Source organism: Barbus barbus, assembly GCF_936440315.1.
Source record: "Barbus barbus genome assembly, chromosome: 48".
NCBI lineage: Eukaryota > Metazoa > Chordata > Actinopteri > Cypriniformes > Cyprinidae > Barbus > Barbus barbus.
The window spans coordinates 6,688,012-6,760,100 of NC_136726.1; the positions used below are offsets into that span (position 1 = coordinate 6,688,012).

Here is a 72,089-nt window from a genome sequence, read left to right on the forward strand (position 1 = left end):
CGAACCCCGAGAATCCAGTTCTCAAGTCACGGCCAGGAGTGCCGATCCAGATCCCCGAGAACCCAGTTCTCTAACCACGGCCAGGAGTGCCATTCCCGACCCTCAAGTGTCCGCGCTGCAGGAGCGCCCTCAAGTGTCCGCTCCTCCAGAGCGCCCTCATATGCCCGCTCCTCCAGAGTGCCCCCAAGAGCCCTCTCCTCCTGAGCGTTCTCATGAACTTGCTCCTCCAGTTTGGCCCCTTATGGGGAACATTCCCAAATAAATTTTGGGGGGGGGGGGCTATATACCTGTAATCCTGGTAGCCATAGTGGCCTTGCTAGGGACATTGGGCAGGGCCACTATGGCTCAATCCTCATGGCCTCATGATTCCCTTTGGGCTTCCCAAAAAATATGGCCATGGCTGCCCAAGCTCCCTGATCCACCGTGGCGGCTCAAGCTCCCAGATCCGCCATGGCTGCCCAAGCTTCTTGATCCGCCATGGCTTTCCAAGCCTCCTGTCCCGCCATGGCATCCCAAGTCTCCTGATCCGCCATGGTCTCCCGAACCTCCTGATCCGCCCTGGATGACCTTCCTAGGTCTAAGTCCTCCTCTGACATCCAGGGCACCCACCCCCCCTCCCCGGTATTGTTGTTACGTTGCGGGACGCGCCGTCCGGGAGGGGGAGGTAATGTCACAGAATGGCCCGTCTTCCCCGTCACTCATCACTGTCACCTGTTTGTCTTCAATCATCACCTGCACCTCATCAATCTCCAATCACCACGCTCATAAAAGCACTTCCCTCAGTTCACTTTATTGTCCGATCTTGAAGTAACATGCTGCAAGCTGTTGTGACTACAAGGACTGACCTCGTACAAAGCTACTGGTTGAGTATACTACCTGAAATTCCCTACCTGTCTTACTTACCTTCTGCCCTGTTCCTCTTCATCCTCTTCGCTCTCAGGATCCAGCTCCTGGTGAACGCCGTCTTCCCCAAGCTCTCTGGTACTCCAGTTATCCACGGACCTGCAAAGAAAGAAGGGACTGTTAGAATCCTGACAATCTATCACCAAACTCACGGAGAATCACCACTCACCTATTTCCACGTCGTCCACCTTAGCTGTGTGTTCACCAACTCTGTTAATAAACCCTTTCACTTGAACCACTCACCTCTGTGTCCTGCAGTTCCGTTACAGCAACAAGTTTTCATATATTTTTTAAAGTTCAATCAACCTGTATAGGCTGTACAAGGTTATGCACAACAGAAAACAGAAATAAATAATCTGGATGAATGTTGTGAGTAAACAGAACCCAAAACTTTAATTTAAATATAGCTATTGGATGATTTAATGAAGATACACCTGCATTACAAAAAAAAATTACAAAGAATGACGATTTATTTGAACTAATAATTTATTTGAATTCAAAATCAGTTTTCAAAGAGTGACAAAAACTATATGTCTTACCAATTACCAAATTTAAAATCTTTAGAACAGTATATTTGAAACATTTCCAAATATTAAACAACCTGAGTATGTTATTATACTGTATTAATATGGAAAACAAACATTTTCCAAACACTAAAGCATAGATTAATGAACTTCTGGAAAATATTTGTATCTAACAATTCTGAAAGAGAGCCTGAAGAAACATGTATTTACTGTACCTATTTACATGGCAAACTGATTTGTAACAGCCAGCATTTTGCCCTTCTACTCATTCTTAACCAAACGTAGCAAAACTTGTTAAATGAAAAGAAGTGTGTTACCCATGCGCTTTGGGTAGTCTAGGTGCAGTGCATAAGTTAAACCAAAGAGAAGCCACATGGCCTGGGGTATTACAACAATCCTCTCCAAGACGATTCCCACAGAAGGACAGGGATTGCATAGCCACATCTTTATTTTCACGGTTGAGGATTCCAACTGGCACGTTTGTACATGTCGCCATCATTAGAAGCCTGAAGAAGAGTATGGAGATTACTAAAACAAAATTTAGCAGTGTAAATTTATTTTCTAAATATTAACTTCATGGAACATGTGTTTGTTTAGATGTATGCAAGCATAATTATTTGTGAATTATGTACACAAAGGTATCCAGGAGTTCAGTAATATTTAAAAAAATAAATGTATATGTTTGCTTTTGTATACAAGTCATTGCATATGACATGAACTACTCACTGTAAAAAATTGTGCCATTAAATAACAGCAATGTACTGTAAATTTACAGCTCTTCTTTTTTACAGCATGTTACTGTTATACTACCATGGAAATTAACTCTGCTCCAATAGCTTCATACAGTTTGAGTTTAAAATATTAGTGTTCATTTGGCGTTAGTAATGTGACCTTATATCTTTGAGTCCACTGAGAAGAAATATTTCTTAGTATAAAACTGCAAACACTTTAAATAACTGAAAATATGTATTTAACTCAAATCGTTTCAGCTCTTTATCAGCTATAGCACATGCTGGAGTATTTAATGAAAAGATCATCGCTGTTTAAGCAACTGCACATTAACTGTCTTTAAATAAAGCAGCAAAATATCAATGTTTGCAGCTCATCATTGACTGAAGTACAGGCTCTACTCTCAAGCACAATGGTGACCCACAAAACTACATTAACAGATCTCTCTTGTAAAAAACACATTCATACAGTTCAGTTCAATATTTACTCTCATTATGAGTTCATGACTTTGCATTACTGTTTTCTGTGGATCTTCACTAATATTTCAGTAAAAATTACTTGTTTTCTTTTGGTTATCTGACTGTTACTTTTTACAGTAAATTGCTGTTTGTCCTTGAATTAACGGTGATCTGCTGGCAGCACGGTTGCCAGTAAGTAACTGTTTTTCTACAGTTTGTTGTCGTAAATTAATTACAGTTTATTGCTGTTAAATTACATTTCATGCTGTTTTCTTTTTTTCATCTTACATCTTTAACCCTTTAAACCCTGCAACAAAATCCTCAGTTTTAAATGAACACTTATAATGTGTGCACACTACAGAGTGTTAGAGTAAAATGAATCAGAATCACTGAATGAAAGAGAAACACAAGAACTACAACTGACTTCAGCCACAGCCTTAGATGAAATCAACTGAAATAAGACATTAAATCTCTCAAGATCTGATTAAACAACTCCTAAATCAGCATTACTTCACACATTACTAACCAGACAGATGCTATTTCTGTCAGACGTCTACAGAAATGCAAGTTTTTATTTTCATTTTAATTTTAACTACCATGATGGAGATCAGTGTTAGCATTAGTTGGGCTCTTGAACCTTGACTTTTTAACTTTTTTAACTTTACTTTGGCTGCTGTACACGTTTTTTAAAACATATTTGTTATGGCGAAAAAAAAACAAAATTTGTAATTTTGTTAGTTATGTTTTGCTAATGACATAACCGTCACTAAACTTTATGTTCACTGATATATCATTTTTTTCTCGAGTAGCCCCAGAGTGCACCCAGGATGATGGGGCGGGGTGACACATTAAGGTGGGGTGACATGTGTTGCTCTGCCCACCCCCAATTCTGGAACGCATAGACATCACCAGACGCTGGGTTTCATCCCTGGTGATGCTCTGCCAGGCCTCTACTGCAACCGTCTTCAGTTCCTGCTTGTTCTTGGGGCATTTTCCCTTCAGTTTTGTCTTCAGAAAGTGAAATGCATGCTCAATCGGATTCAGGTCAGGTGATTGACTTGGCCATTGCATAACAGTCCACTTCTTTCCCTTCAAAAACTCTTTGGTTGCTTTTGCAGTATGCTTTGGGTCATTGTCCATCTGCACGGTGAAGCGCCGTCCAGTGAGTTCTGAAGCATTTGGCTGAATATGAAAAGATAATATTGCCCGAAACACTTCAGAATTCATCCTGCTGCTTTTGTCAGCAGTCACATTATCAATAAATACAAGAGAACCAGTTCCACTGGCAGCCATACATGCCCACGCCATGACACTACCACCACCATGCTTCACTGATGAGGTGGTATGCTTAGGATCATGAGCAGTTCCTTTCCTTCTCCATACTCTTCTCTTCCCATCACTCTGGTACAAGTTGATCTTGGTCTCATCTGTCCATAGGATGTTGTTCCAGAACTGTGAAGGCTTTTTTGTGTTCCTTCTTTTTAAGAATGTTCCAAACAGTTGTTTTGGCCACACCTAATGTTTTTGCTATCTCTCTGATGGGTTTGTTTTGTTTTTTCAGCCTAATGATGGCTTGCTTCACTGATAGTGACAGCTCTTTGGATCTCATCTTGACAGTTGACAGCAACAGATTCCAAATCCAAATAGCACACTTGAAATGAACTCTGGACCTATTAACTGCTCATTGTAATTGAGATAATGAAGGAATAACACACACCTGGCCGTGGAACCGCTGAGAAGCCAATTGTCCCATTACTTTTGGTCCCTTAACAAATGGGAGGCACATATGCAAACTGTTGTAATTCCTACACCGTTCACCTGATTTGGATGTAAATACCCTTAAATTAAAGCTGACAGTCTGCAGTTAAAGCACATCTTTTTCGTTTCATTTGAAATCCATTGTGGTGGTGTATAGAGCCAAAAATGTTAGAATTGTGTCGATGTCCCAATATTTATGGACCTGACTGTATATATTGGTTTTTTTGCTATTTTGTATTGCCTATTTGTATATTTGTATATTATTCTTTGCCCATATTCATTATTTTAGGATCGGTGGATAAGCACAAACTTAGGAAATGATGATCATTCACTATAGTTCAGTAAAACATAGGACAAACCCGCAAATGGTTTTATTTTAAAGAACAACTGCGGTGACAAATAAGACAATAATATCAACTAGTCCACCAGCATGAACTGGGGTTTTATGTGTGGATAATGGGAATGAAAACCTTAATATTTAAACCTTAAAATTAACAATATTTTATTATTATTATTATTTTGCATATAGGCCTATTTTAAATGTTTTTGTTTACTAAAACAGCTGTTATTAAATCTGACCGATCAAATCGAATCAAATATTATTAATGTGTTTTAGTGCATATTTAAGCAATAATATGCATTCTATGCATTATTTTCGATATTTTCTCTGTAACATTTTTTTTAATACTTTTATATATAGGCTATGCACAAATTAAATTACTGGTTTTGTGGCTTAATCCTTTCAAAAGAACCAGGAACAACTGTATTATATTAGACCTACTGATTTTAGATTTTTAGTAGGCTAGTTATTATAGTTATTACATCTTTAATAAATAAAAATATATTAATCACAGAGATGGTCTCTTTTACTCTTTTACTCAAGTGCTCTCTATTGCACAGATTTTCATCTCTGAGTGATTTAATATTCGATAGTTATGCAGGTCTGTGACTACAATGATCGAGTGTTAATAACTGAATCTAAATTCATCCCGTACACATTAAAACAGGCACACACTACGAGGGCGTGGATACATATATAATTGGATTTGTAATATCTGATGTTACGTGGACACTTATTTAGCCTACTATAATATATAAACCTTTAAAAATGGCAAGAGAATCAATATAGGCTCAAATATTTTATTAAGATATAAACAAGGAAACATTGAGCTTGCTATGAAAACTTTTTATTAGCACTTTATAACCTACAAGTTTGTGACGCATTGAGCAACAGGCTATAACTCATCTCTTTAAACAACAACAAAAAACAGTTGTGTGTAGGATATCAGAGACTGAATCAGAAAAATGTAAGATGCATCAGAACATTGAAACCTGAGAAGCTGAAATTGCAGAAAGAGGGGCCTCAAAGCTGTAACAGGACAACGTCATAAATCGGATTCCTGGCTCCTAACCAACAAGCCTCTTTGACAAAACAGCTTTCAGCATTGAGACAAAAGAACACTTATTGATAATTCCAATTCAGGAAAGAGACCGTCAAATTTGTTGCAAATAATCAAGACTGATTGTCAAAGAGATGGCCATCACGTGTTCCACGATTTAATTCACGAGCTTCCTTAGACTGACTTCTCCCCCACATAGAAGACAGTCCCAACCAAAATTCCTTTGTCTAAAAGAACATGCCTTCGTTCTCCATAGAACTACATAAAATACTTTCATTTTCAATTTTTAATGAAACTAATTATTTCTATGCATAACTGCATATTATGTATGTAACACACACATTTGACTATCCTTGTTTTAATCACTCATTGTGTATGTCTTGCTTTTAATAAGTATTGAATAGCTGAAGGATTAATATTCATGTTTGGTATGTATGAGTTTGAAAATTCATGCTTTAAATGTTTCTTCCAATCAATTCTTTGTCAAATGCATCATAGTCTTGTTATAGAAATCATGTTCAAAAATATACTTTGCAAGAAATTCGGACCTCTGACTGAACAGATAACAACGATTTATTAGTGGGGTGGAGAAAGCAAGGACAGTATCTAATTGGTCAAGACGTCCAGATGGGACGGTCTGAAAGCCGAGTTTAAAAACTCAGGACACCATCAAACACTCTCTTACTCTCTTACGCCCTTTTTGCTTCTCTTTTGCCGCTCTTTGAGCATGCTCTGTCCCACGTGCCAGCTGCTACCATAATGAGAAGAAAGCTACCTAATCTTGTTACATCATTTTATTTTTATTCTTTTACTTTAGTTTTTATTCCATGGAGTTTCGTGTTCTAATGTAAGTTTGCTACAAAGTCCAGCTCCGACTGCCCTCACTTCAAACTTCGACCAGACCAACTCCGCATCCTCAGCCAACGCCCAAGACTTCACTTCAAAGACTACTGAACTCTCAACCAATCAGACACTTCGGGGAACCCCCTGTCTGCAATGACGACACAAAGGAAACCTCTTAACACAGGCAAAGCAAGTACACCTCCAGATTCTAACTGAATCAGGTTCATTTAATACCAATTTTAGCCTCATTGAGAAACTCAAAGCGGGGGTTAAATAAGTGATTGATGGTTGTTAAGGTCTATGCAATTGAACATATTGCTGTAAACTTGGGATTTCACATTTCCATTCTCTTAAACTCATCCTTTCCTCACTTTCTCTCTTTCTGCAACGTCTGAATGTATGAATGCTTGTGTTCATGTGTTAGATTAGTTTATGTCTTAGGTTTATATAAATAAAATCTTATTTATATTGAAAAGAGAAGTATCTTGTGTTTTGTGCTCACAAATTAATGTCTCAATCTACCGATTTTGTTACTGTGCTATTAAATAGTGTTTTCACTATATTTTGGATTTTATATCCAGTGCAGAGTTTGTTATACGGCTGGTTCAGTGAATCGCTGTAACAGTGATTCTGTTCAAATCCCTATAAAATCATAAATGATTCCCTTTGAGCTAAATTAAACTATTGCTTTAAATTACATATTAACATTACTTTTATTACGTTACATGTGCTTTAAAACGTAAAATTAGCCGCTTATGTTCATGTTTGTCCATCTCTAAAATACATCTAATTTATTCTAAATTATCGCCATTTGCGAATAAAATCCCAATTTAGTGCTGATCCGTGGCCTGCCGATCCTCAAGGAAATATGAATGAAGCGCTATTCAGCCTGAAGAACCAGGAGGTGCTGTCATCAAGAGGTTATTTGTAAACAATGACTTCATCGGACTAAAACTACCATGGTTACTAATCAGATAATAATTAAGATAGGCCTATGATTCTATGATGAGTTAGCACATCATATTTCTGTAATATGGCCAAATCAATTACAAAAACGTACAAAGAGGAATGCACATGCTCAGGTCTACACCAATAAGATTTGCCGTGTTATAAACCAATGGAATTGGGGGTGAGTAGACAGAACCAAAAACTTTAATTTAAATATAGCTATTGAAGGATTTAATGAAGATGCACCTGCATTACAAAAAAATGTTCAAAGAATGACAATGATTTATTTTAACTTATAATTTATTTGAATTCAAAATCAGTTTTCAAAGAGTGACAAAAACTATATGTCCTACCAATTACCCAATTTTAAATCTTTAGAACAGTATATTTTAAACATTTCCAAATATTAAACAAGCTATGTTATTTTACTGTATTAATATGGAAAACATACATTTTACAAACACTAAAGCATAGATTAATGAACATCTGGACAATATTTGTATCTAACAATTCTGAAAGAGAGCCTGAAGAAACATGTATTTACTGTACCTATTTACATGGCAAACTAATTTGTAACAGCCAGCATCTTGCCCTTCTACTCATTCTTACCCAAACCTAGCAAAACTTGTTAAAGAAGGGTGTTACCCATGAACTTTGGGTAGTCTAGGTGCAGTGCATAAGTTAAACCAAAGAGAAGCCATATGGCCTGGGGTATTACAACATTCCTCTACAAGATGATTGCTACCAAGGATGGGTTGAGGCAGAAGGACAGGGATTGCATAGCCACATCTTTATTTTCACGGTTGAGGATTACAACTGGCACATGTTTGTACATGTCGCCATCATTAGAAGCCTGAAGAAGAGTATGGAGATTACTAAAACCAAATTTAGCAGTGTAAAGTTTTTTTCTAAATATTAACTTCATGGAACATGTTTTTGTTTAGCTGTATGCAAACATAATTATTTGTGAATTATGTACACAAAGGTATCCAAGAGTTCAGTAATATTTAAAAATTAAATGTATATGTTTGCTTTTGTATACAAGTTATTGCATATGGCATGAACTACTGATTAAATAAAAAGTTTATCCTGGAATGCATTTTAGAGTTTTAGAGGAGTCATGACATGAATTCAGATTTCTCCTGAATGATTTAAACTTAAACTGTTCTTATTTAATTTTTTTTTTTTTTTTTTTTTTTTTTTTACATTTTTAAAGAACACTCAATCAGTTTTCTGACATTTCTGATTTACAGTGTCCCTCAGGGGGCCATTTTAGGGCTGGTTCTTTGTAGGGAATTTGTACATGCTCTCACTTGCTTACGTTATTAGGAAATACACACTGTAAAAAAACAAAACGACAGCAACAACAAAAACAGCAGCTGTGGTTGCCAGAACTTTACTGTAAACATTTGGAAGCAACATTTTAGGTTTTACAGACTTAACTTAAATTCACAATAAAAATTTAACTAGCATTTCATTAACTGATGTTAATGTACCAACCTATTGAAGTATACTAATATCTGTTTTGAACCATTGTAATACATTGATAACCACCAAAAACAGGGGGTGATGAGAAAGTCACATGAAGAATCAAAGCTCATCATAAACAGCATTTCCACAAGCTGAGAAGGGAAAAAACAACAACACATACAATACATCTTGCTTCATTTCAATGGGCTGTCTCAAAGACTTTAAAGGTTAATGTGTTCCAGTTTAACAATGACAAAAAAATAATAATTATTCCAACATCACATGAAAAAAACAAAACATAACAAAAACACCCTGGGTGTTCTTTGACTCTGAGCTCAGCCTTGATGAACAAATTTGCCTGTAAAAATATTTTATAAACTATCTGCAAACTTCTGTCTGATCTATCATTAAAAGGCACCAAGTCACAATTTCAACCACTGTGATCACTATTCAATCACTATTGAAGCATTATGGTTGCATTTGCTTAATAGAAGGTTTTTTTTCTTTGATAATCAACCAAAGAGAGAAATACTTACAAGCAGAGCAATTTAAACCAAGAAAATTAATTCATCAAAAGCATAAACTAATTTGCTACTTCAAGGTTTGATTCAGCACTGTACAAATGTTTGCTGTAAAATAACATTGCAATTGTTTAGAAACAATTGTCTTAAAACATCAAAAGGCTCAAGAGCCCAACTAAAGCAAACACTGACCACAATTATGGTGACGTTGCTGTTGTTGTTTTTCTTCCAGTTGATTTCATCCAAGGCTGTGGCTGAAGTCAGTTGTAGTTCTTGTGTTTATCTTTCCTTAAGTGATGTTGATTGTTAACATGTGGGGTCTGTACCATGATGGTGGCTAAACAAACTCAGGGTTACAGGATTAGTTTTGAGTTGACAAAACCAAACCAGTTCAATCCGGCTTTGTTGGTACTATGAAGCTGATCATCAACTTTCTCTGTCAACTCAGGCTTGATCCTGAGTTAATGGAGCTCGTGCACATGAAAGTGTGACATCAGTAATGAGCAGCCAATCACATGCCTTGAAACTGGGATTCACTTCTCGTGAGAGAGTCAGTGCGAATTCACTACCAAAGATTAAAAGATTGAACAATATGAAGAATTTAAACACATTTACACAGCAAGATGAAACAATCGATCCATTAAAGAGGAAAACTTATCTTACCATATAAGTGCAAGTAAAATTTGTAAAGTTTATAATATTTATAGATATAACAACACTTAAAAATTGAAACTCATATGTAGTCATGTTTACAGCTATTGGTTCTAAAACGTATTTATATTGCATATTATCTATGTTTATATTAATTTAAAATAAAAGCTTAATAATTACTATTAAATTAAGCTGTCTTGTGTAATGGATTAAGGGTATACTAATTATATAAATAATAAAAAATAATCATTTCTAAAAATCACATGATTTTATCTTTAAAAATGTTTTATGTAGCGTCCTTTAATTTGGAGTAAGATAAACTGGAGGAGTGGCTTTTGCGTCAGAGATGTGTCACTTTGCTTGAAGCTGATTGGTCAAATTTCAGATTGAGATCTCTAAACCAGAACATAACCTGCCCCGGAGCAGGTTAGCCGTGCAGCGTAAGATACCATGGCAACGAACACCGATTAAAGCCGAGCTACTTTCATAGTACCTAAAACCCAGGGTTGGCGGAAACTAAGCTGAAACATAGCTGGCTAGCCACCTAATCCGGCTTCATGGTACAGGCCCCAGGTGTTCATTACTAATGCTCAATCATCATTTAATTAGTCACTTAATTATATCATTGACTTTAACTCTTTGAGGACTTGGGATTTGACTCAAGACTTGCTTGTGACTTGAAAGGAATGACTTGGTTCCTCCTCTGGTGAAATCAGTTCATGGGTGGAACAAAACTATGGCAGGACTTTTACTCTTTGGCCCCTGGACTTTCCACCTCTGCTTATGAGTTCATGACTTTCTGTGGATCTTCACTAATATTTCAGTAAAAATTATTTGTTTTCTTTTGGTTAATCTGACTGTTACGTTTTACAGTAAATTGCTGTTTTTCCTTGAATTAACGGTGATCTGCTGGCAGCACGGTTGCCAGTAAGTAACTGTTTTTCTACAGTTTGTTGTCGTAAATTAATTACTGTTTATTGATGTTAAATTACATTTCATGCTGTTTTTCTTTTTTTTTTCCATCTTACATCTTTTTTTTCTTTAACCCTTTAAACCATGCAACAAAATCCTCAGTTTTAAATGAACACTTATAATGTGTGCACACTACAGACTGTTAGAGTAAAATGAATCAGTGCTGAAGTTAATGAGATAATTCTGTGATTAATTAAATGATGATTGAGCATTAGTGATGCACAGATGTTGTTAACAAGCAGAATCACTGAATGAAAGATAAACACAAGAACTACAACTGACTTCAGCCACAGCCTTAGATGAAATCAACTGAAATAAGACATTAACCCCGGGTTTCACAGACCAGGTTTAAACCTAATCCTCGACTAAAATGTAAGTCTGAGCTGTTTCAACTGAAAGAAACTTGCACTGGCTGATCTTAAAGTATATCAGTGCCTTTGTTTTGTCTCAAGATGCCCACCAGCAATGTTTTTTTTCTAAGTATGTTCATAAAAATGACTTAAATGTCCTACTTGGACTATGTCCTAATCCTGGTTTAGTCTAAGCACTGTCTGTGAAACCGGGCCTAAATCTTTCAAGATCTGATTAAACAACTCCTAAATCAGCATCTTCACTTATTACTAACCAGACTGATGCTATTTCTGTCAGACGTCTACAGAAATGCAAATTCTTTATTTTTATTTTAACTACCATGATGGAGATCAGTGTTAGGTTTAGTTGTGCTCTTGAACCTTGTAGTGATGGGAAGTTTGGATCATGTTACCAACTCGGACCTTTGAGTCTCGTTCAGCAAAATGAACGAATCTTTTTTCGTGTCATTTCGTTCATTTTGTTTATTTTAGCAAAATATAATTCAAATGATATGTGTTACTTTCCAAACACATCTACTACTTATGCAAACGTTTATCACACTACAAACAATACAAAACTATGCTATAAGAAACAGAAAATATTACTTAATTGTTTACCTGGGTCTTTAATCTATGATTAGCGCACCACCTCTTATCTGACAAGTGTTCGGATTTGAGTCGTTCGTTCATCACGTGACAGCCCCATACGCTTAACCAATGCAGCCTGAGCCGGAAAGAGAATTGATTAGTTCTTGTATATCGAGTCTCGGGTTTGAGTCGTTCGTTCATCACGTGACAGCCCCGTACGCTTAACCAATGCAGCCTGAGCCGGAAAGAGAATTGATTAGGTCTTCTATATCGAGTCTCGGGTTTGAGTCGTTCGTTCTTTTGTCACGTGACCACTTGCCGGATCAGTACATATCAAATAGGCTACCATAAAGTAAAACTGTATTTTTTGTATGTTGGATCATATTTAAGAATTATCATAAAATTATCAAAATATGTGTAATAAGCATTTTCCTAGAAATAAAAATGGTCTGTTCATTTTTTTTAATGCAAACATGCCTTAAAGCATGTTCTAAAATATAGCTACAGTGTTATTTTAAAGCTTATTTATTTTTTATTTATTTAAAAAAGGCCTAGCTTGTTGTGCAGTATTTTGTTTTAGTTTTTTAAGGCTCTGTGGCTTTAGTATATTTTAATTTTCTTGTATTTTTTATTTAAATAGTTTAAATTCATTTTGGAATAGTTATCCTCTTTGCTATAGCTTTTTCTGGCACAAAAATAAACAATAAAAAACAATTCAGGAGTGTGTACAGAGTGTTAATGTCTAAAGTGTCATATGTTACAAAAGTATAGTAAGTAACACTATAGTCCAATCTAAAGGGTTAACTCAAAAGATATAAATACAACAAGGTATTGTATTTTATGAAGATTAGACTAAAAAAATAAAAATAAAAACAAAGCATAACAAGTCAAGTCTGCTTTATTGTCAATTCTTTCACATGTACAGTACATACATACAGAGAACTGAAATTGCGTTACTCTCAGACCCTTGGTGCATACAGTTAACATTTAAGACACTGACAGTAGACGTTCAAATACAGATAAATACAGTTTAAACATATGCACATACAACTATACAAATGAGGACGTTTGTAGAAAAAAAAAGAAAGAGATAAAGTGGCATAAGGCACATGGCAGAATAGATAGAGTGCAAACCAGTTAAATAAAACAAAACTAAATGTGCAGGTATATGTGTAGTGCAAGAAGAGCTTAACCAACTCGTTATTATCTTTTTTTACCACATGGTGTTATGGAAAAGAACCATGTGACAGAAATTAAAAGCAATAATTTTGAGACCAGAAAAGCATCACATAACTGTAAGAGTAAATAATAATACTAATAATTCTAATAATAATAATAATGACTATGCACCCGTTTGTAAGGAAGGTTGTAAATTAACTAATTTCTCTGTCCAAAACTGTCACGTCACGTGACAAAAGAACGAACGACTCAAACCCGAGACTCGATATAGAAGACCTAATCAATTCTCTTTCCGGCTCAGGCTGCATTGGTTAAGCGTATGGGGCTGTCACGTGACAAAAGAACGAACGACTCAAACCCGAGACTCGATATACAAGAACTAATCAATTCTCTTTCCGGCTCAGGCTGCATTGGTTAAGCGTATGGGGCTGTCACGTGATGAACGAACGACTCAAACCCGAGACTCGATATAGAAGACCTAATCAATTCTCTTTCCGGCTCAGGCTGCATTGGTTAAGCGTATGGGGCTGTCACGCGATGAACGAACGACTCAAACCCGAGACTCGATATACAAGAACTAATCAATTCTCTTTCCGGCTCAGGCTGCATTGGTTAAGCGTATGGGGCTGTCACGTGATGAACGAACGACTCAAACCCGAGAATGCTGTGCAATGCGCATGCGCGACTGAACGAATCACTCCCCGAGACGACTCGTTCTTCTCGAGTCACATTAAAGATTCGTTCAAAATGAACAAATCGTTCAAGAACGACCCATCACTAGAACCTTGACTTTTTAACATTAACTTTACTTAGGCTGCTACAAACATGATTTAAAACACATTTGTTATGGCGAGAAGAACAAAGGTGAAATCTGTAATTTTATTAGTTATGTTTTGTTAATGACATAAATTATGAATATTTTCGCCTGTGACTCTACTGTTATCAAATCGATGATGTAATACCACCCTGCTCATTTTTTTTTGCTCTAGTTTATGTAAGATTGTTAAAAACATTACCGACAAAAAAAACCTCTAAAGTGCTATGAAACACACACATCAAGAATCAACGTATGAATCTAAACAATGGTGATTATCAACCAAAATAAATAAACAGATCAACTCTGAACATCACAAAACATGCTACTAAAACTCAACACAAAAACAAAAGCAATGATAAAAGCAAATAGAAAGAATTAGAGAAAATAAGTGGACAATTCAATGGCATAATTTATTCATGCCGCAATGCGTGCTGGGAGTCATGGTTGAACTGTGTTGGTACCCAGCATGCATTACAGCATTAAGCTTTTGACTCACCATTGTTGAGATTCATATGCTGATTCTTCATGTCTGTATGTGTCTCCATCATGCTGTAGCACTGAAGATTTAGAGCATCGATAGTTTATAATCTTTCATGGTTATACATTATCATATAACATTTATTGTAAATGACATGAAGCAAACAAAAAAAATCACACCACTTCATTAAAGACTGAATGATCTCAGTGAAGCAGGCTGCTTCATGACTATTTCAATCCAAAAGAATAAAGCATCTAAATGTCTATTAATTCTCAAAGATTTATTGTAGATATATGACAGAAATAAAGTCAGACTGTCATGTGTGAAGCTGGTTGTGGAGTTGTTTAATCATTATCCTCTGCTGTTTTATTTCAGTTGATTTAATCTAAGACTGTGGCTGATTGTCAGTTGTTGTTGCATGTCTTGTTCTTTTCTCCAGTGCTTGTTAACAGCAGCTGTTCATCATTGGCTAAAATCACTCATTAGTTTTCATTCTCTCTGTCAGGTGGACTGTATTAGTAAACTCATGTAGGGAATAGTGAATGAGGGTGCAGGGTGTGATTTGAAACACAGCCTTTGAGCGCTGTTACTTCACAGGACTGCAGAAGGCTACTTTCTCGAAAACAAAAAAATATTACCCAGAATTCATTGTTTTTTTTTACGGGATGTTACTGTTGTAATGAAAAAACAGAATGTTTGTTATGGGCGTTTTTTTTTTAACAACAATTTTTTACAGTGCTGGTAGCCCTAAGTGGGCCCCGAAAAAAGGGCCAGTGCAGGCTTGTTTGCAGGGTAGCTGTTATCTGAAAATCAGGGTCAGGTATCTTCATTCCAAGTTATTTTAAGGAGGTGGCAGAGAGTATAAATTCTCAGTACTAATTCTGTCAGCTACATCGCTTGGAGGTTCATTTAACTTACAGGTAACTTTTACTGACCTCTCCCATTCATAATCATTTTCATGATTCTTGTCTCATTTAAGTGTTTTTTGTTGTTGTTTTTCAGGCACTTCTTTATAGACAAAAAATGGCAGATAGCAAAGGTGTGTAAATGTTTCTGAAATATTTTTTTAATGATAAAATCTAAACTTCTCATGTGTAATGTTATTAATAATTGACACGATCATCATGCAGTAGCTTAACTATGACATTTTTTAATTCTACAGAGATTATGATCGCAAATAGCCCTGACTTTGTTAAGGAGCTTCTTCCATCCGCTCAGCGAACAGCTTTGCTCTACCATCTCTCTTACCTGTGTTTGGCTAACTTTCCCAAGTTGGAGAGGGAACTCAGAGAGCGTGCTGTTGAAACTCAGCTTCTCTTTGGATCCTCTGAGGCTCTTCTGCTGAAGGTAAGGTTAATGCTACCATTTGTGCATCATTATACAGTACAGCTCTCTGCAGCATTTGTTTACTGTCAAGGTAACGCAATGCTTTTCAAGAGAAACCTTTGACATCATTATAGTGATTCAAAGGGCAATACTATTTTTATGATCCTGAAGCTAGTTAAGCAAAACAATTAAAAAAATTAATAAAAATAAAAATCTTGATAGTTATGCTAGTTAAAATGTGGCCATGCTTATTTCTATTGACCATACTGACTATGCTTAAGAAAAGTAAGATGTCGAAAAACATCAAAAGGTCAATGTTGCTTCGATTTCCAAATTGCCCTTCAGCAAGTAGGAAATATACAAGAAATTAATAAAGTTATGAAACAATAAATTTAAATTTAAATATAGATGAATCCTTAAAGTTACAACAGTTATGGATTTCCTCTTTTTTCTTTTGTTCTTCGATTAACAGACATTACAGCATTAGGATATTTTGGCTGCTACTTTAAGAGCAGCCGCTGTTGAACATGATGCGGATCTGACACGCGTGGTATTTTTTCACAGCATGCACCTGCGCATTTGTACGTGCTATTGAAGAGCATGTGCTACGAGCACAGTATAACGGCTGACAAAACAGGAAAATTAGTTTTTACTGACATATGTCCTGACAACATCTCATCTGCCCACAGTTCACTGATGTTCTACTGAAGCTCTTTCGTCACCCGTACAGTTTCTGTTACGTACCGTACCCGTTTGATGTGGTCGTAAAGACATGCATCTAAAAAAAAAAAAAAAAAACTCCTCTTTTTTTATTGTTGTGATTATTGATGTATACCCTCCTTATTATTTTATTTAGTTTTTTTATTGTCTTTTTTTATTTAGTTTTTTTCTTCCAGGAAAAGTGAACACCATGTTTGTAACATTTTATTATACTGTTGAATGTTAATTGTTCAATATATACATTTAATAAATAAATTAAAAAAAAATGAAAAAAATAAATAAATATATATATAAAATTGCATACTTCCCTATACAAGGCAAAAAAAAAAAAAAACTGTATGTGAAAAGAGTAGCATGTTCCAATTCATTGCAAGAGTGATCAGCTTTCCTCCCTGTAGCACTGTCTTAGGTGTCTTAAATTACAGACATTGTGATTTATTGCTCTGGCCACGTCTGTCTCTCTGTGTCTCTGGCCGACTGTGGCATTACCTCGCATCGCCTTTGTCGGGGCAAAAAAAAGTTGCACTAGAACACACCGAAGTGACCGGACAGATTGCAGCCGATGGCCAACAAACATGTATGCTCTGCGCTTGAATCAGAGAACATAACTCTCCCACACCAGCAGGTGGCGGCAGTCTGTTTTGCCTATCAAACAGGGAAACCGGAAGAGTTAGAACTGGATATTCAAAGCAAGCTCACCAAGGCTGCTTTTATTTGGTCAAAAATACAGTACACACATTAATATTGTGAAGTATTAAAATGTAAAAGAACTGTTTTCTATTATTATATATATATTTTTTTTTTCTGGAATGGCAAACCTGAATATTCAGCTTTGCATTATTCCACTGCAATTACTACAAACTAGAAATTACAAACTACTACTAACTGCAGTTATTTCACTTCCCCTGGCTGTTTTCATAATGCTTTTATCTTTGATTGACTGGCTTTTACCACTTACGTCTACCACTTTTTTTTTTTAGTGTGCCAGCACAAGTCACAACCTGGTTTCCACTTTGTTGCCTGCCCTGAAGGTTGCTGTTGAAAATAATAAAACTATGATGGCTGTGAAGTCCCTGGAAAAAGCAAGACAATGGATCAACGACATTATTGACAAAGTGGAAATGATGGTAGTCAGGTAACATGTTAAAAAATGTTTCGAAGCATTGCTAAAATCTTAATTCTATCATGAGAAAGTCTAATAAGATTGATTGAATTTACCATATGAACCACTGTTAATATGGCCACTAAAAGTCCTCTGAATGTTTGTCAACACAATGAAACACATCTCAGTGCATTTTTAATCAAATTTATTGTGATTAAGCTGAAAGTTGATCAGAAATCTGTCATCATCAGATATGAGGAACAAAACATCAGTGTAGCTTCATGCACCAGTGATGTGATTACTGAAAAGGATGTGACAGACAAAAAAATCCGACAAACGTCTCAGGAGATGGAGGTTCTGCAGAAGGTGGTGCAAGATATAGAGGCGGAACTGAAGAAAAACACTACGGAATTGGGAAAAGTGGAGGCAAATATTGAAACAAAAAAACAAGAGCTGCAGAGCCATATCAGAGATTCTTCAAGCAAAAGTAATGGTCTGGGTATCCTGGCTGCCATTGTACCATTTGTTGGAGCCATTGTTAAATCCATTTATGACACTGCAACTGGTCCTGATGTGGCTGCAAAAACCCAGGCTCTTTCCAACGAATTGTCTGAGCTCTGCATGGAAAAGTCACACCTGAGAAACAAGGAGTGGACCATCCATGTCAAGCTAACTGATATGCAGCTGAAGTTGGCAAGCATGAAAATTGAACATGGTAAGAATCTTTCACGTACTTGTATGGATAAAATATTTCTATGTGTGGCAGAGTGCCACACTTCCCGATTCACATATAAATAGTCAGCAGCCTCAGATTGATCTCTCATAATTACTGTCTGCCTCATATTGTTTCTGAAGGTGCAATACCCGACCCTGTCCACTTGAAAGATGTCCAAATGTGCCTTTCCCGAATCCAAGATATTCTGATTCAGCTCCAGAAATTCTGGGAATCAGTGGGTATTTTGCTGGAGTCTCTTAAAGATGAGACTTTTGCTAATGAACACTTCATTGAGGAGAACGAATTGAAGGAGATCTTTTTGAATTGTATTGAAACAGCAAAAGAGGTAACTTAAGACATTGAGTAAATGTTCAGTTAATTCAGTTCAGTCAAGGTAATTTCACATTGATTGCGTGACTATGATACATGTTGGACCTCAAATCTTTCAGCATTGGAATTGCTTTGGTGAATGCTGTCTGAATGCCAAGAGCATCTTTAGCTTGCAGACGAAGGGTGCATATAAGTTCCTGGAGACCAGCCCATCTTCAATGTCACCAGAGGAATGGAAAAGAGAGTATGATGATGTCATTGTGGAGCTGAACAACATAAGTCCTGTTCCCTCCACTCCCCAAAAGCCAGCTGCTATTACTGCGTAATGTACAAGGTTAAGAAGTCTTTACACTACAAACAACTTACACAACTATAATGTTTCAGGCTAACTGCTCTGGACATGTTTGTTATTTCTGGTGCTGTTATAATAATTCTTAAGTGAAGAAAGTTGTCTGGGATTTACATTTTTAATTTCTCTTGTGCTGTATCACTGTTTCCTCTGTGATTAAATTGATTTGGATTTCAAAACTATGAACAGTGGTTTTGTTTGTTTGTTTTTGTTTGTTGGTAATGTCATGAATTGTGGATCCAATTGCATCTCAGAATATCACAGAAGAAATCAAGACTTTAAAGAATTAGAAACTAATGTAAAGTCTGAAATACACTACATATCTATTAAAATATAACAGATATTAAAACACTTGGCATCATACACTTGCCGACTAAGTGGTTACAGAGAGAAATTAGGCATCATACACAAAACGAGTGAAGTTCACAGACTACCAGATGTTAAAATTGTTCAGAACACAACAAGCTCTCACCTTGTGAGACACAAGACAATATGAAAACAATGTGTTCTAAAATTGGCTCAAACTATCAAACGTATTTAATATCCTTTGACTTTGACTGAACAGATTCATAGTCTGTTAAACAAAATTTAAAATGTCTGTGTCCATCATACACTATATATGATTTTCTCCAAAATCTGTCAAGTCCGACTGTACAATTTCTGCAGACTGGCTCAGATTTTTGGAAACTAGCATCAATTCATTCAGACTGAAAATAGGGGCAAACATCTGGGCAGAAGTTTTGTAGTGTATTTCATCATAAAATTTAGTAATAACATAAACAATCAGAGCACAAACAAGGAAAACATGAGGGCATAATACGGAAGACAGGCTGATGAGGGCAAATGGGAGTTTTACTTAAAAATGTTCCGAGGGCATAAAGGAAAATTATTGGTTTACAGATTCAACAAAGGAAACTGAAGCGTGTGTAGGGGAATACTTCTGACATATATGTAAGTGACGCTTCGTGAGGCAAAGTTTCAAAACTAGTATTAAGAAAAGAATAACTGATCATGTATCAGTGTATACAGCAGAATGAATTACCATGGTGGTAGCACTCCGGTGGGTAGAGGATGTAAAACCAAGGTTAGTAATAATATAATTACATAATTACTTAATGTTCAAAATATTAAAACAAGACAAAATTTGATGCAGTTAAGGGTACTATAATATGAAATAATTTAATCTAAATAATGTCCTCCGAGATCAAACTCTGGGTGAGATCAAGCCACTACGTGATGACTGAATCATCAGATCAGTTGTTTTTCTTGCAACTTTTGCTATAACAAATGTGTTTCAGAAACACACAGTTAGAGCAGCCAGAGAAACATTAAGAAGTCAAGGGTCAAGAGCCCAACTAAAGCAAGCACTTACCTCCATAACGATGACTTCAAACGTTATTCCTGGAGGCTAAGTGAGGGCTGCCTGTGCAGGGCCAGTGCTAAAGGGCCAACGTTTTGCCAATGAGCAAATTATCAGGGGCCCTGTGCTGGCAGCCCCGTAAAGGGCCAGTGCAGGCTTGTTTGCAGGGATGTTCTGATTCTTACGCAGCAATATCGAGCCTTGCAAGTGAAGTAAAATTATCAAGGCAAGACATTATATATGATATTCTTGCAAGTTTGTTAAGAATTAGTAATGTAAGCATAATAATATTTTTGTGGATTCCTGCTCATGTGGGAGTGGGGGCCAATGAAGAGGTTGATAAGCTAGCTAAGCAAGCTCTTAAACACACAAAAATAGATATTCAAGTCACTCTTAGCAAAAATGAGTTTAACCTGTTAACCGTCACGAGTGTGCCGTCGCACTGAACACTCTTTGTTTGCATGTGTCATTGTCCCGTTTAATTTATTCTGTTAGAAAACAAAGTTAATCTTGACAAACTATATATCATTCTGAAGCCTCAAGCATCGACGACAGATCGCTGTTTTTCGATGGAAAGCTTATAAGGAATGTATTTGCTACATTTGTGTAAGCAGTACACAACCAAACACGCAGAGTAAAAAATCAGTATGTACCTTTATCATTGTAATAACGAGTCACAAACGCGTCCACTGCTGAAATCCCAGTTTAGTTTCAGAGGTAAGGGTCCACAGAACAACATCCCAGCGAGCACTTTTAGTCCAGCGAAACAACAACGTTGTAATAAGGATGAATATTCCTTTGTTTACATTTCATTTCTTCCGGAGTTATTGTTCGCGTCCGTAAATTACGCTCAAAAACAGCGTCTTGGTGGTAAAAAACAACACGGTGCTGTAGCATACAGTTTTACAAACAGAATGAGATCATCCACGGAAAAAAAGTCTCAGAAAAGCGGAATATAGTTTATTTGAATTTGGCGCTCTCTCCAGGCAGCGATGACGCATGCTGTGACGCAGCTGTTATCTGAGCGGGGCGTAACTTAGCGATCTGCTTTTCCATAAAATTTTTTTTTTTTTTTCTTCAACATTTTTTATATGTGTGTGTATTGTGTGAGGAATGTGGCCGTATCTGCATGATTATCATATGTATGGACGCAATACATTTGGTGGTTATTTTTCCTCAAACAGGGGGGCTGGCGGGACTATAAATATTTTCAGAGAAAATATTGCAGGAATCTCATTTTTCATGGTATTGTCTTCAAATTTGAAATATAAACTCATGAGACACGTGGCTTTCAACCCATTACTTTTCTGGATTGCTCCAGGACTTATTTCATGTATTTGTATATGAAATAAAAAAAAAACATTCAGTGTGGGAAAATATTTTTTAATGCACATCAGTGTCTATAACTTTTTATCTTTTTGAGCATTATCAACTCTGGATGATAGATAGTAAAGCCAAGAGTATCTTCTTTCCAAAGATACCTAATTTGTTTGTGTAGCTCACTTCGTCAGGAAATGTTACCATTTTAATTTAGGTATGTTATTTTTACCTGTGAGGCCCCAAATGGGGGGTGATGGCTAACAGGTTAAAGGTAAAATTAAAGAATACATATACAATGAATGGCAAAAAGTATGGAACTGTGATAGCAAAGGCAGACATATGTATAATATTCCACAGTAAGTAGGAAATGGAAGAAGTGTTTTTGGGAATAGGAAAGAAGATACAATTATTTCTCACATCCGAATAGGGCATAGGAGTTTAAACCAATCTCTGTTAAACATAGGAAAACATGAAACAGGTCAATGTATTTATTGTAATCAGGCAGAAACAATTGAAACTGTTTTAATAAAATGTAAAAAAATATAAAAAAGAAAGGTTAAAACTCAATCATTTAATTTGACAAGCTTTTTGAAAAAGCATGCCGAACAAGGTCAAATATATGGTGCTATTATAAGATATATTAAGAAATAGGACTAATCAGGAGAAGTTAGGTGTTTTTTATTTTTGTTATTTTTTATTTTATTTTTGTTATTATTTTATTATTTATTATTATTAATAGTGCTTATCAGTGCTTCACACTCCAGTCCAGCTGGTGGCGGTAAATGCACCAGAAAATAAAATTAACACTGACTGAATGTGCAATTTTTTTATAACACTCATCACACCGACTCCTACACACACATACAGTATGAGTGAATTCGGACACTAAGTGCACTGGAAGGACTGCCGCTTTTGCATAGTTTGCTTCCTGTTAAATAATAATTTGATACGGGCAGCTCCAATAGTAAGATTGAAGGATTTATCTAGAACTCAGTCACGGAAATTATGTATAAACCCTAATAGTCAATTTACAATTAATTTGTACCTCTGTTGTATTATGCCGTGGACGAGCGCTTTTAAAATTAATGGATGGATGATTCAGCTGTGGGCGCCATCTTCTGGTGAGACGCGGGAATTCATTCAGCGCGCAACTCTCTCAGTGCATTCTGGGGATTCTCTAGCCGTTGAGTGTACATCGCTTGTACACTCGTTTTTGCGGTGCATTGTGGGATTGAATGAGTGCACTCGAGAACATCCACTATGGTTTCGAACACCACTTAAAATGGCTGTCGCCTCAAATAGTGCACTATTTGAGGGTATAGGGGGCGATTTCGGATACAGCCTATGTATTTCAAGTCAAGCTGACTGACGTTTTCAAGTACACTGCTGTTTCATTTGCAGAATTACCGGATTTGCATTGTGCCATCCGCGGGAGTTCACACTCCCAAGTTGAACTCATGAAGACCGAACTACCGAGCTCGCAAGTCCAACATTTGCGTAGGCCTACTTGGTATTGAGAAACGTGTGCAGACCATCACCAGACTAGCCTAATCTTCACGGTACATAGGGCGTGATGGAAACACAGACAGTGACAGATCTGCGGGGAAAAAGTTTCTGGGACAAATTATTCAAAGTAATTTTGGTGGAAAAGCTGCTATAGAGATGTCAGGGCAAAATAAAGAGAATGAAAAGTAAAATGGAAGTGAAGGTGCAGTTCAGGAGAGAACTTATAATTATTTTGCATGTCCCTATCCTAAGGATTTAAACCTTTTTTCTGTGATGGCCATACAAAAAATAGGGTCATCCGTGTTTCAGATTATGTTGTGGGTGTATGGGATAGCCTGGATGAGTAAATTGGTCCTCACTGCAGAACACAAGTTCCAGGGGGCGAGATTGGATCCAGATCCAACTCCTCCCACCTTACATATACCTAAACCTACACTTCTCCACCCCCTGATCCCTAAACCCACCCATCTCCACCCCCTAAACCTACCATCTCCATCCCCACCCTCTGGATCTTTGTTTTGTTCTGTATTGAGGGGCTACTGGGATGAGTGTGAGATTTCCGAGCCTGAATTTATTCCCCAGTCCTTCCCTCGTGGAAATTAATGGCACGATTTAATTTACTACACATAGGCCTACCGTAGTGTGCGTGTGTATCACTCTCTGTGTTTTTTTTTTTTCAGTCTCTACCACCTCAATATATATGAGTTGCCTGCATGAACACATAAACATAATCTCTGCTCCGAGTCACTTCATGAGCATTTTACAATTTCTTTTGAGAAAACTATCATATCATATACAAACAGACACTAATGTTTCAAAAAGACACCAATATTTCAAGAGTTTAGTACACAGAATAGGACACATGCTTATTAGATAACCGTGTTTGGGTTGATATACTTTTATTTTTATATTTTTTTTAATTAACTGTTTTTTTTTTCCCCCAATGCAATGTTAGATGCAATGTTTCCTGTAGTTACGCGGAGATTTGGTTTCAAAAACAATTTCAGTAAACTATTGTTATGGTGTAGAAATGTTTGAAAATGATTAAAAGTTAAAAACATTCATTAGAAATGTAAAAAAGTAATCAGTTACATTAATAAAGTAATTGAAAAGGTTACACTACTATTAAATTTTAAATTAATTAACTTGTAATCTGTAACCTATTACATTTCCTAAGTAATTTTCCCAACACTGGTTGCCACTGGCACGGTCATCTTTGACGATAGTGTTCCTGACAGAAATGAAATAAATATAAAAATAAAATACAAAATAATAAAAACAATAGGACAATTTAAAGTCCCTGGGAATAAATATACGCTTTCAGCCTATTCTTAAAATGGTAACAGAAGATGCAAGGTGAATGTCAAGTGGCAACTGATTCCATAGATGGGGCGGCAACTGAAAAGGGACTATCACCCTTAGTTTTTTAATAGAGAAAGAGGGACATACAGAAAAGACGTACCAGATGATCTTGATTATTAACATACCAGATGATCTTGATTATTAGCTTAAAAAACAAACAACAAAATCTTAAATTGAATCCTAAAATGGACCGGGAACCAATGTAGTGATATACTATAGGTGGCACGGCCATATTTCTTTGCCCTGGTCAATAGCCTTGCAGTTACATTCTGAAGCATCTGGAGGCAAACAAGGGATGCATGAGGAAGACCCAAATACAATGAATTACAGTAGTCTAAACACAATTTAATAAATGTGTGAATAACCTTCTCCAAGGAAAATGATTACAAAACTCCCTGATAAGATCTCCGCTCAATTTTGGGGGACCGAAAATTATTTCAGTTTTTTCTTCAAGTTGGAGAATTTGACAACCATTTCTTATTGTCCTTGAGAAAAAAGGTTGAAGGTCGAGACAAACGTTGAATTGAGATGCTAGATTTTAACAGCAAATAAATATCATCAGCATGAAAATTAAAAGAAACAATGGGTCTCATTCACTAAACATGCGTACGCACGAATTATGCGTACGGACGTTTTCACAAATAAATGCTGATTCATCAAAAACTTTCGTACTAAAATTTATTCTAAATGTACGAAAAAATTCAAGAACAACTTATACCACACGTACGCAATAATCATGTATGCCATGGGCTTTATAAGCATGTATAAAGAACCCCACATATAATTAGATATGTTATGTACAGGGTGGCTGAAAAGTAACTAGACGTTAAAATTGATAATAAAGTATAATTAGAGGTCCAATTATATAAATAGATAGATCAGATCAGGAGATCAGGTGATTTGTTGTTTGGACCTCTAATTTTATATATATATATATATATATATAAAATTAGAGGTCCAAACAACAAATCACCTATATATATAAAATTAGAGGTCCAAACAACAAATCACCTGATCTATGCTTATATAAACGGTGATTATTGTTTCTCACCTTGTGTTTGGAGGCATGGCACATTTGGTACTGCTTGAAGACATTGTGGCGCGTGCTCGAAGGAGAGAGCGCGTCTTTAGAGAGCGCACAGCAGGGCCGGCGCCAAGGGGGGTTACTGTGCCTCCCCACTTTCCATCCTCTCCCCTCCTTGCTGAACGTGATCGATTTTGAAAGCGAAAGTACCGATAAAACATATAAGAAAGTAATTAACCGCCTTAGCGAGCATCAGCAACTGCACGCGATCACAGATTGCACGCTCTTCACGAATACACCCCCCACACACACACACACACACACACACAATGTGATTTGTGGCCCCCCCCCTACCCCGATGGAGGTGCCCTGGCGCCGGCTCTGGCGCACATATATGTTTGCTGAGAGTGAGGAATGGCTGTTCAGTTGCTTTTAAATAACACATTTTTTCTGGCTTCCACCTCCGACAGCAAAACCTCACGTTCATTATCGTTAAAGTTATTTTTCTTTGTCTTTTGTTTCGGTGCCATAATTGTCTTTCTCTAGACGAGTGCCGTTTTGCAGAAAGCCCTTATATGGAGCTGGTTTGGGCGTGTATTATGCTAATCACTAACCTCGTGCACGCGGGCGCTCTTTTAGAAGACTCCAGATTCACAAACAGAAGAACGAGTTTAAGAACAAGCTCGTGTGCGTACGCACGGGTTGTGAATTAGGCGGAAAGTTTTCGTGAGATGTTCAAATGTGCGTATAAATACGAAAAACGTACGCACTTATTAGTGAATGAGACCCATTGTGCCTACTAATAACATTTCCAAATGGTAATATAAATAAGTTAAAAAAAAGAGAAGCGGGCCCAAAACCGAGCCCTGAGGTACTCCATTAATAATAGGTGCTGAGGATAAGAAAAACAATCCAACAGAAAAGTACCTTTAAGATATGAACAACAACAAAAAAAAAATACAAAAAAAAAGAAAAAAGATATGAACTAAATCATCTTAAGGCAGTACCCTTAATATCGATCAAATGTTCTAAATGCCAAAAAAGAATATTATGACCAACAGTATCGAAGGCAGTAGTAAGGTCTTGCAACACCAATACAGCATTTTTACCAGAATCAACTGCAAGTAAAATATCATTGGAGACTTTCAGCAACACATACTCAATGCTATGATTAGCAGTGAAACCTGAATGGAATGTTTCAAATGGTAACAATGAGTGCACGTTTTGTGTGATTATTTGGACTTGGCCAAATACCATTACAAGTGTTTGTGTTGCCAGAAATCACTCATTGAAAATGAATGAGTGCAGGTTGTTTGTCACTGCACTCTGCTGTCAGTGTGAATGACCAGAAGTGAGAAACTATAGAGTGGTTATGTTATGCACTTGAATACAATACAAGTGGTTGAGACTGAATTGAATTGAAAGGACCTTATTACTGCCCTTGACTGATGGCAATCACACAAGACAGTTACGAAGTGACCACTAATAATAATAATTTGACAGGTATTGGAGATGTTTTAAGTGAAAATAAGCCAATCAGGGCAGCTGAAGATGTCGTCATCACAAAATATTATCTCCTTTTTATGGCTTGAAATGAAGAACTCAATTGATAAACCATATTAGAAGGCTTAAAAACAAAGAAAAAAAATATATATTTTGTTAATGCATGTTTATTATTTTGCAAATTACAACAATATAGCCTAAGGAGAGAATTTCTAAAATGCAGTGATTCACATGATTTATAAATCATGTGAATAACTGCATTTGCTTCATTTACAACAAAAATACTAAATTCTTTGCTTTTTGCAAAATTACTACTAAGAAATGGCTATTGATTCTCCCTGTGGTCCGTTGTACTGATGCAATGGTGAGTTTTTAAAAGAATGTCCTGCAAAAAGAGTGACAAATATGAAAATCAGATTAATCTGACATATTTAAGAGAGGGTTGGTATTGCACATCCACACGAGGGGTGAAGAAAACAAGGTTGCACACAGTAAGGAAACAGACTTAAATTAGCAGGTTGCTTTGTATAAAACCTATATATATACATACACTTCATCTTCATATTCCTTCGGTGGAGACACTGCGATGACTAGGTCAATCCAGTCCTGCGAGAACATGCATGAAAAAATGTCAAGCACACACATATGAAGGTTTTAATGTTTGATAGGCACAATGACACAATGTTCTTGCTACATTCTTCTGCATTTCTGCTTCAAGCCTTCATCTATATTTGATGATGTTCGCTGAAGAAAGCATTATAGCATGTGTGACCATTTGTGCTTTCTTGTGATTCACATTTTCTAGAAAAACATAAGAAAATATATGAACACAAATAGCAGACATTAACCAGAGAAATTCTTAGACTCAATACTCATTTGCAACAGCTTATGCTCTTTTAACTTTCTAATAGTGAAAATTAATGCATAACTACAGACGTGCTACTTCTGTAACAAATGTGTAGGAAAATTTACATAATTCTGCAGAATTGACTTTGTAGCATTTGTCATGTCGAAATTACGGTAATTAATCTAATTGTCCAATTAAGACCTTAGAAAGATTCTACATTGTGCTATTCATGGCATTATACTCTGAAATTATTCATTTCTAGGTCAACGCTAATAAAAATAATAAGATCTTTGTGCAGCTTTGTTATCGATGACGGTCAAATAATACTGCAAATCACTACATTTCATTGTTCTTCCAACCCAATCTTGCGAGAATATGTGACTATTTTACATTTTAGTGAATTTGTAGTCAATTCATACAATTTTACCAAAAAACTAAACATGAAGCTCCAACCCTAAACCAAAAACTCACTGGGGCATAAACAGATTGTATGAAAATCTACAAATTCATACTATTCTTCAAAAAGTAAATTAGTCACAAACTGTCACCCAGGTGTGTGGATTCTTCTGTAAAATCTTGAAGAACAAGGAAAGAGCACATGGGCTATGATAAAGTTACATATTACTAATACTAATATTAGTATCTTAACTTGTTTTTTAGCCAGAAGCAACGGTTTAAAGTTTAAAATGTCTTAATATTGGATTTGTTTCTTACAAACACGTTTTTTTGCTTCATTAGATGTTAAATAATGAACTGAAATTGTATGGACTACTTGTAGATTATCGTGATGTTTTTATCAGCTGTTTGCACTCTCATTCTGTCAGCACCCATTCACTGCAGAGACTGCAAACCATTTGGCTCCAATGAGCTGTATGGCCTTCTTCACCACAGGGCAATCTGTTGAGACAGATCATCTGATTTACAGTGATAGGTTGTTTTATTGTAATGACAGTCATACCCCTCCACTGTTCCAGGCCTGAGCCAATGAGGTTTGTCCTTCAGCTAAAGTCACATCCGTCAGGATCTTTCCATTCACAGCCATGATCTCATCACCTGACACGACACCACCTGAGATAACGTACAAAAAATAACAGTAACAAACTGAACAAAGCAGGTAATTTTAAAACACAACTAAATGTTTCAAGTTAATATAATCAATATCACTAATGAATGTAGAGAGCTAAACTAGATTTTTGCATGGTATTTTTTTAGAGTGCTTCTAAGCAGTTGCTGTGGTTTTGGGGGTGTTTTCTAGAACCTTAAAGTCAAAAGAACCAAGCCCCAAATTTCTATTATACGTTATTTTTGCATGACTCACCATGTTTATCTGCCGCACCTCCATCATAGATGGACGACACCACAATCTTTCCCAATGGGGAGTCAATTCCTCCCTCTATGGCCAGATCAAGCTTCCCTTCCTAAAGAATGTGTATACCATAGAATATATATATTTTTAAATTCGTATTGTCCATTGACATATGTTGCTCACATTTCTGTTCTTCCTAAATTACCTTCTTAATTCTCAAAAGTCGTACATCTCTGCCAGCTATCTCCTCAGCCATGAACTGTTAAAAGTTTGAGCAAATGTGGTGAAAAAATAATACTCCACAGAGGAACATTTAGTGAGTGTTGAATATTTGTGCTATACAATGTAAAAATGGCAAATGGACACAAAGAGAAATGTTTAATGTAAAGAGTTACAGTACCATGGAATATGGATCAAAATCATCCACATATTTTTGAAACCCCTGTAAAACAGAAAGCAAAAACAAACAGTGGTGTGCATAGTCTGTAAAAAATGTGGAGTGGCAATCTGAGGAGTGAGGACTGAGCAGAAACAAATTAGTGCTCATTGTTTTCAAATAAAAGACAAATGAACACTATATGTCTGGTTAAATGTCACCTCTAATCTAATCAATGGCAGCTTCTACTTACTCTTAATAAACTATTCAAGGCAAAGCCAGATCTGTGTTTAAAATGCATAATCATTAAATAAATCTAAATCAATGCTAAAATCACTCAATTACTTAGAAACAGTACAACACAGCATACTTTTCTACAGTACTGTATTACATGGTAAACATATTAACACTGTGAAAGGATGTGTTTGCTTTGTTGGATCCATTGGTAGCTTTCCAGTTGGTTCTGGATCTGCAATGATGTTTACGTACAATATAAAGGCTTTTTCCATTCACTACACACTCAAACCACTGACATTCCATCAAGACAAATAATCCATTAAGATTTAACACCCACAGAACCAACAACATGGAAAAACACTTCTGGTCATGCTTTCCCTCATAAAATATGAAAATGCACACCGAGATTCCATTTGGTTCATAGGCAATCTAAAATGTAACCTTCAGTTGGAGTCTCATTTGTGCAGTGCATATGAGATCCACTCAAAGGCTGCTTTCAAAGCATGTATGATTGCAGCAAACTAGTATGATTGCATGATTGCATATATAAGTGTGACTGAGAGACCAGTTAAGTATCATGGAAAGTTGAATATAATGTTTTAACCGATATAAGCACAATATTGCAATCATACACCTGATGTCCTTGAGTATTTAAAGAGATGTTTATAACATAAATGTTTAACACTAGAAATGAAGTAGACATTTACCAGAACAGAATAGAATAAAATATACACTACTTGGTTACTAACATAATCTTGGTTCCCTTTCAATACAGTTCACTCGCACTTCGTCAGTTGTTGACACTTTGGGGAATTCAATCCAATAGCGCCATGCTACAAGCGCAGAATGAAGAACCCATCCTGCGAGCCCAGTATATGGGCAGTCAGGAATGAGGGCCCTAGATAAACTGCCAAGAGCCCATACTGGGGCAGGATTGCTTAAAGGCGAGAAGAGTCAGGTTTTAGGCTGACAAGGTCAGAACCACTAAGTCATGCCGTATAGACCACGTGACGAGGGGCGCTGGTCCTTGTGGGAAAACAGTACCAGGGAATCCTCTTGTGCTGTACTCAGCTGAGACCGCAGTTAGCGCCATAATCTGCTCCTGGGGCTCTTCCATGATGAGCTGGAAGGCTTCTACTTATTCTTATTTGTATTTGGAGTCAGCAAGGAAATGTTCTTCGTAGCTTCAGTATTTCAGAGAAATGGAGTTTCCCCAAAGCATCAACAACTGACGCAATGCGAGTATTGAAAGGGAACTAGTTTTAAATTACATCAAGGATACATTTTACCAATATCCTCCAGGGAAATATTGTTAGAAATGTAATATAGGCCTACACATTCAGACAGCAGAGACTTCACTCAAGGACCAGAGTGTTGAAAGAGAGGAGGGGTTGTAATACTAAGTAATGATGGCAGTTACTTGTTTCTTGTTGGATTTAAAGGACGTGTTGTACGTGACCATCCGTTTGAGCATCTCTGGGGTCTGAAAACACATAATTATGACTGGCTCTTAAAAACACAGCACAACAACACACACACACTAAAATTGCATTTGTTACATGCCATTAAAGGATTGCCTCAGCGTGGTAAATTATCTATGAATTCAGGTGTCTGTGAGCTTTACAAATACACCGACTGCACTGATTTCCCATTCCATAGAGTGCAGTAAACCCAGCTAACAGGGAACGTTCCCACAACTTTCATTAACATTGTTTTAAAGGTATTTAAAGGTTAGGACAGAAAATTCTTAAAATGATGTTTATAGGATGTTCTAACAACGTTAACGTTGATTTACATTCTTGTAACGTTAAGAGAAAACATTCTTATAACAACATTCTCGGAGCGTTCTTTTGATGTTATTTGTACATGATTGAGGTTCTCGTAATGGTAAGAGAAAACGTTTTTAGAACAACACTCTCGGAACGTTTTTTTTATTGTTATTTGTACACGATTGAGGTTCTTGTAACGTTAAAAGAAAACGGTCTTAGAACAACATACTCAGAGCATTATTTTGATGTGTTTTGTACACGATTGTTCTCATCATGTTAAAATAAAACTTTCTTACAGCATATTTAAGAAACCGCCTCCTAATGTTGATATAAAAAGTTTTTAGAAATATAATGTTATCATAACGTTATGTATGGATCCGAGTATTCTCATTAGCTGCGTGTTTGTATAACGTTTGTATAATCAGTAAAAAATGTTCTCATAACATAAAATATGGGTGTTTCAAACAGAGAGAACATTTAAATATAAGGTTCTCATAATGTTATGACAATGGTAGATTAGAATGTTCCTCAAACATTAAAAAAAACTGGACGGTTTGAACATGTACAAAACATTCCGTAATAACGTTTTCAAAATGGTAGGATGGGATGTTCCTGTTACGTTTGCAGAAACCCCACAAAAAAACTTTCTTAATACATTAAAAAAAACTAGACGTTTTCAATGTGTACAAAACATTCCGAAATAACGTTTTCATAACTTAATGATAAAAGAGCTAAAAGAATTTTATCAAGAGCTGATAAAAATGTAAAAACTGTAACTTGAATGCAATGTAAGTCGCTTTGGATAAAAGCGTCTGCTAAATGCATAAATGTAAATGTTAATGGAAGCAAAACGTTCTGACAACTCGTTTTTGTTAGCTGGGAAGAGGGTGAGGTGATAGAGTATTGGATCCTTTGAAAGGACACATAGTTATTTAGATAAGAGTGAACAAATAAGACAGATTATTAGGCTTTAGCAAAAGTTACAGTATTTTTATAATCACTAGGACACATTTCTCAATACTTTGGTAACTTTTTCAAAACTCTTCACATAGTTCTTACCAACTTTCATAGCAGTACATTTCGTAACTAATATGCACTAAAACTACCAAAACACTTCATACAAATCAAGTTAAGCTTCTATAACAATAGCAAAGGTTGACAATTCAAGTAATTAAAAAATTGGCAGTTGAATGTATTTTGTCCCAAAGCAATGGAAATGGTCCACAGTTTAGCCCACATAGATGTCTGTTGTGCTCACCATTTGAAGTGAGGTCAGTGAGATGTGGTGACCTTAGTATTGAGAAATGGGTCCATGTGATTTAAAAAATAAAAATAAAACAAAAACCCACTGTAATCTTGATCAAATCTCTAACCCTGAGCCTCAGCAAACACATTTAACAATAATAAATAAAGACTGAAGAGACACCTTAAGGCAAAAAGGTCTTCCTTCTTGCCCTTATTATTACCCCTTTAAAACAACCACATAATTGGCAAGAACTCTTTCATTTAATTAAGGAGGCACAAGGACAGGGCAGAGCGATTAGTTTCTTTTGTGATGTGATGGAGCAGGACTGATTTTCTGGAGGAGGAAAGGGAGAGCAGGTCTAGGTCTGTCTGGTTGATCAATCAAAGACATTTTAATGCTGAAAGTCTCATTGTGTGCGCAGATTAAAAAATTGAGGTAAATCTCCATTTCATCTCTCCCCCCTTCTGTCCTTCTGCTTCCACCTTCTTAATCAGTGCAATCAGTAAAAGCAGCATCTATTTATTCCTCTTGAGTTTGAAAACTCATTATAATCAGTGAGTCAAACAGCAATCCAACCAATGAGTATCTTATGCATGCATCACACGTACACACATGGGTACTTGCCATCTCACCATGGTCTCAGAGCGAAGTGTGGGTCTATGTGAGGTCTGACTTGGTAGCATGATGGGTTTGGACATGACAGGGTTTATCTGTCTCCGCTGGTTTGGAGGGCTGGGGGCAATTTGCTATGTAGAGGTTAGCAGTAAGGGACACAATCTTAAGGTCAGGGCATGATCTAACTTCAAGAATCACGCAATCTACACCACACAGCACAAGACTTTAGGAACCTTTCATATAGCAATTGGTAGCTTATGAAATGGTACCGCCTCAGTGACAGTACCCTAGTTTTTGAGAGTGTATAAGATATGTACCAACTATATTCAATTAGAAATGCACTTCTTGTTGGTTGTGCCACAGTAATCTCCTAATATAAGCATGGAGAGCTGTTGGACAATATTTCCTCTTCAAAGAGATGCTAGTTTGCATTAAGCTGACATTACATACTGTATGTTACACAAGCATGACAAGTCTGATTTGTGCTAAAAATGGAGCAGAAGACCCAGAGCAGCATGTACCATTTACAAACTGAGGACTCACCAGTGGATTATTAGAGGTGGATATCCTGCTAGCATGAGATGTGTTTCTCATCACCTGTGCCACAAGGATAAAGTATTCAACAGTCTAACAGTGATAGGAATCACTACCCTTTCAAGATCATCAAACCGAATGACAGCATGCTTTTTTCCCAAAATGATTATCAGTTTCCTGACAAATAACTTTAACAAGAAATTAATACTTGTTAACCTCATCTGCAAAGCACCACACTCAAGGCATGCATGCATGTCTGTACAACATAATAGGTGGGTAAAAAAAATGTTAGATTGCAGTGTTCTTCAGTGAAGACAGCAATATTCATGTGTGATGGAATAAATTTTGGAATCAAATTGGATTGAAATAAAGATTCTCACCCCTATACGACATACTTAATCAATTCTCACACTGCCAAATGCATTAACTACACTAACCGTCAAGTTGTAGTCAGCCTTCGGGCTGGGTGGGCGTGAGAGATCACTGGGAATGGTGGAGTGGAAGCCCCCTCTCTGTCGGTAACCATTGTCCCCAAACCTGCTTCCCTGTTCGGACAAGTTTGGCGAGTGGGTATAGTTGGATGGCCCTGCATGGTACTTGTCCTCCATGTGCAGGGGTGGAGGAGGTGGTGGAGGAGGAGGCGGTGGTGGTGGAGGGGGAGGAGGTGGTGGCGGGGGAGGTGGCTGAGATGAGAACAGACCCCTGGAGGAGAATAGCGGGGTGGCAGGAGGATGTCGGCTACCACCTATTGAGGAAGGGGGCACCCTAGTGGCTGGTGGAGAAGGTGGGCGTTGAGGAGCTGGTCTGGGACTGGGTTGCATTGGGAGCTGTGTTCTTGGAGATGGAGGGCGATAGTTGGATGTGTGGTAAAGACGGGGAGAGGGTGGAGGGAGTGGTAAGGGATGGGAAGCTTGGTTGGATGTAGGTGGGGTTGGGGCTAGTCTTTTCAAAGGTTGCCTTAGACTCTGGTCCACATCATCTAAATTGATGTCATCAAGATCAGTAGTGGCCAAGGTCAAGCCTCCAGGGAACCTCCGATTGGTGGGACCAGTTGATGAGGGGGAACGGGTTGGAGACATCTGAAGGTACATTTTAATTGCTTAGAACTGAATTGAACTATGGACTAGAAGACCAACACACATCAGGATTTTGGATTGGAACTGGATAGATTTTACCTCTGGAGAATCATTTTCAACTGAGGAGATTTGCTCTAATCTGGTTTGACAGAGCCTCTCCACCCAATGCTGCACCTTCTCCGACTCTTCCAGATCTTCCCTCTCAGTTTCTGACACCTAGTTTAATTAGTAAAGCCACACCCAAATATGGAAACTTTGATATACCAATGAGAACTTGTTGGACTGCCACTGGAAAGGGTACAGCTTTTCACATGGGTACATTTGACCAATAAAGGTCAAGTGCCAAGGAGACTGAATCAATTACACAATTAAACAAGGAGTACAATCTGATAAAAAAACCCTACTGTAACCTCACTGGGAAAATTCTGGTACCTCTTGCAGAAGTCTGCTGATTTTCATCTGCTTCTCCCGTTCAAGTATCTCTTCTTTCTCCTTTGCAAGTTTCAGCTCAAACTCCATCTCTTTCTTGTTCTTTTTCTCAGCTGGGAGAGTGTCAGTCTTGGACATCTTCTTCTTTTTGGTCTCTTTTCCTTTCTAAATATCCAAAGTGATTTGAGAACACCTGGTGGACTTTGAACCAAGGTCAATCCAACTTCCATGCAAACCATAACTTCGGGCATATCTCCAAGATTAACAACATATTCCATAGTTCTAGCACACCAAACCAGCACAACATGCTTGCACACACAGTGTACCTTTTTGAGTGTAGGCAACTTTCCTTCGTACCGGTAGAACCAACCGAACGCTAAGAGAGCAAGAATGATACATTAAGTCCCATGCTCAACCATGATATGGTGTATTCTGCAGATTCATCCATCTAAAAGCTACCAAAAGATCCAACCAAACAAAAAAACAAAGAAGACAGACTACACGCAGTTGAAAGGTCTTGGAAAATGGTAAGTTTGTCAAAGGGTGTCTTTGTCTGTAAAGCCATCTGAATTATTTACTTACTTCTCCGGTCTCTTCTTCATCGGACTCAGCAGCTGATGGAACCAGGAATTGATCAACAAGGCACAACAAGAAGGCAAAAGATCAGACAGAAAGACAAAGATCACACAAAGAGATGATGCATTCCCAACATAAATGCACATCTGTGCATGCAGAGGAGAAAGGAGTAACATTAATGCAAAGTGCATTATGGGTACCTTTTGGGAAAGGGTAACATGTTGTTTGATCTTTAGAGAATAGTGTAGTTCTACTGAGGGTGTTCAAAGTTCATGCACTGGAGAGGTTTTGTAGGTATTGTCAACTTACTGGAGGTTTTGGGTTTGGGTGAAGGTGCATTACGTGCAGGTGGTGGGGGTGAGGGAGAAGGGGAAGGAGATTTGGATTTTTCTTTGGAACCCCAATCTTCTTCCCACTCTTTGTGGTGCTTCGTTTCTGCGGCTTCAATTCTGAGACAGACAACACATACATTCAATGGACATCTATCCTGACAAGTTTGCTAAATAATTTCTGAGGAGATATATATTTGGAATGAACATCAAAACACAACAAAAATGTCAAGAAGTTGACCTCTTTTGCATTTAACAATAAATAAAATTTGTTAAAATTAAATTTTCTCAGTGTCATATTTATTATACAACACATTTTAACTAGGGCTGTCATCGTTAATGCGTTAACGAATGTGATTAATTCAAAACCCTTAACGCTTTAAAATAATGTAATGCAATTAACGCAAAATTACTGAAACACAATTTCTATTCTAAACCTTTTTTCCCGATTTCGCTTCTCTGTTTGCAATCAGATCATTTTAGGATGCTAAACTCCAGGAAAGTACAAAACGGGGCTAATGTAAAGAAAACCTATGGGGTTACATTTGTGCCAAAAATGAGTCGACTGCTTTGTGTGTTGCACTATATATTTGTCTTTGTCTACAGTCATTGCTTACTTGTTCAGGTAAATCAGTATATGTTGGCGTGTATGTTGTCTTTTGGTGTCGTCTTAATCTGTCATCCTGCCTGCTTTTTCTCTGTCGTTTTTATTGTTGTCCTTATTGTAGTTTTGTTCTGTCGTCTTGTTCTGTTATCCTAACTGTCTGTCATCTTATTCTGTTGTCCTGTTCTGTCGTCCTGTTCTGTCGTCCTAACTGTCATCTTATTCTGTCGTCCCTAACTGTCATCTTATTCTGTCGTCCTAACTGTCATCTTATTCTGTCGCCTTATTCTGTCATCCTTACTGTCATCTTGTTCTGTCGTCTTATTCTGTCGATCTAACTGTCATCTTGTTCTGTCATCCTAACTGTCGTCTTGTTCTGTCGTCCCAACAGTCATCTTTTTCTGTCGATCCTAACTGTTATCTTATTCTGTCGACCTAACTGTCATCTTATTCTGTCGTCCTAACAGTCATCTTATTCTGTCGTCCTTACTGTCCTCTTATTATGTTGTCCTTACTGTCATCTTGTTCTGTTGTCCTAACTGTTATCTTATTCTGTTGTCTTTACTGTCGTCATAACTGTCATCTTATTATGTCGTCCTTAATGTCGTCTTTACTGTTTTCTTTACTTGTACCGTCTTGTTCTGTCATCATAATCTTCTTCAGCGCGGTAAAGTTAGTTTCACATTTCATATTTGACTATTCATTAGAATTCATGTATACAGGACTATAGTAAATACCTAGTGGGCAAACTGACTAAATCTAGTTTGCCAATATCTTACCTTAGACAATATACTTCCAACATCTCCCTTACTGTCTGTACAGTAAACAAATATTTTCATGAAAAAAATTAGGCTACTGTATTTTTTTCTTCATATTACAAAGGTTGTAGGTTGTAGAGGACTGACTTATTACAGGCTAAATTTTGCCAATACCAATGGACGTACAGTGCACAAATATATTTAGAAACAAACTGCTGTAATTCACCAAAAAGGCTTTTTCATGTTACAAAGGTAGTATGTACCTAGTTACAAAACTTAATACAGGTAAGAGTTTGCCAATATCTCCCTTACTGTTAAATATCAATTTAAATATTTTATGGAAAAAACCTGTAATTTACCAATAGGTTATTTTATGTTCCAAAGGTTGTAGTATGTTCCTAGATACAAGACTGACATGTGAAATTTTGGCAATACCTCCCATCATATATGTACAGTACACAATTATTTTCATACAAATTACTGTACACAAAGTTATTGTTTTCATGTTATAAAGGTTGTAGTACATTTGCAGTTACAAGACTGACTTATGATTTGTGAAATATTGCTCATATCTCCTTTACTGTACGTACAGTGCACAAATATGTTCAGAAAAAATACTGTAATTCCCCAAAATGTTTTTTTTATGTTACAAAGGCTGTATTATATTGTTAGTGACCAGACTGACTTACTACAGGTGAGATTTTGCCAATACCTCCTTTACTATATGTACAACACAAATATTTTTAGAAAAAATTATAGTAATTTACCAATAGTGTTTTTTTTTCATATTCCAAAGGTTGTAGTACATTCCTAGTTATGAGACTGGTTTACTACAGGTGCGATGTTGCCAATATCTCCTTTACTGTTTGTGTAGTAAATATTTTTAGAATTTTTTTTTTGTAATTTATCAAAAGGGTTATGTTCCAAAGATTGTAGTACACTCTTAATTACAAGACTACGGAGCCCTTTATGGGACATGGTGGTGGGAAAAATTCAGGCTGAGGGGAAAAAATTTGGGGTGGGAGGAAAAAATATTTTTCAAATGTTTTGCGTTCTCTCGCAAAACTTTTGCGTTCCCTTGAGAAACTTTGCGTTCCCTCGCAAAACTTTTGCGTTCTCTCGCAAAACCAGTTGAGTTCTGACAAACTCTTCCTGTGGTTACAGCTCGTATGTTGCCAATGGTGCGGTTCATAGAGTTTTATTTTGAACTTGGACTCAATAAAGTAATACAGTCAGTGCTTAGTTCAAGGCACGGTTTTGGGACATTCTAAAACGCTTAATGTATTAAAACAGTGACATTGGCGGACTAAATTCGATAATAATAAATCCTGATAAAAATTATTAGGCTAACATTAATAACCTTTTTTAATTAATATTACTATTAATAAAGCAGAATATGAACGCATGTTCAGAATATGAACACAACATCCTGAACGTTAAGTCTTTTCTTCCCCACAGAAAACACTTAAGGTAGGCTAATGAAACGTTCATACAGCTGGTATGTTCACAATGGAGTGGCTCATAAAGTTTTTATTTTGAACTTGGACTCAAGTATAAAGAAATACAGTAAGTGGTTAGTTCAAGGCATGGTTTTGGGACTTTCTAAAACGCTTAATGTGGCTTAATGTATTAAAACAGACACTGGAGGACCAAATTCGATAATAATAAATACTAATAAAATGAATAGGCTAATATTAATAACCATATTAATGCAAGTTTGTCCGAACTCAACTGGTTTTGCGAGAGAATGCAAAAGTTTTGCAAGGGAACGCAAAGATATTTGAAAGAGAACACAAAAGTTTTGCGAGGGAACACAAAGTTTCTCAAGGGAACGCAAAAGTTTTGCGAGGGAACGCAAAACATTTGAAAAATATTTTTTCCTCCCAGCCCGAATTTTTCCCACCACCATGTCTCATTCAGGGCTCCATACAAGACTGACTTACTTCAGGTGAGATTTTCCAATATCTCCTTTACTGTATGTACAGTGCACAGATACTTTTAGAAAAAGGTTGTAGTGTCTTCTTATTTACAAGAATGACTTACTACAGGTGAGAGTTTGACAGTATCTCCCTTACTGTATGTACAGTACACAAATAGATTTTTTTTTATAAACTACAGTTATTCACCAAGAAGGTTTTGTCATGTTCCAAAGGCTGTAACTATATTTAGTCAGTTTTGCTCACTAGTAATTAATCAGTAGTTGTTTTTTTGTTTTTGTTTTTTCATGTTCCAAAGGTTGTACTACAGTAATTTTTTATGAAAATAATTGTGTACCGTACATATATGACAGGAAGTATTGGCAAAATCGTACATGTAATAAGTCAGTCTTGTATCTAGGAACATACTACAACCTTTGGAACGTGAAAAAACCTATTGGTAAATTACAGTTCCCTGTCGATACTTCACTCGTACTGTGTCGCTAGACGCTATGGGGAAAACTCCTTTTTCTCCGAGGACTGAAGACTTTTTCAATCACGCAGTGTGACTGCACGGCCATTGGTTCGTGCAGTAATAAAAAACGAACCAATGGCTCGTCAGCGGCACTGCACGAGCCTATGGTGGCAAAGCCCGCCAGAGCCCGCCAAAAGAGGCGGGGTCATCTGGCTATATAAGCAGGCGCTTCGCCATAGGAAAACAGATCAATTCTCCTTCAGCGACGACTTCTTCGCTGATCCAGGACTCCAGACGCTCGCCGTTGAAACGCCTTGCTGCGGATTGGAAGGCTGCCTTTTTTCCTGCTCTTTGCTGATCCAGCCCGCTTCGTCGAGCCGCTTCAGCGATCAAAGCAGACGCCAGCTCGTCCCCTGCTGCCATCCGGCGAGCCTTCAAGAAGCGCAAATTTCTTCTAAAAGAGCAATCGCGGCGTTGTTGCAAATGCCGCGCCATCAGTGCATCTAGTGCAGACTTTCTCTGCACGATGCCGACGGCCACTCAGAGTGTGTTTCCTGCTTGGGTAAATCACACGCAGAAGCCGCTCTGAGCGAGATGGAATGTTCATATTGCATGAACATGAGTCTCATGACTCTGCGCGCTCGGATCGCTTTCTTTTCAGAGAGCGACTCCGCCCCTCGCGCCCTCCCGTTTTCTTCCTCCCAGGGACTTGTGGGGAAAAAACAGTGGGGTAAAGGGCTTAAGCACTCAGCGGCGAGCGAGCTCAAGCCGGCTCAGACCCCGCGTGCCTCGCCCCCGCTATGCAGAGAGGATTCGGAGAGGATCAGCATCCCTCGGTTGGTGCGAGTGATGTGATCTCGTTCGGTGCTGTTGAGGACGAGCTATTAGATGACAGCATGTCTCTAATAGCGTTGAACGCGGAGGATATATCGGGCTCTACCATCGACCCCGCCCCCTCCTCGTCTGCCGAACCCAGTGAAGCAAAGCCAGGGATGGATGCCGAGATCTTCCGCATCATCTCTAAGGCTGTTGACGAGCTGGGTTTGGAGTGGTCTACGCCGGAGGATGGAAAGCAAAGGCTGCTCATCCCTCCAAGCCTTGCAGGATGACTTCCGCCCTCGCCGGACGAACATACTCCTCCGCCGGGCAGGCCGCCTCAACGCTTCACTCCATGGCTGTGATACAGGTCTTTCAAGCCAAACTCCTCCGGACCATGGACGAGTTCGGGCCTGATCCCGCAGTTTTCAAGGAACTGCGCAGTGCCACCGACCTGGCTTTAAGAGCTACCAAAGCTACAGCACAGTCCATTGGGAGCTCAATGGCCAACTTAGTGGTGTTGGAATGCCACTTATGGCTAAACCTCATTGAAATTAAGGAGGCTGACAAGGTCTCCTTCCTCGACGCACCGGTCTCCCCTGTGGGGCTCTTTGGACCTGCCGTCGAGGGCTTTGTAGAGCGATTCACCGCGGCTCAGAAGTCATCCCAGGCTAAGCAACACTTCCTGCCTAAACGGTCTGGCTCTGCAACGGCCGCAAGTCGCCCCAAGACTGCTCCAGCGCAACAGCCAGCTAAACCTGCGCCGTCGCCCGCTCAGCCTACAAAGAAGCCTGAGCCTCGGCAGCGCTCCCGCTCGGCCAAACGCTACCCCTATCCAAAACGTCAGGGACCCCGGCCCAAGCTGACCTTGGACCTTGCGCCTTCGGCATCGTCCTGATCCGATAGGAAAGAAGACGAGGGGGCAAGGTCTCGCAGAGGCTGGACCAACTCCAAAACGCCCTCTGTTATGCCTTCAAGCACCCCGTTCAGTTCTGGGTGCCCTTTCCAAAAGTGCCTCCACATACAGCCGCTGTTATAGCGAGAAAAACAAAAAACAAACATTTTCAAAAAGAGAGCAAATTTCCTCTTCCAATTACCGAGTGTGTCGAGTTCCCACAAGTCAACTCACCACCTGAACTAATCCAACCCCTTGCCACACGGGCCGAGGCCTGGTGGGCCTTCCCCGGAGTGTCACAGTGGGTTCTGGGGATTACAGAAAGAGGTTATACACTTCAATTCGCTCGAAGACCCCCGCGGTACAGCGGCAGGGTCTCCACCATAGTGCGGAGCAGCAACGCTCACGTTCTGCGAGCTGAGGTAGAGAATTTGCTGGCGAAAGGAGCTATAGAAATAGTTCCCCCAGTTCAGAGCAAGTCAGGCTTCTACAGCCGTTACTTCCTCATCCCCAAAAAGGATGGCGGCCTCCGGCCCATCCTCGATCTCAGATGTCTGAACCGCGCCCTCATGAGACGGCCGTTCAGAATGACTACATTGAAACAGATTCTCTCGCAAATTCACCCAGAGGACTGGTTCTTTTCGCTGGATCTGAAAGACGCTTACTTTCACATCCAGATAGCCCCCCATCACAGACGATTCTTGAGATTCGCCTTCGAGGGAGTGACTTATCAATACACGGTCCTGCCCTTTAGGCTGGCTCTAGCTCCCCACACTTTTACGAAGTGCATAGACACGGCTCTCTTCCCTCTGAGACAGATGGGAATCCGTGTCCTGAATTACCTCGACGACTGGCTCATTCTGGCGCAGTCGGAGGCAGAGCTGGTAGCCCACAGGTCCCTCCTCCTCAGTCACTTGGAGAACTTGGGACTCAGGATCAATTTAGCCAAGAGCTCCCTGTCCCCCAGCCAACGAACTTTGTTCCTGGGGAAGGTTTTCGACTCCGCCCGTATGATGGCAAAAGGCTAGCAAAACACTAGATTGCGTTCTGGCCATATGGCAGCTCGCGGCTTCCTTCAAGATTGGAGCCTCCTACCAACTCAAATCGTTTCAAAGGATGCTGGGCCTCATGGTCTCTGCATCGCCAGTTCTTTGGTTGGGCCTTCTCAAGATGAGACCCCTTCAGGCTGAAACCTCTAATTCCGCCTCATGCGTGGCATCATGGACGCATTTGCGTCAGGGTGAACCGGGCCATTTTCAAAAAAATGAAAAGGTTTTCATGAAAAGTTTCTTTTTCAGTTAGGATGACAGAATAAGACGACAATTAGGACGACAGAATAAGACGACAGTAAAGACGACAGAACAAGACGACAGTTAAGACGACAGAATAAGACGACAATTAGAATGACAGTTAGGACAACAGTAAAGACGACAGAATAAGATGACAGTTATGACGATAGAATAAGACAACAGTTAGGACGACAGAATAAGACAACAATTAGGACGACTGAATAAGACGATAATTAGGACGACAGAATAAGATGACAGTTTGGACGACAGAACAAGACGACAGAACAAGATGACAGACTAAGTCTTGTTCTGAGAGACTGTGCTGCACAGCTGACAGATGTGCTTACAGATATCTTCAACACCTCGCTGAGCCAGGCAGTCGTCCCCACATGTCTCAAATCCACAAAAATCATACCGGTACCAAAGAAATCACCTGTGTCCTGTCTAAATGACTACCGTCCCATAGCACTGACTCCAATCATGATGAAGTGCTTTGAGAGGCTAGTCATGCACAACATCAAAACCAGGCTACCCAACACACTCGACCCGCTCCAGTTTGCATACCGCCCAAACCGCTCTACGGACAATGCAATTTCCTCCACCCTCCACCTGGCTCTTACCCACCTAGAAAATAAAGACTCCTATGTTAGAATGCTGTTCATTGACTTCAGCTTGACATTCAACATAATAATCCCACAACAGCTCATAAATAAACTAAACCTGCTGGGCCTTAACAACTCCCTTTGTAGTTGGATCCTGGACTTTATAACCGGCAGACCTCAGTCAGTCCGTGTCGGCCACAACACCTCGAGCACTACCACACTGAGCACAGGTGCCCCACAAGGCTGCATGCTCAGCCCGCTGCTCTTCACACTGCTGACCCACGACTGCACTGCCAAGTTCAACTCCAACCACATCATCAAGTTTGCTGATGACACAACAGTGGTAGGTCTCATCAGCAACAACGATGAAACGTACTACAGAGAGGAAGTGGCGCAGCTGGCTGAATCATGTAGAACTAACAATCTGTCCCTCAATGTGGAGAAGACAAAGGAGGTTGTGATGGACTTCAGGAGAAACTCCGTTTACCACCCCCCACTGACCATCGACAGCTCGACTGTGGAAAGAATCAGCAGCACTAAATTCCTGGGTGTGAACATCACAGAGGATCTCACCTGGACCACTAACACCATGTCACTCTCCAAAAAGGCACAACAGCGCCTACACTTTCTCCGTCGGCTGAAAAGAGCAAGTCTCCCTCCACCCATCCTCACCACATTCTACAGGGGCACAATTGAGAGTGTGCTGACCAGCTGCATCACTGTCTGGTACGGGAACAGCAGTGCTGCTGACCGCAAGACCCTCCAGCGGACAGTGAACACAGCTGCAAAGATCATTGGTGCCCCTCTCCCCTCCATCCTGGACATTTTCCTTACACAATGCTCCAGCAAAACCAACAGCATCGTGAAGGACTCCACCCATCCCTCCCACATTCTCTTCTAGCTTCTACCATCAGGAAGACGGTATTGGAGCATCAGAGACCGCTCCGCCAGAATGCTCAACAGCTTTTTCCCCCAGGCTGTGAGAGCCCTGAACTCAAACCACCCCGCCCCCTCTCTGAAACCCAATGCAAACCCCTACCTCCTGAAACATGGACCACCCCCCACCCCAAACCTTACCACACCAAAGAAAAAACTGTATGGAACTTTTTTGTGCAATTCGAAGTGTGCTACACACAGCTGAGTGGGCCTGTACAAACCACCTGTAGTAACACACTCTCATCTATGTGCACTAGACACTTTACACACACTGCTGCGTGTACACAGTCCCACAAAAGACTCAGCAATATATGTATGTTTACATGCTCATGCACTACAAATCATCCTGCACTGTTCCCCAACCAGCTGCTTGACTCAAAATGTTTCTCTTTGCACATGTACAGTATTTATGTGAAGCATTCATATAGTTTGTATTTTTTATCTTTTTTTTTTTTAGTTTGTATAGGGTAAATATTTATATATAGTATACTTATAGTTAAAATCTGTCAGTAGGTTAGTTGTGTATAGGTGTATAGTGTTTTTTTACTTCATTGTTGTACGTCTGTATTTATGTAGCACCGTGGTCCTGCTGTAACGGTTTGGTTTCTGTTGCCCATATTTGGTTTTCCCAGTCATTAGTTAATTATCGATCATCCTCATCACCTGTGTTTAATCAATTATCTAGTTAGCTCCTTTGTTCTAGTTCCTATATAAGCATTCAGTTTAGTCTTTGTCCCTGTCTCGTCTTAAAGTTATGTTCCTATTGTGGTTATGTTGGGTTATATGTTGGGCAGGGACACCGGCAAGGGATAGTAGTATCGCTTTTTATAAAAAATTTAAATTTATATGTTTATTATTGAAATGTTGTTATATGCATGTGTCAATTTTATTTAATTTCTTTATTTTCTTAATATGTGGGTATATAGTATTTATAGAGTTGTAACTTTTTAGTTTTAGTTACTTTTTCTTATTTGTAAGTCGCTTTGGACAAAAGCGTCTGCTAAATGACAAAAGTAAAAGTAAGTAAAAGTATTTGATATTGGTACGATTGGTCTCCTTTCTGTTATTAAAGTCTATTTACTTTGGATCTGCATTGTCTTCCTGGCCTTCCTTGGATACTCAACCGTAACACCTGCAAGGCACGACATTTCGTTCCACTGTATGTCCCGACATGTGGCGGAATGACAATAAAGCTCAACTTGAACTTGAACTTGAATATAGTAGGCAATTACTGTAGACAAAGACAAATGTATAGCACAAAGCACAAAGCAGTCGATTAATTTTTGGCACAAATGGAATCTCATAAAAACCAGGCTGATTACATAAGAGATGGCGGAGAGAATAGATACGTAGTGTTTTCAGTGAATTATTAATTTAAGTGTGTTTTGCATTAAAACACTTGTTGGAGAGGGAGTAAAATCTTTTTGACCTGCATTCGACCTGTCACTGTTATATGCCCATGGCACTCGACCTGGCACGGCCATATGCGAAACAGAAGATTTATTATTCAGAGCATTTATATATAGCCGTAATGAGTCCTGTGACCGGCTTATACAGCTGTGACGGGTCACAAGGCGAGCGTGTTTAACCGTGAGGAGTCCAGTGGCAGATGCGTATAGTCGCGTTGATTCCGGTGACAGGCGCATATAGCGGTGGCAACTGCCTCTAAACGGTGACAGGTCGAGTTCCATGCGCGTATGGCCGTGCCAGGTCGAGTGGCAGCTGCCGGTGGCACGGAAAGATTTTACTCTTGTTGTTCTGAAGAGCGCGAGAGTGCGTCGCGCAGTGTGAAATACAGACTGAACGTAACATTAATACATCCCACCACTGTATGATATGCAAACTACGTTTTCTCGGCTGGATAACGCAAACCAGCTTCTTTTGATGTTTGAATTTTGATGGTTGAGAATTGCAATCAAGGTAAAGACGATTGCGGTGATGTACAGGAGTCGTAAGCACGTGTAGTCTGATACACTGTGTTTGAGCGCTCTTGACGCACAGATCATATGTTGTATTCATGCACAGACACATTTGTCTTGTGTATGTTGCTGTGTTTAGTCAGTGTGCACACATGTATCAATTATATGAACTTCTTTGGTGTCCTTTTGGAGTCTCCCAAGTGCATTTACATTTTACATTTATGCATTTAGCAGACGCTTTTATCCAAAGCGACTTACATTGCATTCAAGTTACAGTTTTTACATTTTTATCAGCTCTTGCTTTCCCTGGGAATCGAACCCATGAATTTGGCGTTGCTAGCGCCATGCTCTATTATTTGAGCTACAAAAAGTGTCCTTTTGTTTTTTAAATATATCAAAATTTCACGAGTTCACACTTACATATATTTAGCACGAGTAAGGTAATGCGTATTTGGCGTGCTGTCCTAGGGAAGGGCTCTGGGCTCAGGAATGGCCCGAACCCAGAGTACCCCCCCCCCCCCCATAGTGTGGTGAGAACGCTAGTGATGCCTTCTTTGAGTGGAGAAGGGGTGGAGGAGGGATGCTGATTATCCGTCGAGTTAACAGAGGTATGTCTGCTGTATTTATAGCCGGACATTGATTAACAGGAGTGGGAACCTCCTGTGTTAATTAGGCTAAGTATCTGACGCGCTCCTCCCGAACCTTGTTAATAAAACATAATTTATTTTGAAATAAACTTGCAGAAAATACAGTTTTGTGAGAATCGCCCTTCAATCTTTAGGTTTACTTTGCTGGATATAGTAAATAATGACAAAATTAACATATTAAGCGTGATAAATGGTATATGCTTAATTTCATGATAAGTGTGCGATTAATCACGATTAATCACATAAAAAGTGTGCGATTAATCGCGATTAAAAAATGCAATCTATTGACAGCCCTAATTTTAACATATTTCCACTGGACCAAAACCAATAGGCTGTGAAAACTAGACCTACAATATAATACATATAGAACAATCTGTACTTCCATTCCTCACATCTATGATTTCATCAACATCAATTTGCTCGACTCTTGCCTTCTGATGTCTATTTACTTTGAAGATGTTTTTGCTTGGCAACATTACACATTACCTCTCCTTCTCTTTGTGATAGCGTTCTTCTTCCTCTGCAGTCTTCTGTGATATCTCCATCTTCCTCCTGCAAAATATTGCACATTTGAAACAATAAAATTGATAACATATTCAAGCAGATTTAATGCAGATTTGTTTATTATCTGTCACCTTTTCATAAGTGGTTATGATTCATAAGTTAACTAACATCATAAAAGTACGTATAGATACATTATGTAATGTAAAGATGTATTTTAATGATCATGAAAACCATTATAAAGTGGATATTTATTTTAGTTTCAACCACAAGAGAACGGTACCCAATATTTTTATAATAAAAGTTACATTTTAAGAAATCATGAATCAATGTAAAGTAGGTTTAACTGCTTGTGTATGTTTTTTTTTTTACTGACTGGCGCTCTTTCTCCTGCTGTTCTTTGATGATTTTGTTGGTCTCTAATGCCACTCTCTTCTGATGCATTAGCTCTTGTCTTTCAAGCTCACGATGAGATTCAGCTGCCAGCCGCTCCTCATCCGTTATAAACAGCTCTCTTCCCTGAAACATACAGTAGAAAAATCAATACTTTCACAGAAATATGTGGACAATACATCTTCTACAGATCACAGACATGAAGCAAAAAAGCTTATGTTGTGAAACTCCTACATTATTACATCTCTAAAGTGAAAAATTACGAGTTAAAGACAAAGACACCAATAAAAAATGAAGATGTTTACAGTACAATACAAACATTATCTCCTCAATGTATTGCCCTCATATACAGCTGTCAGTTAAAACCGCTTTATACTAAGCAAATGGTTTTATTTTCCATACAGCCACTCAAGGAGTGATACAAGCATTGCAGTGGGTCTTTGAGATGTTCTGATGGCAGAAATATATTAGTGGGCTCTCAGTGAACTTACAGCTCCAGTGAGGACAGTGATGGTTAGACTCCTGCTGCTCTTTAACACTCGCACTGCCTAAAAAAAAAACACATTAGCCGACACGGTTACCAATTTGAATGCAAAGAGGTTCTTAATTAACTGTTTGACATTTTCAGCAAGATCCTGCTCACTTCTTGATGACTGAGGTTGGTGAAATCCACCCCATTGACCTCCACAATCTGGTCACCAACCTACAACCACACAATCACACACATAATAGAGAGTTACTATGCTAAAATCAAACAGTAATGATCTGTTAATGCAGTTCCATCTGGGACATAAATGAAATGACCTGTAAGCCCACTTCAGCTGAGACTGAACCCGGCTTCACATTGCTCACATAGATGCCTGGTTTCTGTGTTGGTCCACTAGATATGCTATAATGGACAGTCAAAATACATATTTAGGAAATCGTTCTTTGTCACAACAATGTTAAACTAACAGAAGTATGATTCAACGTAGGCTTTTGTGAAGACACAAGAAACACAAAAGCATTTCAGTACAAATACAAATGCAGTGTATACTTCATCACATTTTTCATATTTGGGGGCATAATTCCAATAAATAAAGGGTTTTATTAATAGTTTTCAATGAAGTTAATCTGTGTGCTGTAGTGGTGTTTAAGGTTAGAGTAAACCAATCTCTCTCTTACCTGATTCCCATGCCTTTGGTGCCCACCAAACTAAGGAAAACTTTCTTTTCCTTGATTTCTTTCCCTCCAACTGAAGTCAACCCGGCCATACTAGTCTTTTTCTCCTGAGATGAGACAATAAAAACAGGATGAAATAAAAAAAAAAAAAACTTGAGCTGCTTTAAAATAGGATGCTGCAAGAAGGAAAATCTTACCCCTGATTCAGACACAAACTGATCCACAAACTGCCACTTCAGAGGGTCTTCAGAGGAGCTGATTATAGCAAATTTATAATTTAGCAATATCATTATGGAAAGAGAGAACATTAATAAAAGTTTTTCCACATATCAGAGAATACTGTATACTTCAAGTGACTAATAACACTAAATTACCTCTTGGCAGGAATCATTCCCACGTCTGTGAAGAGAGTGTCACAATGGGAATAATTGAAAAACATAGATAAATAATGAATAATTAATATATTTGGCTAACACAATCCCAATAATTAATTCTCTGAAGGAAGACACAGTTTCCAAATGAACTGTTCAACGGTGATTAAATCACTGCAATTAAGAGCTAAATCAATTGATTAAGCCCAGTGGAATTAGAGCCAGTTCATTTTTGCTCTAATTAATAAATTCAGCTCTGCAAATGACAATATGAAACTGAAAAATCTTACGGCGGACTTTCAGAGACACAATCTTCTTGGTCTTAATGAGATTGATGACCTCCTCATGAATGCAGGAGGAGATGGAGTAGCCATTAATACGCACAATCTCATCGCCAACCTTAAGAAAACACAGCAAACCACATTCATATAAAATGTGTAAAATATGTAATTTATCATTTTAATAAAAATGTTGTACATATACATTACATTTAGTCATTTTGCAGATGCTTTTATCCAAAGTGATTTACAATTGGGGGACACATAAAGCGATTCTTCAGAGGCAAACAGATACAGGAAGTGCTCATAATACCAAGTTTCAGGCATTGTTCAAATAAGTACATGCTAGAAAGGAAGGAATAAATAAAGAGAAAGACAATGTTTGTTTGTTTTTTATTTAGGATGAAGTCAAATAGTGTCGAAAGAGATTTTCGCTTGAAAATTGTCAGGGATTCAGCATTTCTGATAGGGGTGGGAAGATCATTCCACCAGCTAGGAACAGTGAACGAAAATGTTCTGGAAAGTGATTTTGTCCCTCTCTGTGATGGTACCACGAGTTGTCGCTCATTAGTGGATCTCAGACTTCTGGAGAGGATGTAGATTCGTAGTAATGAGTGGAAGGGAACTTGATGTGAGCCGCAACCGGTAGCCAGTGCAAGAAGATAAAGATAGGTGTCACATGGGCACTTTTGGACTCATTGAAGACCAGTCCTGCTGCTGCATTATGAATCATTTAGAGGTTTGATTGTGCTTGATGGAAGTCCAGCCAGAAGAGCATTGCAGTAGTCCAGCCTAGAAATGACAAGGGCCTGGACAAGAAGTTGTGCAGCATGCTCCGTTAGGAAGGGCCTGATCTTTCGGATGTTGTGCAATGCAAACCTGCAAGATCGAGCAGTCTTTGCAACGTGGTCTTTGAAGGTCAGCTGGTCATCAAAGATTAACACCAAGATTTCTGACCCAAGTTGATGGGGTGATTGTACAGAACCTAGCTGGATGGTGAAATCATGCTGTAGAGTACTAAAACTACCAGTAACAATTTAATAACAGCCAGAATAGACACATTTTGCACTCGAAACACAAGGGCCGCATTAAAATTCTTTGACTTTATCTGCAGAACAAACATTAATCATAAGGATTACTATTTTGGGGAAGTTGTGGCCTAATGGTTAGAGAGTCAGACTCGTAATCCAAAGGTTGTGGGTTCGAGTCTCGGGCCGGCAGGGATTGTAGGTGGGGGGAGTGAATGTCCAGCGCTCTCTCCACCCTCAATACCACGAGCCCTTGAGCAAGGCACCGAACCCCCAACTGCTCCCCGGACGCCGCAGCATAAATGGCTGCCCACTGCTCCGGGTGTGTGTTCACGGTGTGTGTGTGTTCACTGCTGTGTGTGTGCACTTTGGACGGGTTAAATGCAGAGCACGAAGTCATACTTGGCCGTATGTCACTTCACTTCACTTCACTACAGTAATGGACAAGTAAAGTGTGTTTGGAATCAGAGGACGGGAAGAATTTAGGAAGGCTTATTGCGCCCCCTAGTCGAGAAAAGACGCACTTGTCATGTTTTCAGTGCAGCCCTTGTAAATAACACTCATCTTTTTGAATGTTTAACATTATCTGTTGTCAGATATTTAATTTAAGACAAGATAGTGTGTACTTTGGGTCAACATTTTCAACGTAGCAACAACACAAACGTGGTACATGCGACATTATTTGCTGAAACAGTGAAAGCAATGCATTTTATATACATTTGAGTTATAACAACAACAACAACAACTTACCTGCAGGCCGACATTTCCTGCCTGTCCATCTTTGACTATCTGTGATATGAAGAGGCCACAGCTGAACTCCAGCCCACCTCGAACACTCAAACCCAGACCCTCAGGATGTGTGCGATCCAGACGAACTTCCTTCAACTTCCTGCCAGAGATGGGCACAAATACATCAAAATGTATTTAAAATAGAATACAAAATACTGTGTGGAAAAATTTATTTAAATACAAATACAAAATACTGTGTGGGAAAATGTATTTAAATACAAATACAGTATCTTGTATTTTGAAAATACACAAAATACATTTGAAATTGGCCATCCAGTGAAGTAACACTATTAAGGCCTGTTTACACCAAGAACGATGATTATAAAGGTAACTATATTAGTGTATTCTAAGTATACAGTTGTGTCATCTGTCACTTTAAATGCTCAAGCTCTTTAAAGCAGAAATGATTTAAATGATTTGGTTGTCAATGTTTTTATCATTCATCATTTTATTTTTGCTGTTATGGTTATACAGTGTGTGCAGAATTATTAGGCAAGTTGATATTCTGGTCATATTTTTTTTTCCAAGAACATTTTACCAATTCCAAACCACATCAATCTTAATAACTACTATTGATTTTGTATTTAATCATTTATAAGTGATATATAATTGTCCATGAAGGCTGAAAGTCAAAAACTCCTTATTTCAGGTGTGCAGAATTATTAGGCAGGTTTTATTTTACAGATATAATGTGCCAAAAAAGAGATTGAAAAAAATATTAAATGCTCATGAGAAGGATGCAATACTAATGCAATAATAGAATTAGCAAAGTTAAGGCATGACCATTGGGCAGCGAAATGCTCATTGGGTCAGCACGGTCAGAAAAGACAGGTGGAGAAGAAAAGGCATGTTAACTGCAAAATAATTAGAAGAATTAGGTGAGAAACCAGCAGGAACCATTTAGTGCTAATGCTGTGTTCCCCTTGCTAGTTTTTTTTCCCCCACAAAAGCAAGATCACCATGTGTTAAAGTCATGCACATAGTAATGCAACCATTTCAAGCATTTTGTATGGTTTATACACAGCAAAATAGCATGTATTTAACTGAAAATCCAGAATCATCTACAAGCTAACTGTAAAGATAGCACTGTGAATGATGATATAGTTGTCAACAAATGGGATGCTACATTTTATTCTAAATTAAATATCTTAAATATCTATGATTTTGGCTTTAATAAGATTTTCCCAGGAAACCTGGCGTCCTCCACAATTCCTATTCTTTCCAACAGCAAAGCACGTGAATGCGACATGCTTGTAATCAGGATTTCTGAAATTGGAAATGGGACATTTTGATGGCACATGTAGGCAGTATTAATCCTTATTTCCTTACAGGAATCCAGACAATTTCATTATATGGATTTCATCATACAGCTGTTGCTCACATGCATGAAAGTGGCATGTTTAAGCTAGTTGATACAGGAAACCAGCAGTCTAATAAAGAGGTTTATAGGCAAAAAGTATTTTATGTATTTTGAAAATACAAAAATACTAAGATTAAATGTATTTAAAAACAATATATTTGATTTTTTTTCAAAGGTATTTAAATACCTTTCAGTTTCATTATTTAGTTAACTATAATAACCCAGATGTACATAATAAAATATATTTGTATTATTTTTTCCTCTTTTATCTAAGAAAGACAAAAGATACAATGAGAGGAAACAGAATCCAGTTCACTGTGGCCCTATTAGTGCTGTGCATTAGACACGGTTGAATAGCACTCCTCTCTCTGTGCTCATAACGCTGTTCCTTTGCCACGTCTGACTGAGCATGAGAGAAAACAATGATTCTCTTTGGAGATGAGAGTTGTGCTGTCATTCTACCTCCTCCTCTCATTTCCAATGTCTTCTTTCTCTGTGTCTTTATTGCTCTGCTATTCATGCACAGAAACATTTCCATACTTCTCAGAAGCATCTATTAGCCCCTTTTTAACGCCTCATTATCTTCTATGTTCCTGGTTTCCTCTCTCACCTGGATCTCTTGGGCGTGAGCTGGTCATACTGCACCTGGTGCTTCAGAGGAATCAGGGGTCTGATGGCATCAAACAGCGGAAGGCGTTTGGGCTCATTTATCACCAACTTCAGGTCGCCGACCAGGACAGGAATGTCCATGGATCTATAAGGGCAGAGCAGAGTGATTTAAACAGGACCTGATTGAGCACATGCAAACAGGAGGGCTACATTAAAACAGTACAAACAGTTTGTGGATTAAAATAACTTTTCTTAGACTACACTGATTCAACATACTGTCTTGATACTGAATCTCTGTTATTCAATCATTATTTAATACATTCCATAAAGTTAACTGATCATGACCATAAAACATACGCAATAGTTCATAGAATAAGGTTAGGTTTAATGGTGAAGTGTCTAAATTCTGTACCACCAAACAGACCGTTGCCAAACAGGTAAAATAAAATAATATAATTTGGGAATTTTTAAAAATGTGTAAAACATTCACAGCCTCATTCCTATTACTGTATCATGAAAGTTAATACATCATGATACAAATTTAAAAATGATTTATTTAAATCTTAAAAATCTTTGTAAAATAGAGCATTTTATGGTGTATTACTGTAATGAAAAATAGCGATGTACTGACACATAAATTTTGGTTGATATTTATAGCAAGTTTTTTTTTTGTTATAGGATTTTACATGCTTCAGGAAAAATCTGGCTTTTCCTTTTGTAGCCTGGCATAGAAAGTTGGACAATACACACAATCACAAAAACACACATAAAATAAAAAGCATCGATGGCATGTCTACTTATTATATACAGTACATGGGATTTTGTAAGATTACCTTATATAAATTATTAAAAAATAGTCTGATATGTTGCTTGTTGTGGAAAATGACACTTTATACCCACATAAAGTCAGCTTATGAATTTGGAGGCAGTTGCTCTATGAATCATTGATATTTCACTCCTGACTCAGGTATCAGAGACAAAGGGACGCGAGAGAATGGCTGCCCTTGAATGCAGGGAGGACAGTGGAAATGATCTGATCCATTGGATTAAGCCTCTTATTCCAGTCCAGCGGAGCAATGACCTGTTGATCTACACGTAAGATCACAAATAAAGAGCCGAGGGAATGCATTCCGCATTTCCTATTCTTATACTTAGACACTGAATACTTTTGTCCTTTTGAATGTGCCATGCAGTTTTCATTTGATCAACAGATTAGCAGAACCACTGATGGAAACTTACATTATTTATCAGCCTATAAAACTCCAGTGCTCAACACTCAACTGCTGCTGAGACCTTTGGACACCATTTATATTCTTAGCACATTTTAAAATATTCCTTTTAATGAAGAAGTGTGCAATATCTGCGATCTGTGATAAAAAAAAAAAATAGATTTGGACATTTTCTGGTTGCTAGGTTGTTCTAGTGGTTTCAAGGTAGTGTGTTTAAATTGCTAACCCTAATATAATATGAGCAATATTAATAAAAATGGCTAACCATTTGCCATTTTGCATTTTGTTTGGCCTATGCAGTTGATAATAATAATAATAATAATAATAATAATAATTGATATATATATATATATATATATATATATATAAACAACAGTAATAACAACTAATATTATTATTATTATTATTAATTTATTTTAGATAACAACAAAACAAACACACAAATAATTATTACTTATACTTATTAGAGTGTACTTACTGGTGGTACATGCGGAGAACATCATACAGATAGTCCTTCTCTGCTTCATTATCAATCAACAGCTCCACCTGAACAACATAAACACACAAACCTCTGATCAGGTCATCAATAACAATCAGAAAAACAATTATATGCCCATCTTTTACCTGATGGTGGCTAATCTGCTGTAGAAATGTTTTGAGGAAGCGTTTTGGCCAGTCAATGATGTAACACATCTCTCTCTCACTGAGTGAGAGACTAAGACAGAAGGTCAGGAGAAGGTGGAGTGAGGAGGAGAGGCTGAGACAGAGAGAGAGGAGGTGGAGGAACCATTGTGTGTCTGTAAGTCAAGAGTCTCTCAGATTGGTTGGGTCTGCTGTTGTTTTTATAATAGGTCAGGGGGATCTTTTCCTGTATTGTGAGTATCATTAGTTCAGATCTGCTCCACTGGACCTGTTAATGTTCCTGAGCTCAGATAAAGACGTTTATCATGCTAGCAGTGTCAACTTACAGTACATAAGAGAGTCGGTGCATTGTTATCATAAGAATGTTAACGAAGTTAATGTAATGTGAGGTTAGCATGCTAAACTGAAAAGCCAAGCTTTTTGATTTCTAAATAAATAAATCAAATAAATAAATAGACTGAACAAACAAACAAACAAAATGGTTGGTTGCATAAACAAACAAAAACGAACAAACTAACAAATCGAATTGACTGAATGAACAGACACAAATTAATGCATGAACAAAGCAAACAAATAAAATGGCTTGAAAACAAACAAACAAACAATCAAATAAATAAATTGAATGGACTGAATGATTAAGCAAACAAACAGATGGATGAACAAAACAAACAAATAAAATGACCTAAAAACAAACAAACAAAGACGTAAATAAAATGGGCATTATGCATGAAAGAAAGAAAGAAAGAAAGAAAGAAAGAAAGAAAGAAAGAAAGAAAGAAAGAAAGAAAGAAAGAAAGAAAGAAAGAAAGAAAGAAAGAAAGAAAGAAGCATGCTTGGATAAATGGATTAACATATTTTACAACTAAATAACAAGAACAACATTTAATTATTCAAATACATTAAACAGGTAAAATATTAATGCAGAGGAATTTATGCAAATCAAATAAAGTTTGTGTTTTTATTAATGTTTTATTTTTGTATTTTAATTTTGTGTTAGCAATAATTACCTAAGAGAGACGAATGAACAGAAAGGTCGACAGCAATGTATTTGTCACAGACGGGGAACTAAAATTAAATGCAAAGCTTTCTCATTTATAGTGTGGGACAGCTAATAAAACAGGCTGAACAATAAATGCTGCAATCATTTCCGCCTAACCACACATCTCTGCCACTTCAGCTAATGCTGTGAAAAACTGTCCGTTGTGCACCACACAACAGATGGTACAATTCTACAGCTACACACAGGGCTCACATTGGTGTCTTACAATAAGCATGAGCATATAAATAGGTATCAGAATTAAATAATTCAGTGTAGTTTAAAAATGTAATCAAACATCTAACTACTACAAAGTTGTATCTTAACATTTAGGAGATAAAAATGTAATCAAGACCTGTTGTACAACAATTTATAGCACACACAGTAGCCTACACCTCAGCCAATTAGAACGCGTACATTATGTGACGTCACACATAGCCTACCTTTCTACAGGTAAATTACACTTTTGTGTGAACCTTTGGCTTAAATAAAGCAATAAAATTAGGCTAAATATGGCATTACGTCGAAATTATTAAGCTATACTACTAACATGTTAACTGTAATGATAAAAACGTCTAAAACACCACAGAGCTGAAAACTGACATATGATGCTAGGTGTGCAAAACAAACTTAACTGATCAAATAACGACGGTTTCTATGAACACAGAAAAACGTTTCGTGTCGAAAGCTGTGCGAATATTAATTTTACTTACTTTAGTAGTATTTTATAGGATGCGCGCTCCTTCGCCATTCCTGGGCAGCGAGAGCAAAATAACTAGACTAATAATAACTAATAATGCAAACGAAACAATTGACAGTTTAAATCAGACAGGAGCAGTTTCAAAGCCCACCTTATGGCGAAATTCCCTCGCCACTTTTCGCTCCATGATGAACGCCGGGTGTTTTCCGGGTGTGTGCGGACGGTGGAGTATCAGCTCCGGTTATAGTCGAGTCCTGCTGCTGTAATATCGCAGCTAGCTTTATTATTACACGTGCTGACATGGATGGTGGCAATGCAGAGTGCTCTCTAACACCAAACCTTTTCATTTTTCATCTTTGGGACCTGAAGCCAAAGACGATGTTTGGACGCCATTGCATAACAATAAATTGAAACACATTTATAAAATAATAATATAAAATAGTGTAGTAGAAGTAGTAGTAATAATAATAACAATAATAATAATATTTCTGTCTGTCTGTCTGTCTATCTATCTATCTATCTATCTATCTATCTATCTATCTATCTATCTATCTATCTATCTATCTATCTATCTATCTATCTATCTATCTATCTATCTATCTATCCATCCGTCTGTCTAATATAAAAGTTTTCTTTATAGTTAATTTGTTATAGTTTTCATTATTGTGACTATATAGTTCCTTTAAAGAAAGAAAAAAAAACTTTATAAAACTTTAAAATCTACCATTTAAAATGTGCATGAACTGTTATGGGTAGACAAAACAGGACAGCAACTGCTTACATTTCCTCTGTGTTTTTAATAACACAGTATGTTTTTGTACTGTAATTCCCAATATTTTACCCTGTGTGTGTTCTACAGCCCTGTTTCGAGGGTCTTTGTAATTATCATTATTTATCACCATGACAAAACATTAGACCTAAGACCACACACGTCCACAGAATAATGTCTGTGCTCGTATGTGTCCTGAGGTTAGGGCTGGCATATTCTTTTGTGTGTGTGTGTGTGGGAGACAGTGTATGTCGGTGTGTACATGTGTGTCCGTGTGTGTGCGATGTGCTGATTTTCAGGGGAAGCAGTCAGGTTGGCCCCTGCTGGTTCAGCTGTTGGCAGTGTGGTGCTCTTGGGGGGTTTGAGCCCCTGCACTGACCCAAAGGCTTACAGAGAGGGATTACAGCCTGTAATACTATCTCATCAATCCACCATCAAAACACAGGGACAGACAAAACTTTAGAGGGCCAGAACAGAATAACTCTTCAAACTGAATTAAGCATATATTAGTTTTAAAACACTTTTAAGCATGCAATTTCATTTAAAAGAGCTCTAGAGTTTAATATGAGATGATAAAAGATCATGTCACTCTAAAGTTAAAAAATATGTGAAATCAAAAATATACAGTTTTTCTATTTTACTTTCTAATGTTAAAACAAATGCTAAAAACTGCAGTGTTAAAATTGTGACACATTTCATATTTAACATCATATTGTATTTAAATAGAAAATGATAGCTATATTGCATTTATTTAAAAAAAATCTACCTTTTCACATTTGCATCATATTGCATGTTTTGCTTTTGTGTTTTTACTTCTCATTATTCTCACTACTACTGATGATTTTCATTTATGTAATAAAGTAAAAATAGCCTTGCATTTGTTAAATATTATTATAATCCAATAATATAAAACCAATATATTAAAATTGTTATACACAAAATATTAAACTCAAAACTTTTTTGATAAAAGTGTCTCCTAAATGCATACGTTTAAATGTAAAACAACAGAATTTTACAAAACAGTAAGATTAAAAAACCATTTCCCCAGATCCTCCAAAAAACATGTCATACAAAACCACACTTCATTTGACGATGAGATCAAAACAAACTTCACATCTATTCATACAAGCAGTAATATGATCATTGTCCTCTAGGTGGCAATATGGGCAAGCATACTGTCATGACAGCCATGCATCAGCCCACTCTTACTGTAAGTTATGACACTCATGCATCATAATGCAGTCAGGCTGTGCAGCAGCCGTGGGCTTAGCGATGACTAGATGGATTTCTATATGCATACTCATATTCTACTACAAGCTTAATCAATGAAATGGATATTTAACACCAAAATTAAATGTTGTCATAATTAACTCACCCTCATGCCATTCCAAACATATGTATATATAAATTAGTTGTTGGTCAGTAAAGATTAATTAGTAACTGAGTAGTGGTAGTATTTCTAAGTTTTTTTCCTAAGTTCTTTTTAGTCACACTCCACTTCGACATACTTGCAGTCATCCTCTGCCCAGCCTTGTGCTTCAGGCTCACAGGAAGAGCCACATTGGAAAGGTGTTGAAAGGGAACAGGCAAATGTGTTAGTCTAGCACTTACACTAAATGCTCTTGCACCTACACAAATGTGTGTGATTCAAGGTGTGTGACTCCAGCAACTAAACGTGTGGCACGTCTTGTCGTTGAGCATAATATACGAATAAAGAATCCACAGTTTCTAGCGTAAAAACTACAATTTACAATAATATAAAATATAAATACTTGGAATACTTCCTGAAGCATTGTCACCAATGCTGTTTTTTTTTTTTTTTTTTTATTAAATTGCAAAGTTAATCAATAAGTAAAACATAATTTGTCAGTTAATTTTAAGTGAACATTTTGGAATCAACCATATTTATTTATTTAGTTAGTTAGTTAATTAGCTAGTTATTTGCTTGTTTGTTTGTGTTTTTTACATTTTACTCATTCAGTAACTTGGTTGTTTGTTTGTTCAATTTTATATTTATTTTTATCATTTATCATTTATTTAGTTAGGGTTAGATTTATTTTAGTCAACCATTATCTATCATTTGAACACTGTGAGAAGAGATTTTTTCTATTTATATGTGTATAATTTGTTATTTTTCAATTATGTATTTATTTGACAATTTATTAATTTTTTTTCATTTATTTGTTTGTTCATTTAAACTTTTAACATATTTTCTGTTGGTTTCTTCTCTTTTAGTTTAGTGTCACCTGTTTATGACATTGGGCTTTTGGGGCCAGCAGACTTTTCATGACCTGACATGATGCAGAGTCTTTACAGTATGCTTGATACAGTATATGCATTAAATGAATATTATATTACACCTCCTGCACTATTCCATTGATCTCCATGATCATTGGTCATGGTTGGGTCTGAGGGAACAATGGCTGTGTTGCAGAGCCCCGCAGCCGTGGGGTTGCACTAATGGGCGGGCAGGCGGCAGGGCTGCTGGTAAAGGCTCGAACCCTGCAGCTGTCAGCTGGCACACTCCCACCTCACAGAGAAATGACAGCTTTTGTCAAAGCCAAACGCCTGCTGGGGACGAGAGGGCCTTTAATCACACAAAAACTAAGATGCCGGAGGAGAGTTTACCAACTCCAGCATGCAATGAAATGTTTTATAAGCACTGTCTGGAGATCTATTCTGAATGTTTTCTAGTGCTTTGTTAATATTAAAGGTGACATATCATGAAAATCTGACTTTTTCTGTGTTTAAGTGCTATAATCTGGTCCCTGGTGCATCTACCAACCCAGAAAACATGAAAAAGAACAACCCAGTCATTTTTTTTGGTAAGACTTTTTCTGCAAGCTTGTGAAAAAACGAGCCGCTCAGATTTTGCTCCCCACCGTGATGTAGAAAGGGGGTCTTATTATAATATTACGGCGCCTTAAAGGTGCACTAAGCAATTTTAGAAAAATTATTTTGACTGTAGTGTCAGACCATGTCCCAAAATACACTTGCAGCCAATCAGCAGTAAGTGGGCGTGTCTTGTATAAAGAGAAGATCGCACTCAATTTGAGTGTACAGGACAGATATTAGCAGATCGACTATAGATAGAGAGAACTGCTAGATTAAAAAGAAGAAAATATAAACATTGTTTGGCAAAAATCGCTTAGTGCACCTTTATTCTGCACGTTTCCACCAATGGCGCCTTCATTTTGTTTTTGCAAGCGAAAAAGGTGTACCAGTTTTAATGCCATGGGCAAAATTTCTAGCAAAGAATGCTAACTGTACTGTCTTCGGCTGCACAGACGAGCTAAGAAAACACTGTTTAGAGTCCCAGCCTCAGAGGAGACAAGAGAGCAGTGGATTTATTATATTTTTATTGAAAATTGTGCTGCTGCCACACAGATCTAATGTAAACATGCTATTTCTTTCAGCTGTTTACTTTCAGATACATAACAAACTGTTTTTGTAACTTGTGTGTGTTTTTAACATAAAATTGTGTGTATCTGACAGTTTAAGCATAATAAGAAATTCAATTTAGTTTAGTACTCACATGCAGGGCCGGACTGGGATGCAATTTCAGGCTGGGGAATTTCACACTCATCCAGGCCACACAGAAAAAAAGAGACCAAAACTGTACCTTTTGGGGTACAACAGCTTGTCACTGGAGCGGTACTTTTATCTTTTTACCTTTTTTACATATTAGTAGCTTAGAATAGTAATTTGTACCCTTAAGGTACTAAAATGTAGGCCTACCTATTAGGGGTAAAAAAGGAACAACGATCTCCTTTTAAGGGTACTGTTCCAGTGACAAGCTGTTGTACCCCAAAAGGTGCCATTTGGGCCCCTTTTTTTTCTGTATATAGCCTACACATCCACAACAATTTCTGAAACCACAGACAACCCTATTATTTGTATGGCTATCACATAAAAAGGTCTAAATCCTTAGTCTGGGGCCGTGGAAAATAATGTTATTTATCTTAAAATGACTTAAGTACCCTAGATTTAACAAACCTATATTTCATACAAATATACACCACCAGTCAAAAGATTTTTGAACAGTAAGATTTTTAATGTTCATTTTGTTTTTTTAGTCTCTTCTGCTTACCAAGCCTGCGTTTATTTGATCCAAAATACAGCAAGAGCAGTAATTTTATGAAATATTTTTACTAGTTCAAATAACTGCTTTCTGTTTGAATATATTTTAAAGTGTAATTTATTCCTGTGATCAAAGAGCTGAATTTTCAGCATCATTACTCCAGTCTTTAGTGTCACACGATCCTTCAGAAATCATTCTGATATGCTGATTTGCTGTTCAAAAAACATTTATTATTATTAGTAGTATTTAAAACAGTTGAGTGCATCAGGATTCTTAGAAATGAAGTGAAGTACGGCCAAGTATGGTGACCCATACTCAGAATTCGTGCTCTGCATTTAACCCATCCTAAGTGCACACACACAGCAGTGAACACACACACAGCAGTGAACACACACCCGGAGCAGTGGGCAGCCAATTATGCTGCAGCGCCCGGGGAGCAGTTGGGGGTTCGGTGCCTTGCTCAAGGGCACCTCAGTCATGGTATTGAGGGTGGAGAGAGCGCTGGACATTCACTCCCCCCACCTACAATACCTGCCGGCACCGAGACTCGAACCCACAACCTTTGAATTACGAGTCCGATTCTCTAACCATTAGGCCACGACTTCACATATATTAGATGAATATAAAGATCCAAAGATCAGCATTTATCTGAAATAAAAAGCTTTTGTAACATTATACACTATACCAAAAGCTTAGAGTCAGTATTTATTTATTTAAATTTTTAAATAAATTTATTTCACATTTATTTTATTTTTACATTTTCTAAAGTGCCTAAATGTCTAAATTAGTACAGTATATTTGTTGAAAAATTCTAATACTGAACACATTATTGAATTATTAGGCTATGACTCATATTATTTTTGTTTTGCAGTCTGCTCTATCTCCTTCACTCCCTGTACAATAAATCAATGTGAATATAAGTCTCTACAAATTTTTTTAATGTAACTTTACAATCGATATTGATGTCCTTTAGCACAATATTGTGAATGATGATAATAATGGGGTGCTACTGATAGCCGAACAGATACAAGCAGTTTAATGCTCAACTAGGTTAATAAAGACAAAACTATCTACCTGCACTTGAAGCCCTGAACAGATCAGTGATGTTGCTATATTTCACTGCCTCTTCTGGCCGCTTCCTCTCCTTCCTCGTGTCACACGCATCGACTCTGTTCGAAACCGTTGTTTGACGGAAGCCCGGAACAGAGGTGAGCTGATTGGTATAGTGCAGCGCTGCCAGTCAAGACTAACCGATTTATTATTAAATTTAAAAAAATGGAAATGATCATTTTGGTACATTGAGAAGGGATAAATATAAAATATTAATAATAATAGCCTAACAAAACAAAAAACAAAACAAAAAACCGGGCAGCGGGCCAAATCAGCCACCAGGCCACCGGAATTCTCCTGGTGCTCCCGATGACCAGTCCGGTCTGACAGCCGCTTTCTATGCGCGTTCTTCAGATGTGTGCACTCAGAAAATCCTATATCAGAAGTTTAAACTGATACGCTTTAAAACGCATGTTTCAGTGTGACAGACATGCTAATCAAAACCAAACAGATGTTTTTTAGCAAAGTACAAGCTGTAACGGCACAGTGGAAATAGGTCGCGGAGCAGAAGAGACATTTAAAGAGACATGCACAAAACAGCGTTTTATATTGAAGCCGACACTGAATAAAAAAAAAAAAAAAAGGTTATTGCGACTTTTTATCTCACAATTCTGACTTTTTTTTCACAGAATAAATTCATAATTCAGACTTTTTTCTAATAATTGTGAGATATAAATTCGCAATTGCGAGTTATAAAGTCAGAATTGTGTGATATAAAATCGCAATTGTGAGTTTAAGTCCAGTTTTGGGGGGTGGGCGAGACTGATATGTTCTCAGAATAGTGAGTTTATATCTCACAATTCTGACTTTATTTCTCAGAATTGCGACTTTATTTCTAAGAATTGCGTGATATATGTTTACTATTGAAATGTTGTTGTTATATGCATTTGTCAGTTTTATTTAATTTCTGTATTTTCTTAAATGGGTGTGTATAGAGTATTTACAGTTAACTTGTAGTTTTAGTTACTTTTTCTTATTTGTTAGTCGCTTTGGATAAAAGCGTCTGCTAAATGACTAAAAGTAAAGTAAAGTAAAGATATAAACTCACAATTGCGAGACAAAGTCGCAATTCTGAGAAATAAAGTCGCAATTCTGAGAAAAAAAGTCAGAATTGTGAGATAAAAAGTCACAATTACCTTTTTTATTTTTTATTCAGTGGCGGAAAAGGGCTTCCATATGTTTATGGTTCCACTCAAAATAGGCATTTTCAAAATTATATAATAAATTATCTGTGGGGTATTTTGAGCTGAAACATCACAGACACATCCTGAGGACACCTGAGACTTATATTACATCTTGTAAAAAGGGGCATAATTGGTCTCCTTTAGATTTAACAGACTGAGCCATCACAACTGTCACAAACCAATCCGCTTCCATAGAGCAAGGGATTATGTGTAATATTTTCGCTAACAAATTAATACTTCCGAAACCCTCAGGAAATAGTATCTAGACATTCAACACTGTTTTCAATGGCTTTTGGGGACACCATTATAAGTTATATAAATGATAAATAATTATTAATATTATATATATATTTTTTTTTTATATATTTTTGTATTTATTTATATTTACAAAACAAATGAAAAAATCTACAGAACTCTAGCACACCATCCGTGGTGCCCATGCTATATATGTCTCATTTAACCATGGTTTTTATCATGAAATTATACAGTAGTGAAGGTGTCCTGAGTTGTTTTTTTGTTACTATGCAGTTGCTTGGCTTTTTTTATTTCTTGATTGTTGCAAGGTGGTTACTTAGGCAAAGGCCCTGAAAATCCTGAAAGTCGAGTTCCTTGGGCAAGTAAGGGCTAAAATCTAATCACTACAAATGTAAGCTCTCTTGAAAAATGATAGATGTGGCTTTTTCCTTGTTTCATGCATATACTGAACTTGATTAAGGTCGTGCTGAAATTCAACTCACACAGCAGATCTAAAGCAGAATTGTACAATATTGAATCTAAACTGTCATTCAATGTAGAATTTCTTAATTGGTCCAAATGGAAAAATCACACCTCCTTCCCAGGGCCATCAGCGCCTCTTAACAGTTTTAACCTGAGTTCATGTTTCAGTGGGGGATTGGGGTGTATCTGTTCTTCTTCCAAGAGCTGGATGCTGAGACAGGCCAATTACTGAAGCTAAAAATATGGCTGCATTTGTTTTAGTTAATGGCAAAGTTACACCCAAGGCCAAACTCCTCTGGGACAGAGCAGATAGAGTTTCGCTGCTGACCGTGCTGGATGCCTGACATACTGGAGTAAGGAGATGGGACGAGGGTGAAGAGTTCAGTTACCTGCGTTATGGGATAAACGTGACAAACGGCAAATGCTTTTTCAGTGCGATTTGTCATCCATTATCTAGTAAATAATGTTGAAAGTTTATAACACACCAGTTTTTAGCATAGCAGAATCCCAAAATTGTTTTAATTTAAAGCACTAGATAGATAGATAGATAGATAGATAGATAGATAGATAGATAGATAGATAGATAGATAGATAGATAGATAGATAGATAGATAGATAGATAGATAGATAGATAGATAGATAGACAGACAATAATGTTTTTATGATTTATAATATTTATTTTTTAATAAAAATTATAAATGTATTAATATTCATAATACATTTGTATTTTTTAATGTTGTTGTATATTACTATTTCATTTTGATAATAGCATTTAACAAATGGCAGTATGATTCTCATTAACTACTGTAATAAGAATAATCAATAAGAATAATGCAAATAAAAACAAAAAAAAATCTGACACATTGCAATAAATCCAATGTAAAAATGCACAAATCTCAATAATACTGGGATATGATGTGATGTGAGACTCACAAATAAGGGGACACTTTTTTTCTCCTTTGACAGTACAATCAATCAGTAAATCAATTAATTCTCATTGCTGTAATACAATAATACATTTCATTATATACCGTTTTAATATATACTTTTAATATAATCTACATATATATATATATATATATATATATAATATTATAATCTTAATTGTTGTACTTAATTATTGTACTTAATTATTGTAATAATGAGAACAAGTTGCTAGTTACTAGTTGACTAGTTACCGATTTATAATGTGTTGAGTGTTAATAAAACTGCAGGTTAAGGATTTGCTGTACGGTGTTAACAGATGAAGTGTGTGCATACCTTGATTGACTCTAAATGGACTGCACACACACACACACACACACACACACACACACACACACACACACGTTAGCGTATATGAGGAGTGTGCCACCAATACAGCTCCATTACACCAAACACATTTGCTCCGTGCCTTATTTACTGATCCCTCCATGCATTACATCAGCACACGCCACTATCCTGTTTCTGAAAAGTTGAAATATTCATCGCAACATCTGTTTAATTAAAGCCCTGGACATAATCTCCCGTGCCAAAGTTTGTAGATTTAGAGCTCTGCCACAAGTTATGCATTTACGTCCCCCTCTTCCTTCTCTTTTTTTTTCTTGAATGGCAGCTCTTATCTAACAGTTGTTTTATTATTTATCCTCCTGGCATTTGGCTAACAGTTGCTGTTGGGCCCTCTGCTCCCCCCGGCCCGTGTCGACACCTGCAGCTGTCATTTCTGCCGTCCCCACGGCTACCACGGCTCTCTCACTGGCACGCTCCACCCTCCTCCAGCGATGGGCCTCTTTGTAGGGCCCCTATCTGAAGAGCCTGAACCCGCTGTGACAGAAGGTCAAACATTCACAGATACTTACATGAGCTGCCTGAAAGCATGAATGACATTCACTCCAGACATGAACAAAGCCTCTTGTCGAAGACTAGTCACTTTATTTAAATGAACTTTTTTTTACATGTATTTTAAATATATAATATGATACATATACATATATATATATATATATATATATATATATATATATATATATATATATATATATATATATATATATATATAGTATACTGCATGGATGCAATAGGTCAAAAGTTACATTTTTAATGGTAAAAAATTTAAATAAATTTCAAATAAATTCTGTTCTTTTAAACTTTCTACTCATCAAACAATGCTGTATTTTTAATCCAATAAATCCAGCCTTGATGGGCATAAGAGATTTATTTAAAAACATTAAAAAAAAAATAGTCTCAGGTTACACATGTAACCATGGTTCCCCGAAGGAAACGAGACGCTGCATCGAAGCGCTATGGGAACATCTTCAGTGTGACCGCGCTCTGAATCACATGTGTAATCTGTCCAATGGATGGGCGAGACGTCACGGGCGGGTGACGTAATCGGCCAGGAAGCATAAAAGCACGTGGGGTGGAACCGGCGTCAGCTTCAGGAAATGAAGCAACCACTCGCAGGGATGCCGGAAGTATGGCCCCGAGACGCAGCGTCTCGTTCCCTTCGGGGAACCATGTTTACATGCGTAACCTGAGACGTTCCCCTTCAGAAACTCAAGCTGCGTCGAAGCGCTATGGGAACGAGATGCCCACGCCTCCAGACTTCCAAGTCCCTGCCCTGTGTGTATCCCTCATAAGCACAGTGAGGGCGAGAGAAAAAGGGCCACGAGTGGCTAAAGTGTGCGGGGCCTGCGTCCCAAAGGCCAACTTCTGAGAGTGAGTCTTGATCCCCAAGAGGGGGAGACTAGAGGACTCGAGGCTATGGAATAGCATCCTGATCCACCACATAGCATAAGCTCTCTGGCCGGAGGCCTCAGCATCTGGAGGAAAGGGTTGTCTACCCACTGAGAGGCCACCGAGAAGGGCGCGGTAGGCCAGATAGCCGCCACGTAGACCCTCAGGGTGGAGTGGGTTAACCCTGAGGAGGAACAGGCCTGCACGAACTCCAGAACTGTACCAATCGGGCAGTTAGCTGGGTCGAGCTGGCAACCTCCGCACCATGAAGTCAAGAGCTTACACTTCAGGGTGTACAGTTTCCTCGTAGAGGGAGCTCTGGATTGGAGGATGGTCTCAGCAACCTCGGTTGAGAGACCGGAAGCTAGGAGCTGTGCCTCCTCAGAGGCCACACCCACAACTTCCACAACTCCATAGTGTCCCACGGCTGTGAGAGGAGATCTCTCCTGCTGGGAATCTCCCTTGGAGTGCCGTCGAGGAGAGAAATCAGGTCCGAAGACATGGTTCCATACTCGGCCCGGCCAGAATGGCGCTACCAGTAGTAGACTGACCTCATCCCGGCGCACTCTCGCCTGAACTCCAGGGAGCAGAGCGATAGGGGGAAAAGCGTACAGACGAAGCCTCGGCCAAGTCTGCACCATAACATTCAGTCCCAGAGGAGCTGGAGGAGTCAGAGAGAACCAGAGGGGACATTGAGCTGACTCTATAGTCGCAAACAGGTCCACTGTGCCTGGCCAAACACTCTCCATATCTGCTTCACCACCTTGGGGTGAAGCATCCATTCCCATGGCCTCGGCCCGTCTCGACAGAACGTCTGCTCCCACATTGAGATGCCCAGGAATGTGCACTGCTCTTAATGAGAGGAGTTTGCCCTGGGACCACACAAGGATCTGGTGCGCCAGCTTGTACAAGGGTCCGCAGACCTCCCTGGTGGTTTATGTACGAGACCACTGACGTGCTGTCGGTGCGCACCAACACGTGGTGGTCTCTTAGGTCTGGGAGGAAGTGTTTGAGTGCTCGAAACACGGCCAGCATCTTCAGCCAATTGATATGCCATGTCAGATGGCGGCCACTCCACAGACCGCGGGCAGGGTGGCCACTCATGACCGCTCCCCAACCGGTGAGGGACGCGTCCGTTGCTAGTGTTACACGGCGACAAGGAGCTCCCAGCACCGGGCCCTGGGACAAGAACCAAGGTTTCCTCCACATGTCTAAGGCACGTATGCATCGTCTCGTGACCTTGAAAGTGCGGAGTGGGTTTCCCCTCGGGGAGAACCCCTTGGTCTTGAGCCACCACTGTAGGAATCTCATGTACAGCAGGCCAAAAGGTATCACGTTGGACGCAGCTGCCCTCAGACACAGCAGTCTCTGAAACTGCTTGACAGTGAGTGACTGGCCTTCTTTCACTCTCTTGACTGCTGTGAGGATCGATTCTATCCGGGTTGAGAGTGCAAGGCCAAAGGGAAGAACCCGATATTGGTAAGCATTGCCCCCAAAAGCAAACCTCAGGGACTTCCTGTGAGTGGGAAGGATGGAGGCGTGGAAGTGTTCATCCTTTAGATCGATCGTGACAAACCAGTCCTCGGATCTGATCTGCGATACAACCTGTTTGAGCATCTTGAACTTCAGTCTGCTGACTGAGCGGTTCAACTGATGCAGATCTAAAATGGGACGCAACCCTCCATCCTTCTTGGGAACTATGAGGTACTGGCTGTAGAACCCGGACTCTCTTTCGTGAGGAGGGACCTCCTCGATGGCCTCCTTCCTCAAGAGAGTACAATACTTCTTGTTTCATTACCAAAGCCTGCTCGGGGCCAACCAGAGTGGGATTCACCCCGTTGAATTGAGGCGGAGGAGAACCAAACTGGATTCTTTAGCCTCTCTCTACAGTATGCAGGACCCTTGGAGACACATTTGGCAGTAGTTTCCACGCAGCCAAATAGTCTACTAAGGGAACCAGTCTCTCGAGACTGGCCTCTGGTCCGGCCGAACTAGCTGCTCTAGAGACCCCCGAAGGGGTGGCGAGCATCTCAGCTCTGCTACGTTTCTGGTCGGAAGAAACTGAGATGTGTGCTCGCTGGAGATCGATGCGCCCTGGAACACCGTACGTGGCAGGGTTGGCAGACCGATCTCCTGAGGGCACTGAGGAGAGACGGGCACCGTGTACCGCGGTGTACGGCAATCTTCCTAGTGGGGCCTGCCCTCATGAGTCCTGGACCATAGGATCAGGACTGCCTCAGCTGAAGTCTCCTATTGGAACGACGGTCCTCAGACCCGCATCATTTCTAGGAAGACTAGACTGATAGAACAGAGCCTGCTCAGGCAGGACCCAATGAGACACGCTTAGCAGGGGCTCCCACACTGCCAGGTGCATACTAAGGGAACCAGTCTCTGGAGACTGGCCTCTGTTGTAACCAGAGCGGCTAGCTCGGTATCCTGGAACGGCACACCGGCAAGAGAAAGCCAAACTAGCTGCTCTAGAGACCCCCGAAGGGGTGGCGAGCATCTCAGCTCTGCTACATTTCTGGTCGGAAGAAACTGAGATGTGTTCTCGCTGGAGATCGCTGCGCCCTGGAACACTGTACGTGGCAGGGTTGGCAGGCCGATCTCCTGAGGGCACTGAGGAGAGACGGGCACCATGTACCGCGGGGGACGCTTCCCCAGAGGGGCCGGTCCTCCGAAGTCCTGGGCCATGGGCAGCAGGATGTTATAGCCGAAGACTATCCAGCGAGAATGACGGTCCGCAGATCCACCTTCTGCTAGAAGCCTTCGGCCCGGGAGCGCCACTCTGACTCCAATATTAGAACGAGAAGTGACACTCCCTAAATGAGGAGCTGGAACATGGTTGGGGCTGCTCCACCTAGCAGCCCCTGCTGACCACCTCAACCTCCGCAGAGGAAGAGCGGTAAAGCATTGTGCTCTCACTCGAGAAATGTCCCAAGAGGCTTCTACACATATACATACATATATACACTCACTGGCCACTTTATTAGGTACACCTTGCTAGTACCGGTTTGGACCCCCTTTTGCCTTCAGAACTGCCTTAATTATTTGTGGCATAGATTCAACAAGGTGCTGGAAACATTCCTCAGAGATTTTGGTCCATATTGACATGATACCATCACACAGTTGCTGCAGATTTGTCAGCTGCACTTCCATGATGCATATCTCCCATTCCACAACATCCCAAAGGTGCTCTATTGGATTGAGATCTGGTGACTGTGGAGGCCATTTGACTAAAGTGAACTCATTGTCATGTTCAAGAAACCAGTCTGAGATGATCTGAGCTTTGTGACATGGTGCATTATCCTGCTGGAAGTAGCCATCAGAAGATGGGTACACTGTAGTCATAAAGGGATGGACATGGTCAGCAACAATACTCATGTAGGCTGTGGCGTTTAAACAATGCTCAATTGGTACTAAGGGGCCCAAAGTGTGCCAAGAAAATATACCCCACACCATTACACCACCACCACCAGCCTGAACCGTTGAGACAAGGAGAGATGGATCCATGCTTTCATGTTCATTACGCCAAATTCTGACCCTACCATCTGAATGTCACAGCAGAAATTGAGACTCATCAGACCAGGCAACGTTTTTCCAATCTTCTATTGTCCAACTTTGGTGAGCCTGTGCGAACAGTAGCCTCCGTTTCGTGTTCTTAGCTGACAGGAGCGGCACCCGGTGTGGTCTTCTGCTGCTGTAGCCCATCTGCTTCAGGGTTTGACGTGTTGTGCATTCAGAGATGGTATTCTGCATACCTTGGTTGTAACGAGTGGTTATTTGAGTTACTGTTGCCTTTCTATCATCTCTAACCAGTCTGCCCATTCTCCTCTGACCTCTGACATCAACAAGGCATTTTCATCCACACAACTGCCACTCACTGGACATTTTCTCTTTTTCGGACCATTCTCTGTAAATCCTAGAGATGGTTGTGCGTCAATATCCCAGTAGATCAGCAGTTTTTGAAATACTCAGACCTGCCCGCCTGGCACCAACAACCATTCCACGTT

General features: G+C 38.5%; 2 protein-coding genes across 3 annotated transcripts; one reads left to right on the forward strand and one right to left on the reverse strand.

The window, feature by feature from the left end:
• The first annotated feature begins 15,066 nt into the window (after positions 1 to 15,066).
• Positions 15,067 to 19,492, forward strand: LOC306866941 (uncharacterized protein). 2 transcript variants are annotated; one of them, XM_079412394.1, is made up of 7 exons: positions 15,067 to 15,509; positions 15,592 to 15,628; positions 15,752 to 15,936; positions 17,616 to 17,770; positions 17,989 to 18,452; positions 18,593 to 18,798; positions 18,902 to 19,492. In XM_079412394.1, exons 2-7 carry the CDS (start codon positions 15,613 to 15,615, stop codon positions 19,106 to 19,108), a joined length of 1,233 nt encoding a protein of 410 aa, XP_079268520.1. In that variant the 5' UTR covers positions 15,067 to 15,509; positions 15,592 to 15,612; the 3' UTR covers positions 19,109 to 19,492. The 2 variants fall into 2 exon arrangements, with proteins under 2 accessions (XP_079268520.1, XP_079268521.1); XM_079412395.1 differs by having other exon boundaries at positions 15,418 to 15,509; positions 17,667 to 17,770; positions 18,902 to 19,315.
• Positions 19,493 to 27,364: 7,872 nt separating this feature from the next.
• On the reverse strand, positions 27,365 to 57,759 carry LOC306866661 (harmonin-like). The gene is made up of 21 exons (XM_079411940.1): positions 57,652 to 57,759; positions 55,601 to 55,668; positions 53,895 to 54,038; positions 51,886 to 52,024; positions 50,120 to 50,228; positions 49,833 to 49,857; positions 49,656 to 49,713; positions 49,462 to 49,565; positions 49,102 to 49,186; positions 48,941 to 49,000; positions 48,789 to 48,845; positions 48,281 to 48,423; positions 47,890 to 47,955; positions 36,527 to 36,666; positions 36,224 to 36,255; positions 29,760 to 29,801; positions 29,565 to 29,618; positions 29,372 to 29,471; positions 29,012 to 29,121; positions 27,757 to 27,812; positions 27,365 to 27,591 (listed from the first exon to the last, which is right to left on the reverse strand). The coding sequence occupies exons 1-21, from the start codon at positions 57,685 to 57,687 to the stop codon at positions 27,579 to 27,581; spliced, it is 1,641 nt and encodes a 546-aa protein (XP_079268066.1). The 5' UTR covers positions 57,688 to 57,759; the 3' UTR covers positions 27,365 to 27,578.
• Positions 57,760 to 72,089: the final 14,330 nt, after the last annotated feature.

Coding starts and splice junctions, on each gene's coding strand:
- LOC306866941 (XM_079412394.1), top strand. Junction 15,937..17,615: donor CTGAGGCTCTTCTGCTGAAG/GTAAGGTTAATG, acceptor TTTTTTTTTTAG/TGTGCCAGCACAAGTCACAA. Junction 18,453..18,592: donor AAGCATGAAAATTGAACATG/GTAAGAATCTTT, acceptor TTGTTTCTGAAG/GTGCAATACCCGACCCTGTC.
- LOC306866661 (XM_079411940.1), bottom strand. CDS start 57,687: ATGGAGCGAAAAGTGGCGAGGGAATTTCGCCATAAG. Junction 49,001..49,101: donor CAGCTGAAGTGGGCTTACAG/GTCATTTCATTT, acceptor GTGTGGTTGTAG/GTTGGTGACCAGATTGTGGA. Junction 48,846..48,940: donor CCAACCTCAGTCATCAAGAA/GTGAGCAGGATC, acceptor TTTTTTTTTTAG/GCAGTGCGAGTGTTAAAGAG.